This window comes from Carassius carassius, chromosome 20, assembly GCF_963082965.1.
Source record: "Carassius carassius chromosome 20, fCarCar2.1, whole genome shotgun sequence".
In the NCBI taxonomy this organism is placed as follows: Eukaryota; Metazoa; Chordata; class Actinopteri; order Cypriniformes; family Cyprinidae; genus Carassius; species Carassius carassius.
The window spans coordinates 26,659,425-26,731,513 of record NC_081774.1 but is presented as its reverse complement, the minus strand read 5'-3'; the positions used below and the strand labels follow the sequence as shown (position 1 = coordinate 26,731,513).

The 72,089-nt window shown below is 41.2% G+C and overlaps 1 protein-coding gene across 1 annotated transcript; it reads right to left on the bottom strand.

Annotated features, from left to right (window-relative positions):
• Window positions 1-38,072: 38,072 nt before the first annotated feature.
• On the bottom strand, window positions 38,073-62,719 carry LOC132095915 (phospholipid scramblase 2-like). Its single transcript, XM_059501008.1, has 5 exons — window positions 62,263-62,719; window positions 49,677-49,885; window positions 49,431-49,592; window positions 38,367-38,522; window positions 38,073-38,210 (listed from the first exon to the last, which is right to left on the bottom strand). The coding sequence occupies exons 1-5, from the start codon at window positions 62,717-62,719 to the stop codon at window positions 38,121-38,123; spliced, it is 1,074 nt and encodes a 357-aa protein (XP_059356991.1). The 3' UTR covers window positions 38,073-38,120.
• Window positions 62,720-72,089: the final 9,370 nt, after the last annotated feature.

Below are 72,089 nucleotides of genomic sequence, written 5' to 3'. Positions count from 1 at the left end.
TGCACAGACCAATGGTTTCTTGTGCATTTGAATCACTCTCACATTACTTTGATGTCATACACCGATCAGTCAGCTCAATACTGCTTTCCAGTCCGACACTAAAATGTACACGTATTTGCATCGCTTTGACCGTTCTCTGTACAACCCGAATTCCGGAAAAGTTGGGACGTTTTTTTAATTTTAATAAAATGAAAACTAAAGGAATTTCAAATCACATGAGCCAATATTTTATTCACAATAGAACATAGATAACGTAGCAAATGTTTAAACTGAGAAATTTTACACTTTTATCCACTTAATTAGCTCATTTAAAATTTAATGCCTGCTACAGGTCTCAAAAAAGTTGGCACGGGGGCAACAAATGGCTTAAAAAGCAAGCAGTTTTGAAAAGATTCAGCTGGGAGAACATCTAGTGATTAATTAAGTTAATTGATATCAGGTCTGTAACATGATTAGCTATAAAAGCTTTGTCTTAGAGAAGCAGAGTCTCTCAGAAGTAAAGATGGGCAGAGGCTCTCCAATCTGTGAAAGACTGCGTAAAAAAATTGTGGAAAACTTTAAAAACAATGTTCCTCAACGTCAAATTGCAAAGGCTTTGCAAATCTCATCATCTACAGTGCATAACATCATCAAAAGATTCAGAGAAACTGGAGAAATCTCTGTGCGTAAGGGACAAGGCCAGAGACCTTTATTGGATGCCCATGGTCTTCGGGCTCTCAGACGACACTGCATCACTCATCGGCATGATTGTGTCAATGACATTACTAAATGGGCCCAGGAATACTTTCAGAAACCACTGTCGGTAAACACAATCCGCCGTGCCATCAGCAGATGCCAACTAAAGCTCTATCATGCAAAAAGGAAGCCATATGTGAACATGATCCAGAAGCGCCGTCGTGTCCTGTGGGCCAAGGCTCATTTAAAATGGACTATTTCAAAGTGGAATAGTGTTTTATGGTCAGACGAGTCCAAATTTGACATTCTTGTTGGAAATCACGGACGCCGTGTCCTCCGGGCTAAAGAGAAGGGAGACCTTCCAGCATGTTATCAGCGTTCAGTTCAAAAGCCAGCATCTCTGATGGTATGGGGGTGCATAAGTGCATACGGTATGGGCAGCTTGCATGTTTTGGAAGACTCTGTGAATGCTGAAAGGTATATAAAGGTTTTAGAGCAACATATGCTTCCCTCCAAACAACGTCTATTTCAGGGAAGGCCTTGTTTATTTCAGCAGGACAATGCAAAACCACATACTGCAGCTATAACAACAGCATGGCTTTGTCGTAGAAGAGTCCGGGTGCTAACCTGGCCTGCCTGCAGTCCAGATCTTTCACCTATAGAGAACGTTTGGCGCATCATTAAACGAAAAATACGTCAAAGACGACCACGAGCTCTTCAGCAGCTGGAAATCTATATAAGGCAAGAATGGGACCAAATTCCAACAGCAAAACTCCAGCAACTCATAGCCTCAATGCCCAGACGTCTTCAAACTGTTTTGAAAAAAAAAGGAGATGCTACACCATGGTAAACATGCCCCGTCCCAACTATTTTGAGACCTGTAGCAGAAATCAAAATTGAAATGAGCTCATTTTGTGCATAAAATTGTAAACTTTCTCAGTTTAAACATTTGCTATGTTTTCTATGTTCTATTGTGGATAAAATATTGGCTCATGTGATTTGAAAATCTTTTAGTTTTCATTTTATTAAAATTTAAAAAACGTCCCAACTTTCCCACCTTCTCACGCACCAGTTGTTCGATTTACGTACAAAGTCTGCAGGTTATTGGTCAAATGTTCATTACCGTCATTAAGTATGTAAACAGGAAACCAAAGCCAAAACTGGATATTTTAGGCAATATAGAAATCCTGGCCAGGACGTGTCCTTTGAAAATGGCACGAATGGCCACCCTAAATGCATCTCATTCTTGTTTCTGTGGTGCGTCAGTTTCATCATGAGGCGCGTGGTCCGGATTGCTGTATGACCAATGCATCAGTTCAACTGAACTTTACTCCAAATATATTAACTTACCTGATTCGAATACTTTTATATTTAACGCGTTCATTTACATCCATATTAGGGTTAAATTGTTGGACTTTAAATTAAATCTACTATTGTTTTTCACCGTTGACCGTTGATTTTTATATTTAACGTCAGTTTATCAGTACGTCTGAAAGTATATATTTTTTCGATTATTGGTGATTCCATAGGCTCTCTTTCATGCACCTCCATGGTTTAAAACGGCAAATAGTTATGCTATTACAAGAATAAAGAGTCTCTCTCTTACTCCACGATTATATCATCGCTATGTATCGTCGATCTCAAGCGCTGACAATATGACAATTTGACAATGACCATATTGCTGACTCATGGCACTTATTTGGGGTACACTGGCACAGGAAATTAAATTTATTTTTTGTACGATTAATTTTCGAATTCAATGAATGCACCAAGATTTTCTGCCTTGTTATCGGAAGAAGCTCATTGGATTTGTTAAACAATTATGCAAGTAAACATCATAGCGTCTACCCTTTTAGACAACCAAATTGTTCTTAGTATTTAACTCCCTGACAGGCACTGCAAGAGTGCTCCTGGTCGAGCAAACATTTGCCTTTTCTGTTCAACTACCAGCAAAGCTTTTTTCATATGATGTTGCGAGTGTTAAACTCCTGTCAGATGTTGCAAGAGTTTTCCCGGTTAAATTAATGTTTTATTTCAACTAACGGCGTTGCTTACCCGTCCATGCACTGAGTGTTGAACTCCTGTCGAATGCTGCAAGAGCCCTCCCAGTTAAACAATCTTGGCCTTTCCATTCGACTACCAGTGAAGCTTACCCGTTCATGCTGTGAATATTGAGCTCCCATCTGATGGCGGCAAGTGCCTCCCGGCTACACAACCTTACCTTTCTGTCTTACATCAGTGAGGCTACCCGTTCGATGCAGTGAGTATCGAGCTCCCGTCGGACGTCGGTGAAAGCCTCCTGGCTAGAAAACTGACTTTTTCTTCTCCAATCCAACCATACTAGTCTAGTATGTAGTATGTATACAAAAAAAAATCTCTAGCCACTCTTTTCGCATTGGGGCAGCAACATCAGCATCCCAAAAAGGCCTCTCCATGCAGCAGATCCAAACTCTATGAATATGGTCTTCAGACGCTATCAAAGCTACATCAGAATATGATGTATGATGTAGCTGATGTAGATCTGTTTCACATTAAAGAAGCCCACCAAACCCTCATCCGTCACCACTAAAGTAATCGCTCTTTAAAAAAAAAAAAAAACTACTCCACTGTCTGGCCAAATACTGGCCATTCAACTTTACCTTTCCGTCTTTCGTTCAGAGAGGCTCCCATCTTGAGCTCCCATCAGATGTCGGCGAGAGCCTCCTGGCAACACAACTTTTTTCATCCTATGGTCAAAAAAGGCTTACCCATCCGATGCTGTCAGTATTGAGCTCCCATGGGATGCTGGTGAGAGCCTCCTGGCCACACACCCTTACCTTTTCCTCCTACAGTCAGCGAGGCTTACCCGTTCGATGCCTTGAGTATTGAGCTCCCATCGGACGCCGGTGAGAGCCTCCTGGCAACACAACTTTACCCTTTCTGTCTTATGTCCAGAGAGGCTTACCCGTTCGATGCCTTGAGTATTGAGCTCCCATCAGATGTCGGTGATAGTGCTCCCGATTGGGTTTTCTTTACTTGCTGCCCACAAACAGGTCTTATCCATCTGATGCGGTGAGTATTGATCTCCCGTCGGATGTCGCAAGAGTCCTCTTTGTTGGCAGCCCAAAGCGTGTTTATCTGCTCAACTGAAAGGACCTACACGTCCGTCGTCCTGAGTCTTGATCTCCAGTCGGAGGCTTCATGGTCCCTCTCAGTCAGTTATCTGCCCTGGTTGCCCAATGATTAGCAGGGGCTCATCAGCCAGTAGGGCCTATACGCCAACATTGTGACCTATTCCAGTCAAGGCAACTCTGGCCCTCTTGGTCAGGCTATCCACTCATGCTGCTCCTCCTTTATCGGCCGATAGGGCTCATCCGTTCCAATGCAGTAAGGTGCTCCAGTTGAGCAACGTCTCGAGCCCCAAATCACACAGTTCGATACAAGCAACCGGTAGGGCCTACCTCTCCAAATATGTAAAGTTGCTCCCACTGGAGTACATAGGCTCTTCCGACCTGCCAACAAGCTGACTTTCCAAATATCAGCCCCCGTCAGATCTCAATGCTATTGTGGGGGCGGGGGTCCTTAGTCTGGCGGCTGGGGGAAATTATGGACTTTGTACAACTGTTTCATAAGCTGGGTTTGCTTCTCTGTTTCTCTCTCTCACACACACAGGATTTCACACACACATACACATTAATACATACACACTCAGGCACGCCCATGCTCATTCTAGACCTCATCTGCAACTGTTTGTCATCACAATCAGCTTTCATGGTGCTTTGCAGTGACACCTGTTCCCACTCTGATCTAAACATTGACTCTGTTTCTAGTGGTTGTGCTTGCTGTTCTCTGTCGGATTATTGTATGTCATGCTGACGCTATTGTTTCGCCCTTCATATCAAGATACTAGGGGTGTCCACCACTAAAGATTTTCATACTCGAATCGGAATTTTCGAATCTTGCTGATATTCAACTGATAGTCGAATCATATGTTTGGGGGCAGGGCAAAATACATTGAGTCAAGTCAGACATCCTACAGTCATAATTACTGATGTTAACACACAGGGAAAATGTATAACAAATGTCTCGCAGATACAAACGGGGTAAATAATGTTTTTATGTTTTGATTAAAATATAGTTAACACTAAACGTCAGCAAAACCCTAACAATTCACAATTTTTACAATAGTGCTCTCATTATAAAGTTGGCCTCTATGACAGTTGTTAGTAATGTTCTGCATTTCTGTTTTGAGCTGCCCGCGCTGAAGATGACAAGTAGAGTGAGCATTTGATAGCAAGTTTTTAATCAATGGGATTAAACTCATAATTTCATATAGAATACGCTTCGTTATTTATACAACATAACGTTAATGCTAGGACTATCTGCAAAAAGAGCCCGAATGCAAATGAATGTGTGTCAGCTCTGAATGAACTCATTTTGTTGACGCATTCTTTACGAAACAATGTAAAGAAACACAGTAGCTAAAATCTAAAAATTCATAGCGTTTTATTATAATGGTGTTCTCATTATAATTGTATGGGTGTGACAGTCCAGTCATAGTTATTAATATTCTGCTCTGTTGTTTGTCCTGCTCGCCTTGTGCGCTGAAGTGATATCACCATAGTGATACAATGAAGTGCTTGACTGAAGTGCACGCATTTTATATCAGGTAAATAATATATCCACGATATATATTCACCGGCTGAAATGTTTTGAAATCATTTAAACCTACCTGTTCGAAAAAATCCAGTCTCTTCCAGTGTCAGTTTGAGTCTTGGTAAAGTTTTAAATCCCTGCCACCAAGATACTGCTCTGTCAGTCACAGATTATGGGAAGTGAAACATAAATCTATAGGGGTGGTTGGATTTATTCACGCACTTTAAAATATTAATTTGAAGCTTCTTTCTTTTCAGATTCTTATTCACAGCTTTAACATAGAAGGCTGCATATTAACTTATTGGGAGAAAACCGCAAGCTCTATGTGAAATCAGACATTTGAGCGCTCACATATATTCAGAATGGCATAATCATAACAGCCTGCGTCACCCCTACAAGATACCATCAGAAGTCTTACCATGTCTTGTCTTGCTTAGTGTTGCTGTGCTCATCCTAGTATTCTCTGTGTCCTGTTGCTGCTTCCAGTGATCCCAGCCTCATGAGCTTTCTCCAAAATGGGTGTCCTCTGAACCTGACCATCATCAGTTGTGTTTTGTTTCATCCAGCCTTGTTTTGCATCTTCATTAAAGACTGTTTCTAACAGACTGCCTTTGCATGTAGATCCTTTATATTTTCCTTGGCAGAATAATCTGACCCAGATGGATCCAGCAAAGGAGGAACCATTGCAATCAGTGGTGGAGATTCTAGGCAATCATGCTCAGCAGACATGAGGAGGAGTTGTCCGCCGCTTGTCAAGCTTGTCAAGAGTTTGACAGATTTATCTTCTCGTCTTCTACAGTGTTACCAAGAACCATCAACATATTACAGTTGACATCCACCTCCTGAGCCGCATGTTAACAACTCTGCCTGCTATGCCGGTAAACCCACTGAATGCAAATCTTTTCTGACTGTGAGGTTGTCTTTTATCTCCAGCCCCACACATATGCAGGAGATCTTGCCTGGATCGCCTTTCTTCTTTCGCTGTTCAAGGAGTGAGCTCGTGAATGGGGAACTTTCACTTGGGAGGCACAGACTCCTTGTTGTGGTCATTTCAAGCTCTTCAATGAGGAGAGGATCAAGATATTCAATCGATAAATTTTTGGTCATGAGGCTTCAAGCCTTCTTGCTTTGCTTCATCAGGGCAGACACAGCTCGATCAGTTTATTGAACTTGGACAAGTGCTTCGAACAATGGAGGTGGGTTTGAGATTGTAGTTCAAGAACACTGGAAACTCTTACACCAGCTGTAGAAGATTCTCCTCTTAGATCTGATCCTGAACCTATGCAGCTGGGGGGGGGGGGGGGGGTTACATCTCTGCGGAAGAACGACAACAGCGGATTCTGAACCACCTCGGTCTTTACTGTGGTGAGGCTGGACATTTTGCCACCTCATGCCTGTTAAAAACCAGATCTCGCCAGTAGACAGAGGAGTAATGGCGAATGCAACTGTCATCCCCTCTTCACCCAGGTCTCTGTCTCTGCTGTGCTCCGATGGTTTTACTGTTACTGGTCAAGCGTCCTTCGATCCGGGGACAGAGGGCAATTTTATTGACAAGAGCTAGACTTGAACCTAGAGGCTCTAGATGGGAGGGTACTTTCTTCAGTTCACCATATCACCAGTCTGTTGAGCCTTACCATCTCAGGAAATCACAATGAGACCAATCCCCTTATACCGCCCATTGTTCTTGGGCATCCCTGGCTTACTCAGCACAACCATCAGATTGACTGGGTTTAGGTTTCTATTCAGTCATGTAATTTGTTGTCATGTCAACTCTTTGGTGTCTGCGATCCCTACTGTTTCCATTGTGTCTGTGTTTTCAGGAGGAGCATGGTGATTTGTCAGGATGTTCTGGGGAAGTACCACGATCTGCAAGCATTCTCCAGCTGTTCCTGGGCTACCTCATTGCCACCTCATCACCCCTATGACTGCAGCATTGAGCTCCTTCCGGACACCATGCCACCCCACAGTCGATTATACTCGCTCTCTGCGCTTGATCGGGAGGCTCTAGAGAAATACCGCACAGAGTCCCTTGTTTTGGGAATGAATTATTGTTCAGTCCGAAGGTCCATCCCTGACAAAGTTCATGCTTTCATTGATTGGCCTTTCCAGATTCTTGAGTCATGCTTCAGTGGTTTCCGGGGTTTGCCCATTTTTACTGCCGTTTTATCCAAAACTTCAGCCAGTTCACCACTCCTCTTACTATCCTCACCTTGTCCAAGACTCAGTTTGCTTGGTCCGAGGTTTCGCAGAGTGCGTTCGATCGGCTCAAGGGATTATTTAACTCCGCTCCCATTCTTATTACCCTGATCCTAAGAGACAATTTTTTGTTGAGGTTGATGCCTCCAATGTCGGGGTAGGAGCTATCTTGTCACAATGCTCTTCCCTTGACAAGGTTCATCCGTGCAATTTCTATTCACATCACCTTTCGCCCAATGAGCGCAACTACGACGTCGGTAACCGAGAACTTTTGGTGATCTGTCTGGCGCTAGGTGAATAGCGACACTGGCTTGAGGGAGCCAATGTGCCATTTATTGTCTAGACCGATCATTAGAATCTGGAATCCATCCTCAGAAACTTAATGCCCATCAGGCTTGGTGCGCACTTTTCTTCAGGCGCTTTGAATTTTCGATCTTGTTTAGAGTCGGCTCTAAGAAACTCAAGCCGGATGATCTCTCACGTCAGTTTGGCTCATCAGGGGAAGTCAGAAGTCAGTTTTCTTTACATACATATACATGCACTAACATTTGTATAGCATTTATGTACAAATAAAAAAGTTCCTGCGCAAAACTAAACTTTTAGTCAGGCATTGGTTTGGTATAAAAAAAGGCATTTTCATGCTGTGCAGGGCCCCACCACCCCTCTCGAATCAATGTAAATGGTACAACCCCGCAGGTCAGGTGCTTCTTCTGCGGACCTGCGGTCAATCCGTAAATGAGACAGGAGATGGAGTTAGCCATGATATGAACTAGGAAGACAGGGGAAGAGTCATGTCTTTCCTTAAGAAAGGCAAATCAGGGGCTCAAAAACGAAAAGAAAAGAAGATTAAAGAGAGAAAGGCAAATGAGTTGCTCACTCAATTTTTTTTTAAAGAAAGGTGAGCTCCAAATGCATCATCGAGCACTGACATTGTTTTAACATAAATATCTACTCCAGGTAGAATAGCATACATTTATGTTCATACTCTATTTGAATAATATACCACTCCAGGCAGCTGCGCAGCTTGTCTCCTCTTCTGCTGCAGTTCTCCCCAGAGTCAGAAGTTGTTTTTTTTGATGACTCCCCTCATCCCCCGAGGTAACAACAACTATATTGAAGGGGTTTTAGGGGGGTGTCTGCGGTCTTGGGTGACGGGATGGGGGGCTTATGATATTAGACTTCGTAGCCTATAATAAAAGATAATGAATTTCAAACCTTAACTAAACACATTTTTATTCAAAGATCAACCGTCTGTCATTACTCTTTAGTCTGAAACAACAGAAACAACAACATTAAAATCATGAACTCAAATGTCATTGTAAAAAAAAACAAAAAAAACAATGACTCTTGTAACTCAGACCTTTCTGTAACGCTAATGCCAATAAGCTTAAACGAAAATAACGAAATAATTGTGTAGCAGAGTATTTTTTGTACACAGTGCCGCTAACTGTCAATCACTCCTGTACGCGTGCATCACTGTCCTCCTCGCAGCTGCAGCAACTTGCACTCTCTTCATAAAGTTTGAAAACAAAAAGGGGACAAAAAGGTCATATTGTCTTTGTGCATATAGATTAATTAGATAAATGAATATCTAAGTTCGTGCCTAGCCGCCTACGGTATTTTTTTAGAACTTAGAAAAAAGATGCTGCATCCAATGAGCAGCCGACGGGGGCTGGTTGCAGGACGACTCAATGTCCGCAGACAGTTTTTAATGTTTATCAGACAATAACTACTCAAGATTTTGCTTTAGTATCATTTTTGGGAAAATTAGGGCCAGATTCGGGATTCGGGACAACAGTTTAGATTTCGGGACTGTCCCGAATTTTTCAGGACGTCTGGTCACCCTACATGAAAGAGCTACTGCATTAATTCATTAGCTTGCGTCTGACCTGCAGCGATATCATTCAGGCTTGGTGGGGTGTTAGCCAGCGAGTCATCTGATTCTGACCGTGTTGTTTTAGTACTCAGAGTCTGAAGCCAGGAAAGCATATTAAGTGTTGTTCACTGTATTTGAATTTTTACAGAGCCGAGTGTGCGCGTTTCACACACCCTTTCCGACCACGTTGAGTTCTTGACACTGACAGCGGCAAAAGCGACGCATGCGCTTTTCACTTGTAAAACTCAAGGTTGTATGGGCAATACAGTCTCTGCTCTCAATGGGATGAATTAGGAAGCTTGCATTGTGAAGGGCGCTCTGAAAAGCGGCAGCGCAGGCAAAAGATTAAAACCTCTATTAAAACAGATGTCCAAATGAGCGTACCGGTACGCTAAAAGCACGTTCTGGGCGCACGGAAAGGTGGCGGTATGCTCATGAGCTATATTTGGAAGTGGCGGTACTGAGTACCGGTGCGTACCGGCCCACTTAAAGCACTGACTAAAACACAGAATTTTAGCGCCTACTTTACCGTATTGTTATGCATATTAGCTCACGCATGTGTTGTAGAGTAAAGGTGTTGCACAATGTATTTTATATTGCATGATCACATTTTATTGCTGTGTTTTCTTTTGTTGATTGCTGTGTTTTTGCAGGCAGTATTCCTATAGCTACACCTCTATTTTGTGATAATTCAATGAACTAATCAGTGATGGATTTTGGGGTGGAGCGGTGAATATGTTCCCTTATAAAAATGTAACCCTGACTGAGACTGATGGTGGCAGCATCGCGCATCTGGTGACTGAAGTCAACAGCGAGAGTGAGAGAAGGAGAAACCACGTTGTGCTTGCATCAGAGAGTGAGTGTTTCACTTGCATTGAGACGGCTTATGGCTATTCGAGATTGCAGCACATTGTAGACGAGTAATCACAAAGTCGGTGATTCGCGGAGCACTATTGGAGTAGCAGCGCGTGAGACGGGTTGATGACCGTATGTGAGAGACTACCGCGAGTGCTGAGTAGACGAGTGAATGATTGACGTGGTTCTTCTGCCGTGAATACATTGGACTGGATAGCAGGCTTGCTGTCCAGTCATGCTGTGAGTACATTCTGATTTCCACTTGCGGGGTGCCTATTAAATCCAGATTATTGCCTCCTAACGGATGAGAACGAGCCTACGTTGTATAATTTTGAGTGACTTTTGAATCGGCCGATATTTTAAAGAAGTTCCAGTTTTATTTAATAAACGCATAAATGGTTTATACATGAATTGATGTGAGTTGGGCGTTGTATGCTGGCAGTCTCTCTTTTCTGTGTTCCAGCATCGGGCTGATACTGGCCTCTATGAAGGACTGAGCGTGAACGGACGTCGGCTGTAACACAGATGTCTAGTCAAGACTGAGTTGAACTTTGACGGTCGCTTGGACTGGAGACCTCTTTTTATTTGATTCATTTTTCTTGCAGACAATTTTATTGTAATAAACTAGTTTTCTACTGCTATTTTTGGGTATTGTTTTCCACTGTTCCCTTCTCCGTTAAAGAACCTGGTTTTAATATTGAGTTCCTGGGGTCTCAGTTTCAACTTTAGGTGGCGTAGTCGGCTACAAAGTTTAATTATATATCTTAGAGTTCCTTGGCCACTGACATAATTTGGCGTAGTCGGCAGGGTCGGATACGGGAACGGTGGAACAGCACTTGATAGAATTAAAAAAAAAAAAAAAAAAAGGCTTAAAAAATGATGATGCCAGTGTTTCCTGGTGCCCCTTGGGTACCAAAGTTTACGGGTACTGATTGTGATTTGAAGTATGGAGACTGGAAAGAACAAATGCAAGGGCTTTTAGAAGCCCAAGAAGTTCCTGAAGCAAAGAAAGTTAAAATTGTAATGGGTGCCCTGGGTGGTGATGCAAAGCGGGAAATAAGTGTTTTGGCTGATGGAGATAGGGATAAGGCCAATAAGATTTTTGAGCAATTAGACACTTTGTATGCTGGAGAAATACCTCTTCCTGTCCTTAGGTCACATTTTTTCAGTTGCAGACAGAGGCAAGATGAATCTTTTATGACATTTGTGTTGCGATTACGAGAGCTTTATTGTAGGTTGCGGCGACGTAGTCCAGAAGGGGCCCTTGTGGAAGATCAACTAAAGGAGCAGTTGCTGTTGGGGTTGGAGGATGGACCTTTTCTGAGAGCCCTGAGAACGTATGCACGCCGAAACCCAGAAGGAACATTCGAAGATCTGCATCAAGAGGCTTTACTGTTGGAAGCAGAATACAGTCAACCGAGGTATGAATTGGCTTGTGCTGCGGTTAGTGGGCCTGGTAGGATTGATTCTCGCTCACAGGGGACTGACTGGAAAGCTGAATTAAAGCGAGAAATTTTGGAGGAAGTTAAAGGACAGATGCGATAATTGACACAGGAAGTGATGAAGGAGCTGAAGTCGTCTAGTCCAGTGGCGCAAGTAAATCATGCACAACCTAATTATGTACCTTTCCAGCCACAAAATGTTTCTTCTGGGCGACGAAGGGGGCAGTCTTCCTCGAATATGTGGGATGCAGAGGGGAGGCCGATCTGCCGGCGTTGTCAACAGTCAGGACATATAGCAAGGTATTGCAAGGAAATTGTGCTGCCTAATGGAGATTTAAACTAATTTGCCCTGCTGCAGAGGTCCAGGCGGTGGGGCCAGTAAGACCATTAGAAAATTCAAGGACCATTTCTTCTTTCATTGGTGGCTGTCCAATGGTGAGTGTCATGATTCAGGACATTGAGTGTACAGGACTTTTGGACACTGGGTCTCAAGTCACTCTGATGCAACGGAGTATGTTTGAGGAGAAATTCCCTCAGTATAAGATGGGCCAAGCCCCTGTTTTGACTTTAAGAGCTGCAAATGGCCTTGAAATCCCCTATATTGGATATGCTGTGTTTGATTTTAATGTTGCTGGAGTCCAAGTTCCAGAGCGGGGTGTCGTCATTGTAAAAGATGAATTTTCTACGAACCCTTTAATAATTGGTATGAACGTGATTTCACAATGTTGGAGTGCTCTCTTTCGGAATGAGGGGCATTCTTCATCGTTGTTTCAGAGTACCAGAGAACGACAAGCATGGCAGCAAGTTACGGCAGTTTGTCAACGTGTTGCGGCACGCATTCATGAAGATGGCTCACTGGGAAATGTTTGGCTGGCTAACAGACGAGGTGTTCGTGTTCCACCAAGGAGTGAAATTATAGTCTGGGGACGTGCTCGAATGGGTCTGCGACAGCGTGATTACTGTGGACTTGTGGAGCCTGTGTCTGAACAACCTGTGGCTGCTGCACGAACAATTGCCATGGTAAGAGATGGTAAAATGCCTGTGAGACTCTGTAATATACATCCATACAGTGTTTTTGTAGGAAAATATCAGAAGCTTGGACGGCTATATGAAGTACATAGCCCTGATATTTATGGATGCATAGACCTTGGATTAACGTTGGATACTGAAGGCATTGTGGAGGTGAGTCTTACTGAAGCTAGCCCCATTGTAGAAGATGCATTTTCCCCTGGTATATGTCAATTTTCTCAAAGATCTGATTTGACCACACAGCAGTGCCAAGACCTTGATGCGCTCTTGAGAAAATGGTCTAAAGTCTTTTCTGAGGGTGAAGAGGATGTGGGGTACACAGAGGTGGTACAGCATAGAATTCACACTGGAAATGTGCCTCCCATTCGGGAACGGTTTCGACCATTGCCTCCTATGATGTATCAAGAAATGAATGAATGTTGAATAAGGGAGTCATTTCGGAGAGTGCTAGCCCATGGGCAGCCCCAGTGGTGATGGTGAAGAAAAAGTTGGCGATTCTGTGTGGACTATAGGAAATTGAACGCTGTCACCCACAAAGATGCTTTTCCTCTTCCCAGAGTTGAGGAGACTCTGACCCCTTTGAAGAGGGCTGAGTGGTTCAGCACTCTGGATCTGGCAAGTGGATACTGGCAGGTGGGTGTAGACCCAGAGGATCGTCCCAAGACTGCCTTTGTCACCCCTTTGGGGCTATACGAATTTCAGCGTATGCCTTTTGGTCTGTGCAATGGACCTGCCACCTTTCAGCGGTTAATGCAGCGTTGTTTAAGTGGCTATCTAATAGACTTTTCTCTGGTATACCTGGATGATATTATTGTGTACTCAATTGACTTTTCTACCCATCTTAGCCACCTTGAACAGATATTCCAGCGACTGTCCCATTATGGGTTAAAATTAAGACCTGACAAGTGCCGGCTCTTCCAACAGCAGGTGAAGTTTCTTGGCCATGTGGTGGACAAGGCTGGCGTACATCCTGACCCTGAAAAGACAGCAGCAGTTCAAGACTGGCCTACCCCTACAACAGTCCGGGAGGTAAGGGCCTTTCTGGGCCTTGCAGGCTACTACAGGCGTTTTATTACTAATTTTTCCAAAATCGCTCAACCTTTAAATGCTCTCTTGGTTGGCATTCCGGTAGATAAAAAGTCTGGTACACGTCAGATTGAGTGGACTGCTACATGCCAGGCTGCATTTGAGACCTTGAAGTCCTGCCTAACGAAAGCCCCTGTACTAGCCTATGCAGATTTCGCTTTACCATTTGTTCTGTATACAGATGCCAGTCACCAAGGGTTAGGTGCGGTCTTGTCACAAGTGTATGACGGACGGGAGCATGTGATCGCTTATGCTAGTCGAAGTCTTCACCCTGCAGAGAGAAACGATGCAAATTATAGTTCCTTTAAAGTTACTAGCATTAAAGTGGGCTGTAACAGAGAAATTTAGAGATTACTTGATTGGATCAAAGTTTACAGTGGTTACGGATAACAACCCCGTGGCCCATTTACAAACCGCTAAGATCGGGGCTGTGGAACAATGCTGGGTGGCCCAACTAGCCAGTTATGACTTTATAGTGAAATATCGGGCGGGGAGGGAAAATGACAATGCCGACAGTTTGTCCCGATTCCCTGTACCCCCAACAGAGCAAAACCCTGTACCCCCAACAAAGCAAAACCAGTTTACAGAGGTCCAGCAGATTGATGCCAATGGAGGTGCCACCGCTCTTGGTGCTTTGGGGATTGAGTGGCGAGAGGCACAACAAGGGGATGAGGATCTTCAGGTGGTCATGCGGTATGTAAGGTCTGCCAGTGTACCAACTACCCTTGAGAGAAGAGCATTACACCTGATTGCACAGCAGTTGCTTCACCATATATCACGACTTGTAATCCATGATGGAGTGTTGTACAAAAAGATAATTCATCCAAATACCCATGAGTATCAATTGCAGATTGTTTGTCCCGCTGTCCAACAAGAGGAGGTGTGGAGGCGATATCATGAAGCATTGGCCCATGCAGGTGTTGAACGTACAACAACCAAAGTGCGGTCCCACTTCTACTGGCCCAAGATGGAGGAGATGATGCGAGGGTTCCATTCTGGGTGCGTCGCCTGCAGCCTGCAGAAGGGTAGGGATGGTCATAAAGCGCCCCTTAATCCTATCTCAGTGTCGTGTCCATTAGAGGTGGTGGCTTTAGACTTTTTGTCTTTAGGACAGCCTAGTGATAGCTACCAAAACATATTAGTTATGGTAGATATGTTCACGCGTTATGCATGGGCAGTCCCAACAGAAGATCAGACTGCCCAGACCACAGTGAGGGCCCTTTGGACTCTGCCCCTTGCGTTTCCATTCAGACAGAGGACCAAATTTCGAGTCAGAGTTGGTGCAGGAATTTTGCCAGTTATATGGAACGGTCAAAAGTCGAACTACTTCCTATCACCCTGCAGGAAATGGTAGGGTAGAACGAGTTAATCAGACTTTGTTAAATATGCTCCGTACTTTGGAACAAGAGAAACAGGATAGGTGGCCTGACTTCCTCCCTGAGCTGATGCAAGCCTACAACAACACTGTACATAGCGCCACAGGTTTTGCTCCATCATACTTGATGTTTGGGCGTACAGTGAGGATCCCTGTAGATTTGGGGCTGGGTGTAGTGGTTGATCAGCAGAAGTGGGATCATAGAGGGTGGGTCCAAGATCATTACAAAAAGTTAAAGTGGGCCTACGCTGTAGCTAAGAGTAAGATGGATCATGTTGCTGAGAAGACAGACTTATGATCGTGGGGCTAAGGATGTACCCTTGTTAGATGGTCAGCGAGTTTGGGTTAGGGACCGAAACAGGCAAGGTCGTGGAAAGCTATGTGGCTGGTGGGGTCCAGTGCCCCATGTTGTAATAGGAACATTGGGAGAGACGGGGTTGGTGTATCGGGTAAGTCCTGAAAAGGGAGGGAAGGAAAGGGTTCTGCACCGTAATGCACTTAAATTATGTGCTGCTTCTGAAGTGGAAGTTTTAGCACCAGGTCTTTTTTAGCAAAGGTCTTTACAGGGGATCTGTATCTGGGGCTCTAGTTGTCCTGGTCTCCGCTTTCTTTCAGGGATATAGAGGTCCTTTCTAGGTGCTGATCCACCATCTGGTCTGGATACGTACTGGATCCGGGTGACTGCAGTGACCCTCTGATCTGGACACAGACTGGATCTGGTGGCCACGGTGACCTCGGAACAAGAGAGAAAAAGACAAATATTAGCGTAGATGCCATTCTTCTAATGATGTAGCAAGTACATAGGTTGTTATGGGAAGTGTTTCCGGTTCCGGTTTACCTAATTAATGCAGCCTAAAAATCCTTTAACGGATTTGGATAATAAAAGCATATTAGTATGTTATGTGTATGCCAGGTTAAAGAGATGGGTCTTTAATCTAGATTTAAACTGCAAGAGTGTGTCTGCCTCCCGAACAATGTTAGGTAGGTTATTCCAGAGTTTGGGCGCCAAATAGGAAAAGGATCTGCCGCCTGCAGTTGATTTTGATATTCTAGGTATTATCAAATTGCCTGAGTTTTGAGAACGTAGCGGACGTAGAGGATTATAATGTAAAAGGAGCTCATTCAAATACTGAGGTGCTAAACCATTCAGGGCTTTATAAGTAATAAGCAATATTTTAAAATCGATGCGATGCTTGATAGGGAGCCAGTGCAGTGTTGACAGGACCGGGCTAATATGGTCATACTTCCTGGTTCTAGTAAGAACTCTTGCTGCTGCATTTTGGACTAGCTGTAGTTTGTTTACTAAGCGTGCAGAACAACCACCCAATAAAGCATTACAATAATCTAACCTTGAGGTCATAAATGCATGGATTAACATTTCTGCATTTGACATTGAGAGCATAGGCCGTAATTTAGATATATTTTTGAGATGGAAAAATGCAGTTTTACAAATGCTAGAAACGTGGCTTTCTAAGGAAAGATTGCGATCAAATAGCACACCTAGGTTCCTAACTGATGACGAAGAATTGACAGAGCAACCATCAAGTCTTAGACAGTGTTCTAGGTTATTACAAGCAGAGTTTTTAGGTCCTATAATTAACACCTCTGTTTTTTCAGAATTTAGCAGTAAGAAATTACTCGTCATCCGGTTTTTTATATCGACTATGCAATCCATTAGTTTTTCAAATTGGTGTGTTTCACCGGGCTGCGAAGAAATATAGAGCTGAGTATCATCAGCATAACAGTGAAAGCTAACACCATGTTTCCTGATGATATCTCCCAAGGGTAACATATAAAGCGTGAAGAGTAGCGGCCCTAGTACTGAGCCTTGAGGTACTCCATACTGCACTTGTGATCGATAGGATACATCTTCATTCACTGCTACGAACTGCAAAAATGAATGCAAAAGAATGTTGTGGTCAATTGTGTCAAACGCAGCACTAAGATCCAATAAAACTAATAGAGAGATACACCCACGATCAGATGATAAGAGCAGATCATTTGTAACTCTAAGAAGAGCAGTCTCAGTACTATGATATGGTCTAAATCCTGACTGGAAATCCTCACATATACCATTTTTCTCTAAGAAGGAATATAATTGTGTGGATACCACCTTTTCTAGTATCTTGGACAGAAAAGGGAGATTCGAGATTGGTCTATAATTAACTAGTTCTTTGGGGTCAAGTTGTGGTTTTTTGATGAGAGGCTTAATAACAGCCAGTTTGAAGGTTTTGGGGACATGTCCTAATGACAATGAGGAATTAATAATAGTCAGAAGAGGATCTATGACTTCTGGAAGCACCTCTTTCAGGAGCTTAGATGGTATAGGGTCTAACATACATGTTGTTGGTTTAGATGATTTAACAAGTTTATACAATTCTTCCTCTCCTATGGTAGAGAATGAGTGGAACTGTTCCTCAGGGGGTCTATAGTGCACTGTCTGATGTGATACTGTAGCTGACGGCTGAATGGTTGCAATTTTATCTCTAATAGTATCGATTTTAGAAGTAAAGTAGTTCATAAAGTCATTACTGCTGTGGTGTTGGGAAATGTCAACACTTGTTGAGGCTTTATTTTTCGTTAATTTAGCCACTGTATTGACTAAATACCTGGGGTTATGTTTGTTTTCTTCTAAAAGAGAAGAAAAGTAATCGGATCTAGCAGTTTTTAATGCTTTTCTGTAGGATATGTTACTTTCCCGCCAAGCAATACGAAATACCTCTAGTTTTGTTTTCCTCCAGCTGCGCTCCATTTTTCGGGCTGCTCTCTTTAGGGTGCGAGTATGCTCATTATACCATGGTGTCAAACTGTTTTCCTTAACCTTCCTTAAGCGTAAAAGGAGCAACTTTATTTAAAGTGCTAGAAAAGAGAGAGTCCATAGTTTCTGTTACATCATCAAGTTGTTCTGAGGTTTTGGATATGCTAAGGAATTTGGATACATCAGGAAGATAACTTAAAAAGCAGTCTTTTGTGTTAGAAGTGATGGTTCTTCCATACTTGTAACAAGAAGTAGAATTTACAATTTTGGCTATATGAATTTTGCAAAGAACTTAATAATGATCTGAGATATCATCACTTGGCTGAATAATTTCAACACCATCAACATCAATTCCATGTGACAGTATTAAATCTAGAGTATGATTTCGACAATGAGTAGGTCCTGAAACGTGTTGTCTAACACCAATAGAGTTCAGAATGTCTATAAATGCTGATCCCAATGCATCATTTTCATTATCAACATGGATATTAAAATCACCACCTATTAAAACTTTATCTGCAGCCAGAACTAACTCGGATGTAAAATCACCAAACTCTTTAATAAAGTCTGTGTGGTGCCCTGGTGGCCTGTATACAGTAGCCAGTACAAACATAACAGGGGATTTATCATTAACATTTGTTTCTTTGGATAATGTTATATGAAGTACCATTACTTCAAACGAGTTATACTTGTAGCCTGCCCTCTGAGAAATCCTGAAAACGTTGTTATAAATTGAAGCAACACCTCCACCTTTGCCTTTTAGACGTGGCTCATGTTTATAACAGTAATCTTGGGGGGTGGACTCATTTAAAATAATGTAATCATCAGGTTTTAGCCAGGTTTCTGTCAAACAGAGTACATCTATATTATGATCAGTGATCATATTATTTACAAAAAGTGTTTTCGTAGAAAGGGATCTGATATTCAATAAGCCAAGCTTTATCATTTGTTTATCCATATTGCTTCTGTTTTTTATTTGTTGAACCTCAATTAAATTGTTAATCTTAACTTGGTTTGGACGTTTTTTGTATTTTCTAGTTCGGGGAACAGACACAGTCTCTATAGTGTGATATCTAGGTGAAAGAGTCTCTATGTGCTGAGAATTAACTGACCTCTGTGACGGGAGGCAGCTAGCAGACGGTCGGTTTAGCCAGTCTGTCTGCTTCCTGACCTGGGCCCCAGTTAGTCAAGTATAAACACTAAGACTATTTGCCATATTTCTAGAGAGAAGAGTGGCGCCACCCCAGGAGGGATGAAGACCATCTCTTTTAAACAGGTCAGGTCTGCTCCAAAAGCTCGTCCAATTGTCTATGAAACCTATGTTATTCTGTGGGCACCACTTAGACATCCAGCCATTGAGTGATGACAATCTGCTATGCATCTCATCACCACGGTAAGCAGGGAGGGGACCAGAGCATATTACAGTGTCTGACATCGTGCTTGCAAGTTCACACACCTCTTTAATGTTATTTTTAGTGATCTCCGACTGGCGAAGTCGAACATCATTAGCGCCGGCATGAATAACAATCTTACTGTATTTACGTTTAGCATTAGCCAGCACTTTTAAATTTGCCAAGATGTCAGGCACTCTGGCTCCCGGTAAACATTTGACTATGGTGGCTGTTGTCTCTATATTCACGTTCCGTACAATAGAATCACCAATAACTAGAGCACTTTCATCAGGTTTCTCAGTGGGTGCATCACTGAGTGGGGAGAACCTGTTTAATGTTTTGATCGGAACAGAAGAGCGGTGTTTTGACCCACGACTACGCTGCCTCACCGTCACCCAGTTGCCCTGCTGCTGGGGCTCTGTTTCCGGAACCGAACAATGTACAGGAATCCCTGAGCTAGACGCATCCAAAGCCGTATCTAGAGCCCTAACATTCTTACTGTCCTCAATTAAAGTTTGGATGCGTGTCTCTAATTCTGAAATCTTCTCTGTCAGCCTAACTATTTCCCTACATTTATCACATGTGAATCCCTCATCAGCGACAGAGATAGATAAACTGTACATGTGGCAAGAGGTGCAAGAAACAATGATAGGAGAAGCCATTACTCACCGTGCTTGATGAAAATTCTTACTGCGGTTGTTTGATGAACTTGTGAAAAACTGGAGCGAGGGAGAGGAGAAAAGAAAACAGCGATAGGTTCGAATGAAAACGCTAATGACAAGCTAACGAGTGCTAACGCTTTGCAGGTGTACTGCACTCACGGAAATAAAATAAAAGTGAACGAACAAAGTTAATCTGATAAGATTGATCGATAATATCAGAAATATGGTGTGAATTAAGTTATATTTTACCACTTTAAAAAACAGAGAGTGATAGTAAGATAAAGATTCTAGAGAAAAAAATAAAATAAAAGAAAAGAGTAATTGTGTTGTGGAGTAAAGGTGTTGCACAATGTATTTTATATTGCATGATCACATTTTATTGCTGTGTTTTCTTTTGTGTGAGTTGCTGTGTTTTCTTTTGTTGATTGCTGTGTTTTTGCAGGCAGTATTCCTATAGCCACACCTCTATTTTGTGATAATTCAATGAACTAATCAGTGATGGATTTTGGGGTGGAGCGGTGAATATGTTCCCCTATAAAAATGTAACCATGACTGAGACTGATGGTGGCAGCATCGCGCATCTGTTGACTGAAGTCAACAGCGAGAGTGAGAGAAGGAGAAACCACGTTGTGCTTGCATCAGAGAGTGAGTGTTTCACTTGCATTGAGATGGCTTATGGCTATTCGAGATTGCAGCACATTGTAGACGAGTAATCACAAAGTCGGTGATTCGCGAAGCACTATTGGAGTAGCAGCGCGTGAGACGGGTTGATGACCGTATGTGAGAGACTACCACGAGTGCTGAGTATACGAGTGAATGATTGACGTGGTTCTTCTGCCGTGAATACATTGGACTGGATAGCAGGCTTGCTGTCCAGTCATGCTGTGAGTACATTCTGATTTCCACTTGCGGGGTGCCTATTAAATCCAGATTATTGCCTCCTAACGGATGAGAACGAGCCTACGTTGTATAATTTTGAGTGACTTTTGAATCGGCCGATATTTTAAAGAAGTTCCAGTTTTATTTAATAAACTAATAAATGGTTTATACATGAATTGATGTGAGTTGGGCGTCGTATGCTGGCAGTCTCTCTTTCTGTGTTCCAGCATCGGGCTGATACTGGCCTCTATGAAGGACTGAGCGTGAACGGACGTTGGCTGTAACACAGATGTCTAGTCAAGACTGAGTTGAACTTTGACGGTCGCTTGGATTGGAGACCTGGACTTGGACTTGCTGCCCTCTTTTTATTTGATTCATTTTTCTTGCAGACAATTTTATTGTAATAAACTAGTTTTCTACTGCTATTTTTGGGTGTTTTCCACTGTTCCCTTCTCCGTTAAAGAACCTGGTTTTAATATTGAGTTCCTGGGGTCTCAGTTTCAACTCTAGGTGGCGTAGTCGGCTACAAAGTTTAATTATATATCTTAGAGTTCCTTGGCCACTGACACATGCTCTTACATTAAGTACAGGATTGTTCTCAGTTTAATGCACATCTTAATGATTGAAAATGACTTATTTTAAAACGTAATTCAAAGACTGAATGTCTAGTTTGGCGGTTAGTGTATACTGTGATTCTATAGTCTACATTTATTTCAAACAGACAAATAATCAGCAATTAACTTGTACTTAGCCTACACTTTAAAAAAGGTATTGTGACAATAAAGGATATTTTAACAACCATTTGAAGCCATATATTTCAGTTTCAGACCCTGCAGCAGCAGGCCCCTCATCATGGCCAGATGAAAGCAGTGACAGTGAGACAAGGTGAGCTTTTAGCGGAATTGCCTGTTTTAACACTTAGTAATTAGTAATTAAAGGTCCCGTTCTTCGTTATCCCATGTTTCAAACTTTAGTTAGTGTGTAATGTTGTTGTTAGAGTATAATAGTATGATATCTGTAAAATTCTAAAGCTCAAAGTTCAATGCCAAGCGAGATATTTTATTTAACAGAATTTGCCTACAACAACCGACCAGTTTGGACTACATCCCTCAACTTCCTGCAGTAATGACATCACTAAAACCGTTTTTTGACTAACCTCCGCCCACAGGAATACACAAAAAACGGGGCGTGGTCTTGTTGCGCTCTCACGGAGAAGAGGAAGAGTTGCCTTTGTTGAGTGTGTTTGTCGCCATGTCGTCGAAAAGCTGGTTTTTTTTCATCTCGGAGTCCAATCACCTTTTTTGGCCTTCCCAGGGACGCTGTACTTGGAGATCAATGGTTACAATTTATGTTTAACTCAGTTCCCGAAAATTATAATCCACATGTAAAACTATGTGCAGCACATTTTGCTGAGGACAGCTTCCTCAGTCTCAGTTTAATGCTGGATTCGCACAAAGATTATTCGTGAAAGATGGAGCAGTTCCCACTTTGTCTGGAGAACGCGTTGTTTGTGGACCACAACCAGTAAGTGTATTTTATTATTTAAGTTGGCGCGTTTAACAGTTTCTGTAACTTATTACACAAAGGGCAACGCTGTTTAGCTTTGATAACTAGATGGCTGTGCAAAAAATCTAATGCGATTTTCATGCTCATCTCGTCAGTAAAGGCGTTCTGTGATTAGAAGTACATCTCCAGCATGTGCGTTCAGATCAGCATTGCCAGGTTTTCCCTTACAGAAAAAACACATGAATTTCACATGTGCAAAAACTCATGTGGTCACATGTGACCACATACACATGTGATTTTGCACATGTGAAATTTAACATGTGAAAACATGTTAAAAACACATGTGAAATATGTGGATCACATGTGAAACACACGTTTTGCACATGGGAAATGTGTGCTTTTGGGACATTTACACATGTGAGCACATGTGTTTCACATGTGAATCCCATGTGATCACATGTGAAACACATGTAAAATTCCCATGTGAAACCTATAATCACATGTGAAACCCATGAGATCACATGTGAAACAAAATACCCATGTGAAACATGTAAAATTCCCATGTGAAATCTATAATCACATGTGAAACCCATGAGATCACATGTGAAACAAAATTCACATGTGAAATGCATGTGATCACATGTGAAACACATGTAAAATTCCCATGTGAAACCTATAATCACATGTGAAACCCATGAGATCACATGTGAAACGTAAAATTCCCATGTGAAACCTATCACATGTGAAACTTGAAATTCCCATAATCACATGTTAAACCCATGTGATCACATGTGGAACCCATGTGATCACATGAGGAACCTATGCAATCACATGTCAAACATTAAATTCCCATGTGAAACCTGTAATTGCATTTGAAACCTGAAATTCCCATGTGAAACCCATGAGATCACATGTGAAACGTAAAATTCCCATGTTAAACTTATAATCACATGTGGAACCCATGCAATCACATGTAAAAAGTTAAATTCCCATGTGAAAACTGTAAACACATGTAAAACCTGAAATTCCCATCTGATCACATGTGAAACGTAAAATTTCCATGTGAAACCTGTAATCACATGTGAAACCTGAAATTCCCATGTGATCACATGTGAAACGTAAAATTCCCATGTGAAACCAGTAATTGCATTTGAAACCTGAAATTCCTATGTGAAACCCATGAGATCACATGTAGATCACATGTAAAACGTAAAAGTCCAATGTGAAATCTAAAATCCCATGTTTAACCCATGAGATCACATGTGAAACGTAAAAGTCCCATGTGAACCCTAAAATCACATGTGAAACCAATGAGATTAAATGTAAAACTTAAAAGTCCCATGTGAAATCCATGGGATAAGATTTGAAACCCATCCAATATCTTTGTTAAACCTACACCCCACATAAACATGTAACTTCATGTGAAATCCACGTAAAAATCATTAAGCAATATACCATAGAAAGCATGATTTCCAAATTTAAGACAAATAATTCAAATTGAACTTTTATTTCATTTAAAAAAAAAAAAATACAAATTGTATGTTTAAAACAAATAAAGCAAAATCAAATCAGAATTATGCCTAAAAAAATAAAAAAACTCTAAAGTGTGTGTGTGTGTGTGTGTGTGTGTGTGTGTGTGTGTGTGTGTGTGTGTGTGTTTGTGTGTTGGCTCAGTCCTCTATTGCTCTTTCAGCAGGCATCCTGTTTCGGGATAGAAAAAGATCAAAGATTAGGGCAGTGCAAGCACAAGAAAATCATGATAAAGTAAAATTTTCTTTCTTTTCTTTCAAGATTCTATTAATTAATTTCAAGTAATGACTGGTAATGACTGGTATATGTATATTGGCAGTATCCAAATATATAAACAAGCAGATCCAGTGCACACCTACAGCATGCCCTCTACAAGGTTCTAGATTTTGACAGTACATTTGCACCAGATGAAAACACATTTCAAGAAATATTGAGTTTGCACTTGCGAAAAGCTTGCTCTGTCCGACTTTAGCATTTATGTGACAACATGCATTGTTGGTTTATTAAGAATGATGACATTAAAAAGGATGGATGTAAACGTACTCTTATTCCCCAGAGAAAGCAAAATGGTCTTAACTTTTTGCATCTCTTACTTAAAAGTCTGGGTGAACCTGAAGTTTATTTCAGTGCTGTGACGTATTTCCCAGTGAAAGGAAGTATTGAACAGAAGGCAGAGTTTTACTCTAACGCAGTGGTTCCCAAACTGGGGTGTGTGCACCCCTAGTGGTGCGCAGACTGACCACCAGGGGTGCGCGAGAGAATGTTTGTACTAGCGGGGAAAAAGATTGTCTTTTTATTATTTTTACGATTTAACTAAGGTAAACTTCACATGGAAAAGTTTTTTTAAGAAATAAAATTCCACATTGCAAGCTATAAATTACTCCTTTTACAATGATTTAATTTCATTTTACAAGCACGTCTGTATCACAATAGCCCCCTGCCCTGTTCTAATTAGGCGTGAATGAATAAAATCAGTTAAATGCAGAATTAGTATACTAGTTACCAAACCTCCAATAACTAAATTTGTTAAATAAAAAATTAATTGTTATGCATTTAATCTCACTTTATTGACCAATGTACTTTCTTCTGACCTTTGTTGATTCAGTTAAATAAGCAAAAATGACTATAGATAGATATAAAGGTTTGCTTTCCTCTACTGTACACGTGTGAATTTGCATTTCCTTCAGCCTGAGGCTTATTATTTCATTGTTGGTGTGAAAGTTAGATTTGCCAAAAAAAATAATTTTGTGTTATAAAAAAACAAGCCCAGCCCAGGTGGGGAAAAAATTAACGCAAAAGTAAAGTATCACATTACTTTTCTATAATCAGAATCAGAATCAGAATCAGAAAGAGCTTTATTGCCAAGTATGCTTGCGCATACAAGGAATTTGTTTTAGTGACATAAGCTTCCAGTAAACAGAGACAACAACACACAGACAAAAAAAAAAAAAAAAATTTACAGGAGATTTACAAATTGGCAAATAAATAAGTGTATAAACAATTGTGCTATAAATGATAATGGAATAGGATTGAGTGAGATGCAGGAATGTTCTAGGATGGAGGGGTAACAAATAAATATAAGGATATTGCACATTTTTGCATAAGTTTAAGAAACTAACGTAATGCAGTTAGTTAAAACTAACGTAATGCAATTAGTTACTTTTTAAGGGAGTAACACAATATTGTAATGCATTACTTTTAAAAGTAACTTTCCCCAACACTGTTTATAACAGTGCATATTTAACATATTTAACCAGAGTATTTGTATTTAGTAGGAGTGTAACAGTTCACAAAATTCACGGTTCGGTTCGATACGATATGCTTGTGTCACGGTTCAGTTCGGTTCGGTACGTTTTCAATAGGCTACAGAAAAAAGAAAGAAATGCCAGAGAAATTTCTTTGATTAAATTTTAATTATTTTTTTATTAAAACATACATCATAATGCATGATTTTTTTTTACTTTGAGCAATGATGGAGCTATAATTCACTTTTTTTAGGAGCATATAGAAAAAAACTAATAAACAAAGAATAAACACAACATGTCTAGCCGTGAGTGAAGAGTGCTCTGTGTTAGAGGTATTTACGGGGGAAGTCGTGGCCTAATGGTTAGAGAGTCGGACTCCCAATTGAAAGGTTGTGAGTTCGAGTCCCGGTCCGGCAGGAATTGTGGGTGGGGGGAGTGCATGTACAGTTCTCTCTCCACCCTCAATACCACGACTTAGGTGCCCTTGAGCAAGGCATCGAACCCCCAACTGCTCCCCGGGTGCCGCAGCATAAATGGCTGCCCACTGCTCCGGGTGTGTGCTCACAGTGTGTGTGTGTTCACTGCTCTGTGTGTGTGCATTTTCGGATGGGTTAAATGCAGAGCACAAATTCTGAGTATGGGTCACCATACTTGGCTGAATGTCACTTCACTCACTCACTCACTCACGACAGTGACGTTAAATACAAGTGCTCCACGGCGACTCTAGGGGTCGTTGTTTGACCAAAATGGAATTTCTGCCTGGTGCTGCTTTAAAAAATTTCCACTGAAGAAAGAAAGACATGGACATATTGGATGGCATCGGGGTGAGTAAATTATTAGGACATTTTCTATCAGTCTAGATAATTTTAGTGATATTGTTATTAATAATATGTGATTGTATTGCTATTAGTGTTATTAGTGTCATTAAACGTGTGTCATGTGAATATGCTATGGAAACAAAAAAATACTACTAAACAGCAATGCCGTTTTTATCTTGTTTTAAACAGCTGTATACGAGTGGTGCATTTCTTTTATAAAAATAACTATTGACACTATTGACTGAGTCCTCAGCCCTCGTGCATGTCGGTTTCGCAAATGTGAACAGACCACATGGGGGTCAAACTTGAATCAATATTACCTTTCTGCTCGCCTCCTGAGATCTTTTAATTTTTGCGCCATGCAGACTTACGTTACATAAATAAACATATGCCCCTTATTTTTTTTCTGTAAGAGGGGGCGCGGTCATTTGTAAATTTAATGTGTCTGGCTTTCGGTGTCATTCCAGCTATATTAGCTGTACAAACAGCTTGTTTTGCTGTTTACTGTTGCAAACTGCTGTATCTTACCTTGTTATTTTTAATGTATTGTCTTAATTATGAACGTACTGGTTTGTAGTGCAAACAGTTTTACCGTTTACTGCACTTTGTTCTTCTTGTTATTTCCCTATAACCATGACCATAAGTCTCACACATTCACATACAATTGCTTGGTGGATAGAATTAGATCACTACATAATTCAAAATGTCATTCAATTATGATATTGCTAATTTAAAATTAATTTTGTAGTTCTATAGCCCAGTGCAAAATGCCAGGCCTGCGCATAATAGTGGGACAAAGTGGCACTTTTATAGTTTAAGATTTTGTATTGTTGCTTTTACGAACACTCATATATGTGTGTGTGTGTGTGTGTGTGTGTGTGTGTGTATAAGGTGCATCTTGAAGAAATGTGAATATCATGAAAAAAGTTCATTTTTTTGTAACTTTTTTTTATTAAAAAGAGCAATTTTCATATATTCTAAAGATTCATAATTTATTTTATTTTTTTTGACGATTAGAGCTAAATTTAATTAATGTAATTATTGCATTTAAAAGTATAAAAAAGGAGCTAAACAAATATTATTTAATTATTTAAAATGATTTTTAAAGAAACTTTGTCCTGTGGTGTGACAGTACAGGTGTCACAATGGAGGACTTTTTTTTTAATCACACCAAAGGACGATTCAGCCTTTTCTGTCAATTAATAACCTTGTTATTCCAAGCTAACCTGTCATTAGTGGCAAGCAAGACACATTTGCAAAATTTTCTAGGATTATGTAGCTTAACATGCACTTTTTAATAAAAAAATATATAATTTAGGGGTGTCATATTAATGCACAACAAAGCATAAAACATTTGTAGTGGTTCAAAGGACATGGCGTCACACCAGAGGACATGGTACAAAAATGTAAAAAAAAAGCGAATAACATTGCAGCTTCATAACAGGTCCGTGTAGGACAAATAAATGTGTGTATGTATTTAAATTACGTGTCCTGAAATATTATGGGCTTCCAGTACTCAAAATAGTTTTAGAACCACTGACTGGTAAAGTAAGGTGATCTGCCAGGACGTGTCTTCAGAAAATGGCACATCTGGTCACCTGGTATAGGCCATATCTGGCCCATACGCAACAAGCCAGAACTCAACCTAAAACCGGTTTGTCACACATGGGCCGGATCTGGCCCACACGCAACAAGCCAGAACTCAACCTAAAACCGGTTTGTCACACATGGGCCGGATCTGGCCCACACGCAACAAGCCAGAACTCAACCTATAACCGGTTTGTCACACATGGGCCGGATCTGGCCCACATACAACATGCCGGAACTGACACTAAAACCGGCTTGATGTGTGTGGGCCAAATCTGGCCCAAATGACCTCTGCCACTGCCAGAACTCAGCCATATGTGCCATATTTGGCCCAGATAAGGCCCGGAAGTGTGTGCTATCAGGGTCACATGTGGTCACATGTTGTTAACATGTGGTGAAACGTTCACATGTGGTCACATGTTGTTCACATGTGGTGAAACGATCACATGTGGTGAAACATTCACAAGTGGTCACATGTTGTTAACATGTGGTGAAACGTTCACATGTGGTGGCATGTTGTTCACATGTGGTGACAATTTGTTCACATGTGGTAACATGTTGTTCACATGAGGCCACATGTTGTTCACATGAGGCCACATGTGATCACATGTGGAAAACATGCGATCACATGTGAAATTCATGTGTTTTTTCTGTAAGGGTTCAAAACAAATCCTGCCCACTTACTCCTCAAAACTAGCCCAATCGCGTTTCCAGGAGGGTGAATCCCAACACAGGAACCGCTGGCACAATCAGAACTCGTTAAGTATTTCTGAAGGAGGGACTTCATAGAACAAGGAAGATATCAGCCCGTTTTTATGACCGTGAAAACAGCGTTATACAGATAAGTGAATTGCGTGAAAAATACTGTTTTTTTACATGCGAAACATGAACACGTTATTGTACACTGTAAACACAATCAAAGCTTCAAAAAAACACGAAAAACGTGACCTTTAAATGTTAAGAGGAAATAAGCAAAATGGGTACATTGCTATTGTACACATTTAAACTTTAAAGGGATAGTTCACCCAAAAATGAAAATTCTGTCATCATTTACTCTCCCTCAAGTTGTTCCAAACCTGTATAATTTACTTTCTTCTGCTAAACACAAAAGAAGATATTTTAAAGAAGGTTGATAATTAAACAGTTGCTGGTCCCCATTTTTCCTACTATGGAAGTCAATGGGGTCCATCAGTCGTTTTGTTACCAACTTATTAATGTTCAGACCAAAGTTTTTTTCTCATTTGGTATGGTCATTGTTCAGAACTGCTTTACAGTATATTTGATTTAGTCCAGGTTTGGACCTGCTAGATCTCAGTAAGTAGTAGTACTTTTGACAATAATAATAATAATAAAAAAAAAAAAAAAAAAAAAAAAAATAGATATATATATATATATATATATATATATATATATATATATATATATATATATATATATATATATATATATACAACCCGAATTCCGGAAAAGTTGGGACGTTTTTTAAATTTTAATAAAATGAAAACTAAAAGACTTTCAAATCACATGAGCCAATATTTTATTCACAATAGAACATAGATAACATAGCAAATGTTTAAACTGAGAAAGTTTACAATTTTATGCACAAAATGAGCTCATTTCAATTTTGATTTCTGCTACAGGTCTCAAAATAGTTGGGACGGGGCATGTTTACCATGGTGTAGCATCTCCTTTTCTTTTCAAAACAGTTTGAAGACGTCTGGGCATTGAGGCTATGAGTTGCTGGAGTTTTGCTGTTGGAATTTGGTCCCATTCTTGCCTTATATAGATTTCCAGCTGCTGAAGAGTTCGTGGTCGTCTTTGACGTATTTTTCGTTTAATGATGCGCCAAATGTTCTCTGTAGGTGAAAGATCTGGACTGCAGGCAGGCCAGGTTAGCACCCGGACTCTTCTACGATGAAGCCATGCTGTTGTTATAGCTGTAGTATGTGGTTTTGCATTGTCCTGCTGAAATAAACAAGGCCTTCCCTGAAATAGACGTTGTTTGGAGGGAAGCATATGTTGCTCTAAAACCTTTATATACCTTTCAGCATTCACAGAGCCTTCCAAAATATGCAAGCTACCCATACCGTATGCACTTATGCACCCCCATACCATCAGAGATGCTGGCTTTTGAACTGAACGCTGATAACATGCTGGAAGGTCTCCCTCCTCTTTAGCCCGGAGGACACGGCGTCCGTGATTTCCAACAAGAATGTCAAATTTGGACTCGTCTGACCATAAAACACTATTCCACTTTGAAATAGTCCATTTTAAATGAGCCTTGGCTCACAGGACACGACAGCGCTTCTGGACCATGTTCACATATGGCTTCCTTTTTGCATGATAGAGCTTTAGTTGGCATCTGCTGATGGCACGGCGGATTGTGTTTACCGACAGTGGTTTCTGAAAGTATTCCTGGGCCCATTTAGTAATGTCATTGACACAATCATGCCGATGAGTGATGCAGTGTCGTCTGAGAGCCCGAAGACCACGGGCATCCAATAAAGGTCTCCGGCCTTGTCCCTTACGCACAGAGATTTCTCCAGTTTCTCTGAATCTTTTGATGATGTTATGCACTGTAGATGATGAGATTTGCAAAGCCTTTGCAATTTGACGTTGAGGAACATTGTTTTTAAAGTTTTCCACAATTTTTTTACGCATTTGTTGCCCCCGTGCCAACTTTTTTGAGACCTGTAGCAGGCATTAAATTTTAAATGAGCTAATTAAGTGGATAAAAGTGTAAAAATAAATAAAAATTTGCTACGTTATCTATGTTCTATTGTGAATAAAATATTGGCTCATGTGATTTGAAATTCCTTTAGTTTTCATTTTATTAAAATTTAAAAAACGTCCCAACTTTTCCGGAATTCGGGTTGTATATATTAATCAGAGTGTGGCTTATTTTGTTTACATTTGAAGTGTTTTTATGATAAAAATGCAATACCCCACCCATTGGTATCACCATGGTATTTGGTACGGGGTCCCAGCAAGATGGTTTGTACCCAGGGCCCAAAATTTGGTGCTACACCCCTGACCCCACACTCCTGAAGGAACGTTCTTCATTCCTGAGGTCGTTCGCTTGGCAGTTCTTCGCTGGGGTCACTCGTCCAAATATTTTTTTGCACTCTCAGATTCCAGATTTTCAAAAAGTTGTAATATTGTCCTATCCTAACAGACCATACATCAATGGAAAGCTTGTTCATTCAGCTTTCAGACCCTTATGGTTTTGTGGTTCAGGGTCACATATATGGTGATAGATGACTGAAAAAGCATGTTTTGGAGGAGTCTTGTGAGAGTCAGAGCTGTTCATGCAGAAAGGAGTGGTTGACATTTTTAATTTTTTTCTGTAGGCTTAACTGTGTTTATGGGGTGCATTCTACCACTTTCTTGCAGTGTTGGGGGTAATGCATGAAAAAACAAGTTACTTAATCATATTACTTTTTTAAAGTAACTAGGAAAATAATGCATTACTTTTTAATTTAGAAGGCAATTTATTTCTAAAATTAAACTTTTTTCAAAAAGAAATAACTTGTTACTTTGTTTCGATGTACTATGAGAGTAAGTGCAGAGGTGTTGTGTACGCTGTGTGAACATGATGTTAGTTCTAAACTTAACATGAACATGTATTTACTCATCTCACTTGCACAAAAACTGATATTCTGTCTGACTGACAGTCAGGGCTGTCGCAAGTGGGGTGAAAGGTGGTGACGATTATAGGGGCCCACGGCCGATGGGGGGCCCCCGGCGATCTCAACCGTCTGGCTGAGGCTAGCTTAAAAAGACTATCAGTACAGTTGACAGGCCACTGCTGCATGTCGTCACGAAAGCTTATCATTTTCATGTGTTTTTAAGCCTGACCACTTTCCAATTTAAACATTCAAAAGAATCATTCAAACACAAGACGCGGAAAATCTCAACTCGCGCACTGTGTTTGGTGCGCACGCATCTCACAGTCTCAGAGCCGCGTCTCACAGACAACGACACTAAACCAAGCTCCTTTGCGAAGTTCTCCTCGAACTTCCTCCTGCACCTGAATGAACAAATACAAATCGCAGTTTAAACAAACAGAAAAGGATGTGAAAAAACCCATTTCAGCACCACTGTGTTCTTGTGTTCAGGGCTCACGCAGATAGAGGCGTCTCAAAACACTTTTTTACACAGAATTGGCCTCTTTTTGCTCTCGTACCGACAAAAACATACAAACTATGTCAAAATACCTGTCTTGGAAAGTATGTTCGAAAAAACTTCCGGTTATGTCTTAAGTGAAAGTAAACAGTTGAGAAAAATATCGGATGTGTATTATATTGGATGGTTCATCATCTCTAAAAGTCACCGCGCCTTATTTAGCTACTAGCTGCTGTAATGTTAATCCAAGAAAATTAAAAAATATTTTTTTTTTTTACGTTTTCATAGTAGGTGCAGGGCACTATAATTAATTTAGGTAAGAGAGTATAGCAAAATAAAGCAAGCTTTGACATATTATACCCAAAAAATCTTCATACATTGGACTACTAGTGAGATTGATAGAAAAAAAATGGGACCAAAAATTATTCAGACACTTTGACCTCACCACGTTTTGCTTACGTGTTTTTTTTATTTTACTGAATTGCTAATGCAACCTTTTCACACCACAGACTGAACAAAATTAAGCATTGCTTGGTAATTGTTCAACAAAATATTGATAGTTATGCAAATATTGTCATAACAGTTGTCTGAAGCTTTGGTTGATTGTAATCCATTAAATATCTTTCTATCAAAGTTATCTGACATTATCAAGATTAATTTGTTCTGACAGTTCAACTCTGAGTTCTTGTCATATTTTATTACCATTTAATAAACTAGAGCAAATAAACTGTGATAATGTAAGAAATGTTGAAGGTGTCTGAATACATTTTGGTTTGACTGTTAATTAAATTTTTACAGTGAAGACTATGTAGTGCTATTTTATATTTAATTATTTGTTTTCTGTACCTGGACACCTACAAACATGAAACAACTTAAACATTGTGGAATTAGCACAAATAAATAAATAGAATGAACATTTAAATTAAACAATTTCAAACAGGGCCGACTGGTACAACCTGCACCGGGGCCCCGCTTACCCCAGCTATGGACCTGCTAACAGTATTCCCCTAAATGATCAAAATCTTGATCTTAGAAAGTGCTTAAAGTCAAATGCTAATTCAGAATATTATACTAACCTGTCCTGTAATAAATGTTAAATAATATATAATTTATGTATTTAATCACATTTTATTAACTAATGTCTTTGCTATTTACTTTTAATGATCAAATTCAATTATACTAATAAGCAAATGACATACTTTTGTTCCATTATCTTTATTGCTGAATAGTGTTGAAGTTTCTTTTCCTGTGTCATATTCTTCATGCAATTTTTTTGAGCTGTGCCCTCTGTATAGACATGAATTTACATTTCCTTCAGCCTTAGGGGTATTCATTTCACTTTTAAATTTATATTAAAAATAAACGAGCAAGCCCAGCACAGATTTAAAAAGTAATTAGGAATTGGCATTACACATTATTTTCAATAAAAAGTAACGAAGTAACATAATTAGTTACTTTTTTAGGGAGTGTTAGAATAATTAATTTCAAATATTTAGAGAAGATCTGTACTGATTGTGCAATCTAGCACAGGAAAAAGCAGATATTGTATACTTGGGAACCAAGAATGACAGACACCAATGAGTGCAGTTCAATCAAGACACAGCTTTATTGTCTAAGGTGACATTATATAGGAGGTGAAACTGTCAGCTCAGCATTAGTAGAGGAAAACGGGAGATATAAACTATCTAATGTCTTACTGTATGACCATGAGACAGTGGTTGCATTCTTTATGAGGTACAGAGAAGAGCACAGGATGTTCTAGATTCTTACGGGGAGTAACACAATATTGTAATGCAAAATTAGCACTAGCCCAGTGTGTTGTGAGTTGTGATCAATTTGAGCCTGAATAAGACCCAGAGTATATTAGTGAAGAGGATTGCACAGAACCTGTTAAAGGACATTTCAGAATGGTATGTTATATCTGTGTGACTATACAAACAAAGTGTATAATTGAAACACAGTTCATTGATGGAGTGTGTGTATGAGAGATAGGGCTGCACGATAAGGGCCAAAATGATAATCACGATTATTTTGATCAATATTGAGATCACGATTAATTAGCACGATTATTTGTTGATTTTAACCAATACAATTTTTTATTGTCACACAAGCTAATTACATTTACTGCCTTCACATCCATATTGTGCAACATTCCTGCTAATGTACAGATATGTGCATCAAAATAAAATAGGTCCTCTTATTCACCAAAATTCAGTGAATCTCCTTAAAGAATAAATAAAAATAAATTAAAACAATAAAGAAAATGTAGCAAAACTTCAACAGGGCACTATTTTACAATGTGTAAATATATTTTAGGAAGCAAAATATAAACTTAAGTTGTACCTGCATAATGGATGTGAATAAAACTAAAAATAAAATATACAATCAATAAGAAACAAATATTCCATAACAGAATGTAACCAAATAAGAACATTTCAAGGCAGAAGAACTATGCCGAAAAGAGTACTGTAGTTTACAGGTTTTTGGAAAGAAACACTAGCCTGTCAACATTTTCTGGCTTGAGGGATGAGCGAAGGCAGGTCACCACATTCCCCCCTGTGCTGAACACCCTCTCAGAGGGAGAACTTGTAGCCGGGATGCACAAGTATTTCTTTGCTAGTTTTGAGAGACGTGGTAAGAGTCTCTGATGTTCCCTCCACCAGTCTAGCGGGTCCTCCTCACTGTCTAGGTTACCTGATTGTAGGTACGACTGTAGCTCAGAAGATATAGCTTGTTGTTCTTGGAGAGGACTGAGTCTTTGTGTGGCTGCCGCTGCTCCCTCAGCAGTCTTGAAGAAACTCCCCAAGGTCTTTTTCTTTTTTGTAGTGGGTGCATCCTCAGCAGTCTCACCATGGGGATCAGAGTCCCCCATCTCCTTGAAGAGTAAATAAGATATGATTAATAAATAGCCCTAATAATCTAAACATATTCAACACTCATTTCCAGACATTACATTAAGCCACTGGATTTCATATCATTTTAATCCACTTAAAAGCATTAATTTATCATATATTCTGCAATTATATACATTTACTTACAGCCATGGCTGCAGTTGCAGTCCTCACCATTTCAGAAGTCAGTCTGGCATGAATTGGTGCAACATTGTCCTCACTGACGTAGCTGAGCTTGAACCGTGGATCTAGCGCAGAAGCCATATCAAGCAGTTCTTGTGTCAGAGGGTCATTGTATTTTTCATCTAGATAGCTCAGGATTTTTGTCTTGATGGTGCAGGTTAGGTCTGTCTCATCATCGTTCACTTTCAAGATGGAGGATCTGAAAAGGTGGAGGACTGGCTTCACAAAGGAAACGCTGACATGCTTCTCACTGGAAAGTGCATCAGTAAATTCCAATAGAGGGCTGAGGGATTTGTTTATGGCCTTAAGGACATCTGTGTCCTGCCAGGTAGGGATGAGGTGTCTGGCTTTTCTGTCATCGGACAAGACCTGAGAAATCGCCCTCTGCTGCTCCAGGACTCGTGCAATCATTGCTTGCCTTGATCCCCACCTTGTGGGACACTCAGTCTTCAGTGTATGCTCTGGAAGCTTCAGTTCTCTTTGTGCCTCCGTCAGCTGCTTTTTACGTCGCCAGCTGTAAGAGAAACTGCTTACCAGCTTTTTGCAGAGACCCACTGCTCGATCAATCCGAGGATCTCTCATTGCATTCTCTAAAAAAGAACATGAACAAGTCAAATCATATGTAAAATTAAACCACATATTTGATAAACAACCCAAATCATATTGTTCAAGATTAAAGTTAGTTAAATCTTATGTCAGACAACATGAGTAAAACTGTTTGGTTTTGGTTTCTTAACACTAGCAGAAATAAAAGTTGTTGTTATATTAAGCTACTATTGTTATTATCAGTAACATATTCACACACACATTAGCAAAATAAGTACTGATCAACTCCAATTAATAATCACAAATAGCATATTATTTCAATTAATTATATATATATATATATATATATATATATATATATATATATTTAATTAATATACAAATATTGTAATATTTTTCTTTAATATATATTTTTTTTACTTAATATACAATTCTTTAAATATTTTTTTAATATAACTTTACTCACCTATTACTAGATGGAGTCTGTGGCCAAAGCCCTGAAGCCTAGTCAAATTATTTAGAGAAGCTGCCTTCATCACATTAGCTCCGTTGTCTGTTGTAATGCAGACAAGCCGATCCTCCTGCAAGCTCCAAGAGGCCATCGCCTCCCTCAGGCCCTGGGCAATTGACTCTCCCGTGTGATCTTGCGGGAAAAAAGATGTTTGCAAGCATCGACTCTGCATTGCAATATCCTCATCGATGTAATGAATTGTCAAACTCATGTACGGATCCATTGTCCTGCTTGACCACAGATCCGTTGTAGTTGCAAAGTACTTTATATTGGCAAGATCACGCTCTATTTCCCCTCTGCATTTTCTGTACATCGCAGGTAGTGCCACCTTTGAAAAATAATTACGCGAGGGGATCACGTATCGTTTATCCAGAGTGTTGACCAAGAATTTGAAGCCTTCGTTTGTCACCGTGTTTATTGAGCACACGTCTTTAGCCAAATGAAATGCGACTGCATTCGTTATTTCACTGTGTCTTTGGGAGGTGGATGGGTATGGTGATGCGCTAAAGAGGCTCGCTTCGATGGATGTCTGAGTTGATGTTGTGGGATGATTAGTCTTTGCAACGCATTTCTTGGCCCTCATACTTTCATCGTATTGAACTTTATGGTGTTTTTTTAAGTGGTTAAAGAGGTTCATTGTGTTGATTTGTGGTGCCAAAACAACTTTATGGCACTCTTTGCATATGACCTGTTCTTGTTTTGTGTCACTTGCCTGAAACCCAAAATGTTTCCACACAATGGATGACGATCCGATTCTCGGGACAAGCCCCTCGGCCGCTCCCTCTGCTACGTTAGACATTTTTTCTTTGTTAAGATAGATTATAGCCTGCTATCTGTTGTGGTATTTTCCTCACGCTACTCTGTCTTCTGTCTGTGACTGTCTACATCTGGAAACTGACTGAGCTGCTGCGTGGTGCAGGGAACAACTCTGATTGGTGCATGGACGCACGTGATCAGACAGCGGCTTTAAAGCGCACTAGACTGGCTTAAAACTTTCATACAAAGCGTGAATGAATGACGCATTTTAAATATCGCTCGATCACGCGAATTTGATCGTGGGAAGCCAAAATCGTGATTAAAATTCGATTAACTGTGCAGCCCTAATGAGAGAGAAAGATTCAGAGCAGAGCGTGTGCAGAGCAGGGGAACATGAGGAATAGGATTATGAACTGCTGCTTTAGAACTTTTGAAACTTGTGAATCCATTAGATTTGTTAGAAAACAGAATCGCAATTCATATATGTATCGATTTTCTTTCGTGCACCCCTAGTTTTGACGGCATGGCAACAACATGGCCTTGACCCCTCTGTTGCATGTTCCTGGGGGTGAGGTTTATGTACATTTTTAGGGTTTTTGATGTCACAACCCGGGAAGTAGCTCTTTGTAGTCCATACGAGTCATATTTGTAGGCATTAAACTGCCATAATTTTAAAAGACAATATCTCCGTTTTCATTGAACTTTCAGCATCATAACTTGCAGATATTGTTTATGCTCAAACAGCAACAGCACACACTAACTAAAGTTGAAAAAGTGAAATTACAATCAACCACCCCTTAAAGCAAAGAAACAAACAAATCAATATGTGTTGACACATTCAGAATGCTTTTATTTTTCATTTAAATTTGTATATATTTTGCTGTATTCTGTAATTATGAATGGAGAATTTTCCTCAAACTTAATTAAGAACTTGGTAAAACATTTATTCAAATATGCTTCAATACTCACAAAATCTAGTATTCATTTTTTTATCTCTCTGTTAACTTTTTTTTTTACTCAGCTGACTGGCATGTTTGCTGAAATTGGTGGATGTAGCACAGCCCTACCTATAGCCTATTTTCCAATAGCCTAATGCCACCGATAGGCAGACACCCAAAAGCGATGGCCTTTTTGATGTGTAATACATGGAGTCCTGAAAATGAAGTTATACTATAATTAATAATAATAAATAATAATAATAATAATAATTATGTAAATTATTAAATAAATGTTTTAAATTACAACTAAATTACTACAAAAAAATGTTTAAAATAAGGTATTAAAATAAAGTAGGTTTAACAATACTTACAATAAGTATGCAGGCTCCCAGTGCAGTAGCTTTCATTTTGACATCCATGTTGCTTGGAAAACTGATCACAAAAGCTGCATTTGATCCACTGCATGAGAATGGTTTGGTTATTTTGCCAAATGATCCGTCTATCGCTGCTTCATTCAAAGACACCAGCTGTGGTCACAGTATAAGACAGGCAATAACAACACACATTACCACATTAAGCATTCAAGGACAGTGGGTTACTAGCTATTCCTTATCTACAATGTACTCCCCAGTCATGTAGTACATTTTTAATTATATTATACAGGCCTACTACTTTTAGCAATCTAAGGTAAATATATATTTTTTTTTAAAAAGCACTGGATTTACAACTTAAGCTTAATTCTATTACAATTTAAATGAGCAACAAGTCCATGATAGCTATGGAAAGAAAAAAAAACGTCTCAGGTTACTTATGTTACCATGGCTCCCTGAGTAGGGAATGAGACACTGTGTCCTCTAGGGGTCGCTATGGGGAACACCTCTTCATGACCCCTGTCTGAAGCATATATTGAAAAACACCAACAACACGTTGGCCGGTGACAGCAAATGACGTCATCACTACCGATGTGATTATAGTATAAATAGAAGCTGGAGAACAAGTCATCCATTTCTTTGTCTGTAGCTTGCTTCTGAAGCATGGCAGGAAGCCAGAGGATGCAGTCAAGTTTCCTACTAGGGGAACCATGGTTACTTAAGGTCAAGTTCAAAGGAAATGCAAACTGCGTCCTCTAGGGGCTGCTATGGAGAACAGTATACCCACGCCCCTTGCTAAGGGGACTGCAGGCCAGAACCATGGCGAGCAGTAAGTACCAACTCTACCATTACATGGGAGTTGCCCCTGGAAGGTTAGATGGCTGTATGTGACATTATCCCTTACGGCCAAACGTCTAGGCTACATTCCCAAACTTATCTGTTAGGGCCAGACTCCTGGGCCTGGGGTAGAGCTCAAGGCTTGGAATCAAGAATAGATTCCTTTAAAGGGATATGACCAAGAGCCTAGCATCATACTAAGTCTTGGCATGTCACACAGGGGCTACTGCTTGCTCTTGAATAAGCTTGCTGGTATAGGTTTTGAGAAAAGTATATTGTATTTTGAGTACTAGCGTGCAAACTTACCACAATGTGGATTTTAGAAAGTGTGCAAAGACTTCACGTGCACACTTACCATAACATGGATTTTAGGATACTGTTCTAAGGGGTTATTGTGGTATTCTAAAAGAGCAGCTCATAGATGGAATTGTACATCCCAAAACCAATATGTTTGAGAGTCATCAACTCGATCTATGGTATAATGCTTGAGTGGCTAGCAGTAAATATCTAGCTGAGGTGAGGGACAAACACCCAGCTCTCAAATGAGAGGGGAGCTCAACCTTCTGCATGTTCCAATACTGGAACAGCTAGCAGTAATTTACTTAGCTGAGGGAGCAACACACCAAGTTCTGAACAAGAAAGGGGGCTCAACCTTCAGCATGTTCCAATGCTTTAATGGCTAGCAGTAGGTTACCAAGCTGAGGGAGCATAAACCCAGCTCTTAATGAGAGAGGGGGCTCGACCTACAGCATGATTGTTAGAATTAGAAAGGTAAGCATACTGCAAGCTAGCCAAAAAATCAGCGCATCAGAGAGGCGGGGGGAAGGGCCTAGTTCACCTGATGATGCTAGTTGCAGGTGCTTTGGAAAAACAGAGAACTTAGCTCTCATGTGAGAGGAGAACTATGAATTCAGAAAGGAGTTGTGCACTCATAGGCAACCCTTTTGGTAAAGGGTTCAGAAGGAGAGAGCACTCGAGTGCCTGAAAGGAAGCACCATGCTCGCAATAACTCTCAATGCTGAGGGGAGCGATGCTTCAAAGTGTGTTAATAGACACACTGGTTGACTGGAGCACAAGGTACTGGGGTTTAACCAACTCAGAGAAAAGGAACGACGCTAATACGAGTTATCCTCACTGTACAGGATTTAAAAAAGTGCAATCTTGCGTACACATTCACCACATATGTGGATTTTTGAAAGTGCACAAAGTGCTCAGCATGCACACTTACCACCATGTGAATTTCACACGCTGGTTGAGTGGACCCCAAGGTACCAGGGCCTAACTAAATACTAAAATACCAACAAAAAAAAGAAGCTAATACGCATAACCCTTACCATACAGGATTTCAGAAAGTGTGCAGTCTTATGTGCACAATTACCTCTTATGTGGGTTTCAGAAAGTGTGCAAAGTGTTCAACGTGCATATATATAAATCACATGGATCACACTCACCCACCATGGTACACGCATTGGAGCCCTGCTCAAGAGGCAATCCAAAGAAGCCTCTGGTCCGGACCATCAGTAAGGTGGCCACTATGAAGCCATGGGTCCAATCAAAATATCATAGGTCCAGCATAGGAGACTGTAATGAAGGAAGTTCCCACCTAACCTTGGTCAGGTGGAGATCTGGTGGTTATAGGGGAATAAGGAAGGGGAAGATAAGGGCAGATGTAAAACCCCCAAAAGGAACGAATAGACACTCAAGTATCACTCTGATACGGATGAAAGCCCTGATGCCTTGTCCGGAGCACATCCCTTAAGCCTTGCCTACCTTCCTTTGATCCATGATTCCTCCTACCCCTACCCGCAGGTGGGGGAGGAGCATGAGTCACAACACTAGCCTTCTGTGCCCATCTCTGATGCTGAGACCGAGACGGACCAGGACCCCTCTGATGTTTGGGCTCAGACCAAGACTTAGTGGAATAAAGGATTTGAGGGACTCTGAGCGCACCTTCGTCTCTACAGTGACTTCTCGACTACCGTCTCAACAGAAGTACCTAAAAGTTTGGAAGGCGAAACCAGAGCATCAAGAAGAAATCCCTCTTCTTTCTTCTCTATATCTGCCAGGTTCACTCACAGGTGTCTCTCCATTACTAGCATAGCCACCATAGACCTGCCCATGGCAGAGTCGGCCTGCTTAGTAGAGATCTGTTGTGCAGCACAGCTCCGCTACCTCATCAGGAGAAAGGCCCTCGCCTTTATCCAGGTCTTTCAGTAGATCAGCCTGATACGCCTGACCTGCTGCTGCGTATGCCCTAGCATTTAAGCAAGATGTATTTTGAAGGGGCTAAGATGGCGAAGAGGAATTATTAAGAGTTGACATCTCACCCATAGAGAGATAACTAGCCAGTGTCACTTCTACAGTGTGTGAGGGATGTTAATGAAATAACATCACCCTTCAGCGACTCTCTCTCATCCACAGCCAGCCAGCGTGTGAGGGGAAAGCCCCTCTTTAAACTCATCAGCCAGATCTGCCTGCGATCCCCATGAGCTCATTCTATTCTGTGCCTCAGCAGTAGCGGGTCCCGACCAGCGGGAAGCAGATGGCTGCCCCTCTTTCCTCGAAAACAGAGACAAACAAGAGCTGAGCTTTTTCATCAGAAAACGCTCACAATGCATGCAAATTGCCCCCTCAAGGACATCGCGTGCGTGCTCTACGCCCAAACAAAAACCGCAAAGATCGTGTGTCATCAGGTCTAAAATTAACAATGACACAGATGCACAGATACTCTTAACATTTTGCTGCTTCCTGCCATAAAAGAAAACAGATCTTATTACACTCTTATTACGTTCAAAATGCAAGCTTCAAACAAAACAGTCAGTGAAGATGAAGAGGATGACGTGTTCTCCCGGTGCCTATTTATACTATAGTCGCTCCGGTAGTGAAGTCAAGGGCTTTCGCCAGCCAGTGTGTTGTTCATGTTTTTAAATGTATGCTTCAGACACGGGTCACGTCGAGGCTTTCCCCATAGCAACTCCTAGAGGACGCAGTTTGAAGTTCCATTAAAACGGAACAAAACAAATCGATGAAACACATTTGTGTATCAGGTTTTTTTGCCTTCATTGTGGGGATCTTTTTTTTCCCAGAAGTATAGTATAATCTGAAATCCCTTTGGTCAGGCAGCAAGGTAAATGGCTAGTGATAGTTCATCCAAAAATGAAAATTACCCCATGATTTATCTACCAGTGATGGGCGGGTTGATCCAAAATGAGCGGGTGCCTGTGGTCACCCACGGATTACCTGCGGTTACGAGTCATCCAAAAATATTTTTAATGATATTCAGGTCGGTCAGGTCGTTTGAAATAAAAATGCCAATTAAACCTTTGTAATTTATATAGTACTAGACACATTTTTGAAATACGTAGGCCTACACTTTATTGTCTGAATAACTGGCATGAAGTTGACGCACAAACTCGGTGTGCACGTATGGAGGCGGCAAAGAAGACTGCATGGGGAGCAACGTCGCTGTTTTTGGTTAAACATGATTTTGACGACTTCATTAAGTTTTGTTTTATAGAAAATTTTTTTTAAAAGATTTTCGTTTGGTATAAATTGTATCTTAATTTTGATCCATGTTTTATCAATTAGTTGCCCGTATTTAATAAATAAGAAGCAAATATATAGCCTAGCAGACAATGTAATAAGGCACCGGCAGGATCACTTGCATTGCATGTGAACTAAACTCAGCGTGTGCCTCACAGATTTGAGAAATAAAGGATATATATTACAGAAAGCTTGAAATGTCTTCTTTTAAATGAAAATATTCAAACCAAAATAAATGGGCTACTCTCTGATGATGTAATCTATATGAAATGTGCATTTCTCTCTGGCGTTCATGGCGAGTCTGCATCGTCAACTTAATCTTTGCAGCAACACAGAAAACACCAGTTTATTACTAAACAATTAAATGACTCCTTGCATATTTTCGAACCAGCAGGCCAATCTGGGTTGAGCGAGACCCCACGGAATGAGTGAGCGGATCGGGATATTCAGAAATGCGCTCTCTGCTCACGAGCTCTGATCAGAACAAGCCTGAACCTCACTGTCTGCTGACCTCGCAGAAACATACAAATAGACATAGCCAGACTAGACTATTTTAGTACAAATTATGAGCTTACTGACAAATTTTTATAATTCTTGACAAAATTATAATATATTAAGTTTTGTTGTTGTTGTTTGTTGTTGTTTTTGGCCTAGTTAGTTTTGCCTACGTTCCTATGGCCCAATGACGCTACAATGAGCATTTACTGCTTTTTAAAAATGTGGGTCAGGAAGCGGGTCGTGTACAATATTTTATCTTTATTTTTTGCGGTCCGAGTTGCGGGCGGGTTAGTTGAAAATGTCGGTCGGGTGCGGGTTATTAGTTCATTGACCCGTGCATCACTGTTACCTACACTCCAGTCATCCTATGTGTATATGACTTTCTTCTAATATAATCTGAGTTATATTAAAAAATGTCCTAGCTTTTCCTAACTGTATAATGGCGGTGAATGGGGGTTGAGATTTTGAAGCCCCAATAAAGTACCTTTTTGGTACTCCATCATAAAAAGTACTCCACACGCCACTCCATTATTCTTGACTTCTTACTGGAGCTACATCTACTGTACGTCCTACATCATACACTAGAAAGCCACTCTTGTGAATTCACGTATGACGTTTAGTGGAAACTAGGGATTAGAATGTATATTTAGTTTTAGGTATGGATATTTGCCTCACACAAATGCATTTTCACTTCAGACTGCATATATCAACCCCTCCCCCCTTTTGTCATGTATTAATGCACTTTTTTGGGGCTTCAGAATCATGGCGTAATTTTCATTTCTGTGAAATGAATTTATTGAAGGATTAGTTCACCGAAAAATGAAAATTATGTCATTGTCGTTCCAAACCCGTAAGACCTCCGTTCATCTTCAGAACACAGTTTAAGATATTTTAAATTTAGTCCGAGAGCTTTCTGTCCCTCCATTAAAAGTGTGTAAGGTATACTGTCCATGTCCAGAAAGGTAATAGAAACATCTTCAAAGTAGTCCATGTGACATTAGAGGGTCCATTAGAATTTTTTTGAAGCATCGAAAATACATTTTGATCCAAAAAAAGCAAAGACTAAGACTTTATTCAGCATTGTCTTTTCTTCCGTGTCTGTTGTGAGATTTCAAAACACTGCAGTGTAGTGATACCCGGTTTGCGTAACCGGATCTTTTTGAACCAGTTCACCAAATCAAACTGAATCATTTAAAATGGTTTGCGTCTCCAATAAGCATTAATCCACAAATGACTTAAGCTGTTAACTTTTTTAATGTGGCTGACACTCCCTCTGAGTTAAAACAAACCAATATCCCGGAGTAATTCATTTACTCAAACAGTACACTGACTGAACTGCTGTGAAGAGAGAACTGAAGATGAACACAGAGCCGAGCCAGATAATGAACGAACGATTGACCATTTCTGTAAGACGCGTCCGATTCGAGAACCGAGGAGCTGATGATAACTGTGCATGTGTGATTCAGTGTGAAGCAGACTGAAGCAGAAGCAGTGAAGTTAAACCGAAGGCTTGAATGAAGGGCAATCATCGCCAATGACGTCATTACGTTGAGCGCAAAAGAACCAGTGTACCGTTTTCTTCAACCAGTTTATTGAATAGAACTGTCTGGAAGAACCGGTTCGCGGAAAAGAACCGAACTTCCCATCTCTACTGGTGATCCGAAAACCGATGCAACCGGTTCTTGGCTCGAGAATGAGTCAATAGTTTGTTCGTTATCTGGCACGGCTCGGTGTTCATCTTCAGACCACCGGTCTCGAGTCCCACAGAGGAGATGGAAGGATATAAAACTGGAGCGACGACAGTGAAGGACGAGAGAGGACCAGGCCTGGGCTTTATTTTATGTTTTGGTTTTATTTTGTGCGCATCAGTCGTCCGTGAGGGGCTGATGCGCTGTTTTGTGTTTATTTTGTAATTAAAGGTTCATTTTGATTGTCCGCCGGTTCCCGCCTCCTTCTTCCGGATGAATATGAAGGTTTAATTATTACACAGATATATCGCTTTTGCCACTCAGAAATATTCACACAATCATGCAGCATGTATAAGAAAATCTGCACTCCAGCACGGTTAGCCATCACACTCACTGATTTATATATAACTGACCTGCGCTCTTGCCCTCCTCTTCCAGTCAAGACAGGGACTGCTAAACGCAACGATCACACTAGTCACTGAAAGTGGCGCTTGGTCATGTGACTTTCCAGTTTCGGTCTGCTAAACAGTGAGGCATGGCCAGCTGACTTCAATCACAGGTAATCAGGCAAATACAAAAGTGGTTGGCTTCAATGCAGCAGCGGTTGCGGCAGCCCTCGTGTGAATCCTCCTCGTGTGAATACAGTGTAAAGACCATCGACTCTACCTGCGCGACTCCACCGAGCAAGGACACCGACAGGGCACTTGAGTATTGCTTTTCTCCCCTTTCTTCAGGTACCTTACGTTTTGTATAGCTTGCTCTCAAATACTTATCTCGGTTACTTGTAGCCACTATGTGCTTTCAGATCTCTACTATCACTACTAACACTCGGAGAGAATGCCTGTCCCTCTGACCTTTACTACTATGCTCTCTATTCCAGTTGGTCTCTGGAACTGCCAGTCTGCTGTTAACAAAGCAGACTTCATTTCTTCTATTGCTACTCATTCCGGTCACAAACTCATGGCACTGACTGAGACTTGGATCAAACCTGAAGACACTGCCACTCCTGCAGCCCTCTCCACTAATTTCACTTGTTCCCACAGTCCTCGTACCACTTGGAGGGGGTGGAGGTATTGGTCTCCTTCTATCAAAAGAATGGAAATTTGATCTTCACCCATCACCTACAGGTAATGTTTCATTTGAATCACATGCCATTACTGTAACCCACCCTGTTAAAATCCACTTTTGTGGTCATTTATCGTCCCCCAGGTCAATTGGGAAACTTCTTGGAAGAGTTGGATGTGCTGCTATCAAAGTTTCCTGAAGATGGTACTCCTCTGGTACTGCTTGGTGACTTCAACATCCACCTAGATAAACCCCAGGCTGCTGACTTCAAAACTCTGCTCACCTCATTTGATCTCAAGCGAGTGCCTACTACAGCGACTCACAAATCAGGCAACCAACTGAACCTCATCTACACATGCTGTTGCTCTGTGGACAACTCTTCAGTTGCTCCACTGCACACCTCAGACCACTTCCTCATTACTGCTAACCTAGCACTTACTCCTGAAGCGGCATACAATGCAACGCAGGTCACCTTAAATACAATACTGTAATCAAACACACACACACACACACAGATATCAAAGACACAAATTCATCTAAACAAATGCAAAATACAAATACGAAATATTAATACATCAAAAACTGTACATCAAATTGTACATTAATAAGAATAAGAGCTTATAAGATTCTGATAATGCACACAAACGTGTCTCTGCTTGATATACAACCACTGATGAACATAATCGGTTTTGATGAGGGAAAAAAAAACTATACGAGAAAAAAAAAAAACCTATACGCGTGCGGATTAGAAACTAGAACCTCTGACACGATTGGCGAAAGTTCTACCACTGGACCATTAAGAAATACATTATTCAAATAGGCGAAACGAGTCACACGAAAATTCTCAGCACTTATATATAAGTATATTAGGCTAACGTTACATCTCATTAAACGACAACCTAAACCCCATGTAGCCTACTATTTAAATCGATTGCTGTACATCGTAATGTTATTGTACATATATCTGATATTGCCCCTCCGTATATTAACCAGGCCCACGTATTAATGACATTCTGTATCCGCCACTGACATAAACATACATGTCCCTAAATAACTTACCACACAAGAACACATGATAAAAAACAACAATAATTCAGCAGATAAATTATCTGTTTGGTCATGGGAGGTTGGAAAGGTTTTACCTCAAAGAGTTTGAAATGGGTAACGTTAGATAGCTTACCTTTCCCTGTGTTTACGCTCCAGGTGTCTGGTGAAGGTTGAGGTGGTCCCGGCTGTCTCTGTCAAGCAGACATTGCAGAATCTACATTTCGCCGAATGCTTCTTTTTATTTGACGATGCGCAGAAGAACTCATTGTGTTCTACGAAAGCAAATTTTATGACCAAGGAATTCGCTGACATACTACTGACTGACTATAGATGCTGGATCTGTGCTCTTTACGCTTTACGCTACACTCACTGAGGCATAATGTTATGGATGGATGAGCGCCAACGGCTGCGTCACAAAAAAATACATGCATGTGATTGGCTGCATTTGAAGGGCGCGAAATAAATAATAATGTTACATTATCGAACGTTGTGTAGTCGTGGATATTGTTGTGTATTGCTAAATCCCGCGACCACTATGTCGGTCTGAGACAACGAGACCTAGACAAGACCGAGAGGTCCGAGACCAAGACAAGACCAAGACCAAAGACCGTCGAGGCCGTGACAAGACCGAGACCACGTAAAAGTCCGGTCTCGAGACATACATCACTAGTGAGCACACCCTAATTATTCTCCCACATCCCGCACACACAGGTCTACCCACATATCAAGTGTTGTCCCTTGCCACGCCCTGCTGCAATGGGTCCCGCGAGCCTGTCCTCCAACAAAAAACGACCATATAGGTTGTTTGTTCAAGCACCTTATTACGACCTATATTTACGTTTTAAAGTTAAAAATAATGACAGTATCGCGGTGCGTCTGTCGTCATGAAATGACGTATAACGTCATTACCAATCAAAACGCACGTTTATTTAAATGCAGTGTGTGGACTTTTTACACCGATCTCACAGTATTTCCTACATATTTTACTAGGTGGCTTATTCGTTCGAATGATCACACCTAACCCCACCCCTAAACCTAACCCTCACAGAAATCATGCTAAATTATGATTTATTGAGCATATACATTTTCGTGCACATCCATTCCCTGGGATCGAACCCATGATAGCATGATTACCTATCAATGTATAGCGCAATGATCTACCAACTGAGCTACACGAAACGCAAATCAGAGTGCAAATAAAAGAGTACAAAACATTAATATGAAAACAACCTTTTGCCAATAGGGGCGCAATTGTAGTATACGCTCTGATGGGTCGTATTTCAGGGATTTGGACAAACGACCTATACGGGCGTATTGTTTGGAGGACAGGTTGGGTCCCGCGATTGTGCAGGTCTCTAATAGGAAGGTGCCTTTTGTAATGTTATGATCAAGGCTCTGGACTCTGTGCATAACTTGTTTCTCTATAACAAACTATAAAATATTTTATATAAAAACTTTAATGTCCTGGCAATGACAAGTAGCTTGTTTTATATTAAATTTAATTACATTAATGTTATAAGTTGAGATTTAGGCTACAATAAATATTTTATGTCTGGTGTGAACACAGCATTAAATATTCAGTACAGTAACATGTTAGCATGTGTTGATGTGAGGTGGTTCATAAGATTTGAGGTTGCTTGAGGCAGACGTGGATAAAATCTTTTTTTCCTGGGCATAGCGTGCATGCTACAGAAACATTCTTGCCTTTAATTTCCGGTACTTCCAGTTCAAGAATGACATTATTGCTGATGCCGTCTTGTGTTTAGTGGTTGTCAGAGCATGCATTGAGACAGTGTGAGCAGGGCACCGCCCACCCAGCCAATCATCATCGGATTTGCAACGGCGTCAGGCAGCTGATGTGCAGCCACTAGCCAAAGCATGACACCTCGCGCTTTATTCAACCAAATTGTAGTAACGCGACACTTTACATTCTCAGTAAAGATAACGGCGTTGCAATGATGGGAAAAGTAATTAATTAGATTACTCCGTTACTGAAAATTTAATTCCGTTAGTAACGCTGTTATACTTAAACGCCGTTACTCCCAACACTGCACCTGACGGATGACTTGAGGGTGAGTAATTTATGGGCTAAGTTTTGGGTGAACTAACCCTTTAAGATGAGAAAAGAAGACAGCTGCAATTCTGACTAATCTGTTATGGAGCTACTCTTTTTAAGGTACTAAAATGTTATTATGTTATACAGTATGTTATATTATATTATGCTGTATTATATTAACCCTACTTCAAGCATTGACTAGAATGTTTATGTGAAGAATATGTTTAAGAGTGCAAGATAGAAAATATCTTTTAATTTTTAATATTAAGTTAAATTTTAAAACAATGAAAGTCAATAGAAAATTTTAGTGTATATATGTATATGCTTCACCTCAAAGTTCTCATCTGTGCAGCAGGTACATCCTACACATGGTCCCACAATCTTAATTGCTGGTTCACCCCGTTCATTCTCAAGAGTGAATTTAGGTAGGCAAAAATGCCAGTTTTGTCGAACATGTCCAATGGTAGTGCCCGGTGGAGACTGAATCTCTAGCTAAAATATAAATACAACACATAGGCTAATATACAGTAAATAAACATAACGAATGTCTAAACAATACAAAGATAACATACATACCTCATGGCTGCTGCAGGAAGTACAAACAGATGGGTGCACCATTCTGATGACCTCTTGATTTGAGTGGTCAGTAACATTCATTGTGAAAGGACGTCCAGTACCATAACATTGCCTGTCACAAGTCTCGCTGTCCTCAAGAATACTGAAAATCTTGTTCCCCATGCCATCCTTCACAGAATATCTGTTGACAGGCTTTATTCCACAGCAAACTTTAAGAAATAAAAAGTAGGAGTTTAGAGTGTTGTTTATTTGATTTTTCTGTATTTCATTCATGAAATGCTAATAAACAAACCCTCTGCAAGACACTCATCGTCTCTAGTTCGTTCTTTGTAGACAAACAATTGATTCATCTAAAATAAACAGACAAATTCAAGGAGCCTGTAATTTTCATATGTTAGAGTAATATACATGCATAATGATAAATATTCTTATTATTTTTAAGATGCATCTCCAGTCCTGACCCTGGTCAAGGTCTCCAGATGAGAAGGACAGTGGTACATGTCTGGGGAAGGAATCATTGCAGTGTCCTCTAATTAAACATAAACAGACATGCCATGTTTATGTATTAAACAGCATCGTTAAACAAACTTTAATACGCTGAAATCCATAGTGTTTACTAAATTAAAATGGGTGACACAACATTCAGTCATGAACTTTTTATGTGCAGATCATAACTTTTATGTGCACACTTTTTAAGTTCCTTAATATACTGATGTTGATTTCAATTCAACAAATATTTAAAAAATAATTTAATATTATTGAACAGCTTAAGTGTACTCATGGCTGTTTCTTAACACACTTCAGTAGACTTATAATAAATAAATAAAAAATATATATTTATATCACTATTTATTTATTCTGTTGTCACCATTGAAATTTCCCTTATTTTAATGCATTGACTAACATACTAAAGCAAATGTACCTCATTATAATTTAACCTGTGTTGTCTGATATTAGTTATTTTAAATCACATGACTTGAAATGTAATTACAAATATATTGTATTTATTAAATACATCTCATACATGTTTCAATAAAATGTTATTAAAGTATTTAAAGTAATCTGCTTCAGCGGGTCAACACTGTTTAACACTTCACTTCTTATACATTTCAACTACAATACATTTTAATTGAATTGTAAATAATCTGCAATTAAATGTCCAAAGTTCACTTCATTAATCTCACACTTAAGTATATTCTTTTTTTCTGTATTAAGTACACTGTTTTTAAAAATCTGCTAAAGTGTACGTATTTTTCACAAGGGGTCATATATTGGCTATCCTGTTGTAGTCAAAGATACAAAATGTGGATAGATAGACAACCCCGCTCTTTACAAACTCACCTGACAATAACATATTGGATTTAATCTAGAAACAGAATAATAAAAAAAAAGAATAGAAAATAAACATTTTTAGTATAGCGTTAAATTCTCTTAAAATTTTTATTAATATATAATTTTAAATCTTATGGTAAAAATTCCTCTTAAGTCTTATGTTAAAAAATAATTATATATAGAACTGCATATTCATATACACAATACTCAATTTAACATTATTTAAATTAAACCATTTTAAATAAGAGATATACCGTACCAGTGAAATCCGCAGTGGTGTGGATAAATAAAGTAAATGCTTTTCTCATGACAAACAACTAGTTTTTGTTGTGGGGTGTTTTTTAAGGAGGTTTGTGGTTGACCCACTTTCAAATTCCAAGTAGTTACTTCTGGTTTTAACAGCATGAAAATGCATGCGCTCTCAGGGCCGTCGCTAGTGGGGTGAAATGTGGTGATGATTATAGGGGCCTACGGCTGAGGGGGGGCCCCCAACGATCTCAAATGACTGGCTGAGGCTAGCCTAAATAGATGCTCAGGACAGTTGATGGACCACTGCTGAGCGTCGTCACGAAAGCTTATCTTTTTCACGTGTTTTTAAGCCTTACCCCTTGTCGATTTAAACATAAAGCATTCAAACACAAGACGTGGAAAAGCTGAACTGAGTAGCTGGTTACTCGCGCGCTGTGTTCAGTGTGCACGCAGAGAGAGAGTCGCGTATCACGGACAGCGACACTGAACCGAGCTCTCTTCTGCGAAGTTCTCCTCGAAGTACCTCCTGCACCTGAACGAATAAATACAAATCGCAGTTTGAACAAACAAAAAGATGTGAAAGAGCCCAATTCAGCACCCTTGGTGTTCTGGTGTTCAGGGCTCAAGCAGAGAAAGGTGTCTCAAAACGCTTGAACACCGAATTTGCTTCTTTTTGCTCTTGTGCCGAAAAATACATACAAAATATGTCAAAATACCCGTCTAGGAAAGTATGCTTGACAAAATTGTTTAAAAAAGTTATTTCTTAAGTGAATGTAAACTGTTGAGGAAACAATTATTTTGGAAACGTTCACGTCCCCCAACGTGACCGCGCCTATTTTAGCTACTGCTGTAATTTTATCCAAGAAACTGAAAGAAAATCACTCACTGCTCTTGACTGAATTACTTTGTAGTTTTAACAAGAATTTATGCTCAGTTAAACCAAAAAAATTTCAGACACCAGATATAATATAATACATTTATGTAAGTGAGTATAGCAAAATTAAACGAACTGTGACATATTACACCGAATATGTACAGTCGTGGCCAAAAGTTTTGAGAATTACATAAATATTAGTTTTCAAAAGGTTTGCTGCTAAACTGCTTTTAGATCTTTGTTTCAGTGATGTACTGAAATATAATTACAAGCACTTCTTACGTTTCAAAGGCTTTTATCGACAATTACATGACATTTATGCAAAGAGTCAGTATTTGCAGTGTTGGCCCTTCTTTTTTTAGGACCTCTGCAATTCGACTGGGCATGCTCTCAATCAACTTCTGGGCCAAATCCTGACTGATAGCAACCCATTCTTTCATAATCACTTCTTGGAGTTTGTCAGAATTAGTGGGTTTTTGTTTGTCCACCCACCTCTTAAGGATTGACCACAAGTTCTCAATGGGATTAAGATCTGGGGAGTTTCCAGGCCATGGACCCAAAATTTCAACATTCTGGTCCCCGAGCCACTTAGTTATCACTTTTGCCTTATGGCACGGTGCTCCATCGTGCTGGAAAATGCATTGTTCTTCACCAAACTGTTGTTGGATTGTTGGAAGAAGTTGCTGTTGGAGGGTGTTTTTGTACCATTCTTTATTCATGGCTGTGTTTTTGGGCAGAATTGTGAGCGAGCCCACTCCCTTGGAAGAGAAGCAACCCCATACATGAATGGTGTCAGGATGCTTTACTGTTGGCATGACACAGGACTGATGGTAGCGCTCACCTTTTCTTCTCCGGACAAGCCTTTTTCCAGATGAACCAAACAATCGGAAAGGGGCTTCATCGGAGAATATGACTTTGCCCCAGTCCTCAGCAGTCCATTCACTATACTTTCTGCAGAAGATCAATCTGTCCCTGATGTTTTTTTTGGAGAGAAGTGGCTTCTTTGCTGCCCTTCTTGACACCAGGCTATCTTCCAAAAGTCTTGGCCTCACTGTGCGTGCAGATGCGCTCACACCTGCCTGCTGCCATTCCTGAGCAAGCTCTGCACTGGTGGCACTCCGATCCCGCAGCTAAATCCTCTTTAGGAGATGATCCTGGTGCTTGCTGGACTTTCTTGGACGCCCTGAAGCCTTCTTTACAGGAATTGAACCTCTATCCTTGAAGTTCTTGATGATCCTATAAATTGTTGATTTAGGTGCAATCTTAGTAGCCACAATATCCTTGCCTGTGAAGCCATTTTTATGCAACGCAATGATGGCTCCACGCGTTTCTTTGCAGGTCACCATGGTTAACAATGGAAGAACAATGATTTCAAGCATCACCCTCCTTTTAACATGTCAAGTCTGCCATTCTAACCCAATCAGCCTGACATAATGATCTCCAGTTTGTGATGGTATTGGAGAGAGAATGCGAGTGCAATGATAACTGTTCTTTAATGAAACAAAGTCTGGCCACAGGTATTCCAACAAAAGCAGGGGAGAAATAGACCAACAGAAGATGACCCGTAGACTGGGTAGCGTAAATGAACTGAGAAGACCTCTGTGGCAGGGGTGGCCAGCGGGCTGGCAAGGCGGAGGTTCTCGACACTAACAAAGGAGCAGGCGGTCAGTGCTCACAGAGCGGGGGAAGCCGAAGCAGCTCGCAGGTAAGGTTCTGTGGGTGCAGATGGTGCGCACAGAGTAATTCCAGCAGTGGTAGTGAACTACAAGCAAAACCCCGACTCGACAGGACAGGACAAAACTAATGTGAAGACGACAATGGTCGATACTCATCAGTGACATCAAACTATCTGACAACGAGACAGGGAAAAGAGAGGGTAGAAGTAGCCAAGATAATGAGACAGGATGAGGAACAGGTGGAGGGAATCAAGCCTAATGGAAAGTGGAAACAGCTGTCAGTAAAGAAACGGAGAGTGATGGGAAAAGGGGAAGAGAGTTACCAGCAGAGGGAGACAGAGAAAGAGACAGGATCATGACAGTACCCTCCCCTCAAGGGGCGCCTCCTGGCGCTCCAGCGGAGGAACTCTGGTGAGACCGGAGGAAATCATCAATGAGCGAGGGGTCTAGGATGTCCTTGGGAGAAACCCAGCTTCTCTCCTCAGGACCATACCCCTCCCAATCGACCAAATATTGGTGCCCACGCCCCGAAGGCGCATGTCCATGATCTTGTGGAAGAAACGTGAAACACAGGGTGAACACGACGAAGATTAGGTGGCAAACGAAGTTTGACGGCGACAGGATTAATGATCTTGACGATGCGGAATGGTCCGATAAAGCGGGGAGCCAGTTTACGCGAATCAGATTGGAGAGGTAAATTGGAAGTGGATAGCCATACTCTCTGACCAGAAATAAAACGAGGGCTCTTGACACGCGATCTATTGGCAGCGACACACATGCGTCCCCTTTGAACGGCATAGGGCAGATCTAACCCTTCTCCAGGTTTCGCTTGCAACGACTGATAAATGCTTGAACGGAAGGACAGTTAGAATCGGTCTCCTGAGACGAAAATAAAGCAGGTTGATAACCGAGGCAACACTGAAAGGGTGAAAGACCTGAGGCGGAGGATGGGAGAGAGTTATGAGCATACTCGGCCCAAGGGAGCTGTTCGGCCTAGGATGTAGGGTTGCGAAAGGCTAGACTGCGGAGAATGCGGGTGACAATCTGATTGGCTCGTTCGGCCTGACCGTTAGTCTGGGGGTGAAAACCCGAGGAAAGGCTAGCTGTGGCACCAATGAGGCGACAGAATTCTCTCCAAAACTGCGAAGCGAATTGCGGACCCCTATCGGACACGACGTCGGTGGGCAACCCATGAAACTTGAACACATTATCAACCATAATCTGGGCAGTTTCCTTGGCAGAGGGGAGCTTGGCGAGGAGAATGAAATGAGGCGATTTAGAAAAGCGGTCGACCACGGTCAGAATGACCGTATTATCGGCCGAGGGCGGAAGACCGGTCATAAAGTCGAGGGCTATATGGGACCACGGGTGAGAGGGAACAGGTAGCGGCCGCAGGAGACCAGCAGGTGGGGAATTGCCCGCCTTGGTCTGGGCACAAATAGAGCAGGCGGCGATAAAACGACGCGCATCATGGTCTAAGGTCGGCCACCAGAAATGCTGACGAGTAAATGCGATGGTCAGTCCAAACAATAAAAGGGACAGTAGAACCCTCTAACCACTGTCGCCACTCACCCAATGCCAGGTGGATGGTGAGCAGTTCGCGATTATCGACATCATGATTACGTTCTGCGGGAGAGAGACAGTGGGAAAAGTATGCGCAGGGGTGTATCTTGCCATCAGATGCTGACCGCTGGGAAAGGACGGCTCCCACCCCTACCTCGGAGGCGTCGACCTCGACGATAAACTGTCTCGAGCTATCCGGAGTGAGAAGGATAGGCGCGGAAGTAAAAGAGTCTTCAGACGGACAAAAGCCACCTGCGCAGACCCGGACCATCTGAAACTGGATTTAACAGAGGTTAGAACGGTAAGTGGCGCGGCCACCTGGCTGAAATTGCGTATAAAGCGACGATAGAAATTAGCAAACCCGAGAAAGCGTTGTAGCGAAATGCGAGAGTCAGGGACGGGCCAGTCGACCACTGCCTGGACCTTAGCGGGGTCCATACTTATCCCCTCTGCCGAGATAACGGAGCCCAGAAACGTTATCGAAGACGCGTGAAAGGAGCACTTCTCTGCCTTGACAAAAAGTCGATTCTCAAGCAAACGGAGGACACGGCGAACGTGCTGCACATGAATCTGGAGAAAGGGCAAAAAAATCTAAATATAATCGAGATAGACAAAAACGAATAAATTTGAGCATATCTCAAAAAACGTCATTGATTAGTGCCTGAAAGACAGTGGGGGCGTTAACCAATCCGAAGGGATGAACCCTATACTCGAAGTGCCCGAGGGGTGTGTTAAAGGCGGTCTTCCATTCGTCCCCCTCCCGAATGCGCACGAGATGATAAGCGCTGCAGAGGTCGAGTTTGGTAAAGACCCTTGCCCCCTGCAGGATATCAAAAGCTGAGGACATCAGTGGCAGTGGATAACGATTCTTAACGGTGATGTCATTCAGCCCCCGATAATCTATGCAGGGACGCAAAGAGCCGTCTTTCTTTTTGACAAAAAAAAACCCAGCACTGGCGGGAGACGAGGACGGAATTATAGTGCCGGCGCTGAGAGATTTGGATAAATAATTCTCTAATGCCTCCCGTTCAGGAGCCAAAAGAGAGTAGAGCCTACCCTGTCGAGGCGTGGTACCCGGGAGAAAAAACAGAAACAGAAGACACAGGGGGAACAGCAGAGACTAAACACTCAACATGACATGACAATTTCCAAGACAAAATAGACCCCTTAGCCCAGTCAATATGAGGATTATGGAGTTCTAGCCAAGGATGGCCCAGCACTACGGGAGTAAAAGGAGACTGAAAAATAAAAAAAGAGATTGTCTCTTTGTGGTTACCAGAAATGGTCAGAGTCAATGGAATCGTGTCTTTCTGTACCCTAGGTAGGGAACTGCCATCAAGGGAAAATAGAGGGGAGGAGTCTCTTAGATGTGTGAGAGGAATACCTTTTTGGAGCGCCCACTCCTCATCCACAAAGTTCCCCTCGGCCCCAGAGTCGATCAAGGCATTGCAGAAAGCTGACGACCCAGCCCACTGGAGGTGCGCTGGAAGTGTTGTACAGGAACTAGAAGGGATGGCCTTAGTGATGGCGCTCGCCAGTAACCCTCATCCTACTGACGAGCGCTGGCTTTTACCGGACATGAAGACACAAAGTGAGTGGCGCTGGCACAGTACATGCAGAGGCGATCCTCCTCTCACGCTCCTTAGGTGAGATACGAAGACCTCCCAGCTGCATGGGTTTGGGCTCCGAGTGGGCGGAGCCGACAAGAGGCGGAGAGAAGAGCGTATCCTCCAGGCAGTGAGCTCGGCGCCGTTGGTCAAAACTGGTGTTGTCAAAAGACCTGGTACTTCGGTACCAAGTCGGTACTAAAAAAAATTAAAATGTCACAATACCAGGTTTCTTTAAGTACCGGTAGTACCGAGGACCCGTTCAAACCCGGTTCTGGATGCATACAGCGCTATGATTTCCGCAAAGCAGAACACGCGGACGGAATCTCAAAATCCAGTCATGAAAATGAAACTTACATTTTAATATGGACAGTCACGGAATTTGTCAAAGTTAGCATAAATGAATCAAATCAAATCTCCATATGGACCAGTATCTGTAAATGTTAAGCCGCAAAAGTTGGTTGAAATCTGCATCCTGCATGTTTTGCGCGTCTCTGTGTGAATGAATGAATGGTTTGTTTACTACATGACGCTTGCAGTAATGAGGACATACAACATCACCAAAACTGTTCTGAGTCACTTCACAAGCATTTTACCGTTTCGTTTGAGTAAAACCAGTGTCAATTTAAAGGTATTCACGGAAAACCGTCAAAACAGCCTCTACATTGCGAGTAAATCACTCGCATATGTGAATAAATTTTACTAAGGGCGAGTAAATTATGTCTATTGTTAGCCATTGGCTAATAAATTCTTAGATTTTACTTGCCAGTGTGTGTGTGTTCGAGGCTATTATAAGATTGGCGTAGATATATTTTCACTCGCTGAGCTCTGAGCGCTTCAGAGTTCTCTCTCCATCAAGCGATCTGTACTTTTCAATTCATCTCAATGGACGCACAGTACACCTGTATTTGCCTCTTTTACGGTCTATGGTATTTGCCGAAATGTAAACTCTGTGCGAAGGAGCACGACTCGCCGTCGCTTTTCTGATAGCTCTGTTTCTCACACATGCAAAGAGAGAGAGCGAGAGTCTTACCACGCTGAATCGACATGCTACATGTAAACTATATTGTGACGAGTGGGGCGGGGCCGAGGGACATGGGAGCGAGGCCGGTGGAGTGATTGGAGATGAGCTACACCTGTTCGACCCACCGGTCTCGAGGCCCACGGAGGAGATGGAAGGATATAAAACTGGAACGACGACAATGAAGGACGAGAGAGGACCAGGCCTGGGCTTTTAGTTGTGTTTTGGTTTTTATTTGTGCGCACCAGTCGTCCGTGAGGGGCTGGTGCGCTGTTTTGTGTTTATTTTGCTTTATTAAAATGTTGTTTTGATTGTCCGCCGGTTCCCGCCTCCTTCTTCCCGTTCCGGCGGATGGCAGCAGGCTCCGGCCACCTGGCGAACGGCGCGGACTCCTCCGCTCCCTCACGGACGGCAGCCGCCCCTCCCTATCGTGGGCGGCCGGTAGCGAGCTCGCCCGTCCCCGGCAACTCGCTCCAGCCCACCGCCTCGAGCGTCCATGGCGGCACACTCCTCGCCTGCTCGTTGGCACCGCGGATTCACCACAGCGGCGAGGGATCTTCAGCAGCACGTCCCTCCTTCTCCCGGGTTTCGGCACCACTGTAATGATAAAACCTTTCATATTCATCCGGAAGAAAGAGGCGGGAACCGGCGGACAATCAAAACAACATTTTAATAAAGCAAAATAAACACAAAACAGCGCACCAGCCCCTCACGGACGACTGGTGCGCGCAAATAAAAACCAAAACACAACTAAAAGCCCAGGCCTGGTCCTCTCTCGTCCTTCATTGTCGTCGCTCCAGTTTTATATCCTTCCATCTCCTCCGTGGGCCTCGAGACCGGTGGGTCGAACAGGTGTAGCTCATCTCCAATCACTCCACCGGCCTCGCTCCCATGTCCCTCGGCCCCGCCCCACTCGTCACATATATTTTTTGTTGTCTTCTCCTGTCAAAATAATGTAGTTCATTTAGAATTATTCATATTTTCGAACAAGCAGAAGATGTGCCGGTTTCTCCGGCAGTGGGCGGAGCTAATGCGCAAATGGCAATTTCATTGGCTGCCGCTCATCTTTTACTGTCCCTGTTTTGATTTCAGCAAATCAGTTCGACCGAACGCAGACAACGTGATTAATATTCATGAACCCAGCAGCTCATCAATTCATAGTGCATTGTATGATGGTAGTATGGTAGTAGAATTAGTAGTAGTATTATCTTTTAATAATAATTAATATGATCTATGTTACCGTTTACGCTGCCGGAAGGAACACGGAGCCGAGGATACACGAAATAAGGTTTTTATTAAATCCAACACATGGAGCACAGAGGTAGACACACGTAAGTTGGTAGTCACTGGTTAGTAAGTAGCAAGTGAGTGGTTAGTAGACCCGACAACACAGAACTCAAAGAACAAGGTTTAAGTACGAGGGATAATTGGGGAAACACAGGTGGATGGCATGACTAAATTAACAGGGACATGGAACACATGGGGAAATGAAGAGACACACCTGGAAACTAATCAAACCAAACACGGAAGACAGAAACTGGGTCACAGGGGCAAAAACACACAAACTGAGTCCAGATATGTAACATTACTCCCCCCTCCCGGTAGGTGCGTCCTCGCACCGTAGAAACAACAGAGGGAGGCGTGGGTGGGAACTTGGGAGGAGGTTCCGGTGGAGGACGGACTCCCAGGAGGGGGCCAGCAGACAGGGACCACGGAGCCAGGGAGGAGACGACGGAGGGAGGAGCCAGGAGGGATCTGGAGCAGGAGGGACCCAGCAGGGCCCAGGCCACAGCCATAACGGCCCAAGGTGGGGCCGACGGTGGAAGGAGCCATGGAGGAGGAATGGTCGCCGACTCCAGGGACTCGACCCACGGCAACGGAGCAGGTGGAGGAGGAGCCCGAGGCGGAGATGGAGAGCCGAAGAGTCAGGGTGACGGGGAGGCGCCGGAGGTCCTAGGCGGAACAGATGGCTCTGGTGACTGACGCGGCGATGTGGATCTGGAAGGCTGCGGTGAGGCCAGAGTGACAGAGGACTGAGGTGTAGCCGAGGGGATGAAGGAGCCTGACGGAGCCGGAGGGACGGAGGGATGAGGCGAAGCCGGAGGAGTGGAATCCCGAGGCATAGGATGGACGACGCCAGACCAAGGCGGAGCCGGAGGGACGAGGGAGCCAGGCAGAGCATGTGGACTGCCGGGCCACGGCGGAGAGGAAGGAGCTAGGAGCCATGGTGGAGCCGACGGGTCAAAAGGCCGAGGCGGAGTCCAGGCCTCAGAGGCTGGAGGCGGAGGTGAGGGAGACGCCGACCAAGGCGACGCTGGAGGATGGCAGTCCCGCTGAGGTCACACCACAATGATGGTAGGCTGAGGGCGAGCAGAGGGGCTGCCAGACGACAGCGGAGGAGGAGGCAGGAGTGGGTGGGAGGGAGGGAATTTCGGAGGAGCAGGCACTGGAGCGAACTCTAGGGCTGGAGCCCTTCCTGGGCTTAACTGGGGATCAGGAGCCCGTCCTGGGCTTAACGGGGGATCAGGAGCCCGTCCTGGGCTTAACGGGGGATCAGGAGCCCGTCCTGGGCTTAACGGGGGATCAGGAGCCCGTCCTGGGCTTAACGGGGGATCAGGAGCCCATCCTGGGCTTAACGGGGGATCAGGAGCCTGTCCTGGGCTTAACGGGGGATCATGAGCCCGTCCTGGGCTTAACGGAGGATCAGGAGCCCGTCCTGGGCTTAACGGAGGATCAGGAGCCCGTCCTGGGCTTAACGGAGGATCAGGAGCCCGCCTTGGGCTTATCGGAGGATCAGGAGCCCGTCCTGGGCTTAACGGAGTATCAGGAGCCCGTCCTGGGCTTAACTGGGGATCAGGAGCCCGTCCTGGGCTTAACTGGGGATCAGGAGCCCGTCCTGGGCTTAACTGGGGATCAGGAGCCCGTCCAGGGCTTAACTGGGGATCACAGTCTGTACGATCCTCCACCTCATTTTGACCCAATTGGCGCTCCACATTTTGCTCCCTCGTGGTGGGCAGTGTCGCCGGCTCTCGCACCTGGTCTGACGGGTTGCTCTCTGGCTCTCCGTCATCGGTGGGCTCGGGCTTATGCCCCGTACCGTGGGGAGATTGTAGGCTGGGCTCTGGGTCCAGAGTGGACCTGGCGAGATCCTCCATTGGGCTGACAGTGAGAGGTGACCCATTTCTCACCAGAGATTTTATTAAATCCCACACATGGAGCACAGAGGTAGACACACGTAAGTTGGTAGTCACTGGTAAGTAAGTAGCAAGTGAGTGGTTAGTAGACCCGACAACACAGAACTCAAAGGACAAGGTTTAAGTACGAGGGATAAATGGGGAAACACAGGTGGATGGCATGACTAAATTAACAGGGACATGGAACACACGGGGAAATGAAGAGACACACCTGGAAACTAATCAAACCAAACACGGAAGACAGAAACTGGGTCACAGGGGCAAAAACACACAAACTGAGTCCAGATATGTAACAATCTATTACTATTTTTTTTTTTTTACAGAAACCCTCAATGAACAAAAATGTCTTAAGCATCACCACCAGTCTTAAGTTCAGATAAATGACAAATATGCATTCATTACAAATTCATTTTTACATAAAGGCATTGTGCTAGAAATATTACTATTGTTTTGTAAAATGTATGTGATACTGCTACTACTTTTAATTAAAAATTAATCACAAAATATTTCTTCCATGTTTTAATTTTAATAGCAAATCCCCTTTATTTACCAAAAGATAAAATGTGTTTAAATTTCATAAATTAAAAGACAACTCAAATTTGGGTGAAACTTGTTTACTGTTTTTCATAATTATATTACTTGTAGAGGAACTTTAAACACAATTGTAAATAAGTATAAAGAATGGCATTGGTTTTATTTTTAGTGATAAAAAGTTATGTTTTGTTATTAGCATATTTTTGTATTTTGCTTTGGTACCGAAATTGGTACCGAGAACTGTGGATTTTAACTGGTATCGGTACCGAATACTGAAATTTTGGTACCGTGACAACACTAGTCAAAACGCCTCTCCACCCGAATGGCCAGGTCGATGAGATCGTCGAGCCGGGTGGGGATCTCGCAGACGAGGACCTCGTCCCGAACCTCAGGAGAAAGCCCCTCCAAAAAATGAGCGACCAACGCGGGTTGGTTCCATCCGCAGGTGGTGGCGAGGGTCCGGCACTCAATGGAGAAATCAGGCATGGAACGCCTCCCCTGCCGAAGTGTGGAAAGCCGTCGGGAAGTCTACTCACTGTAGGGGGAGTGGTTGAAGACCCGAATCATCTCCTCCTTGAAGCGCGCAAAACTGGAGATGCACTCCGTCTCAGTCTCCCAGTTAGCCGTTCCCCATTCGCGAGCCCAACCATTGTGCAGAGAAAGAACGTAGGCGATCGTGGCTCTTTCCTTAGCATATGTCATGGGCTGTAGCGAGAACACCACCTCAAACTGGGTTAGGAAAGAGCGACATTGTGTTGGCTCACCCGAAAAGACCAGAGGATTATTGATCCGTGGCTCAGTCGGAACGGGAGGACCATGAGAGGCGGAAGGCTGGAGGTGCAAACTGTGAACCTGGCAGGAAAGCTCGGACATTTGGGCGGCCAGTGTCTCGACGGCATGTCGGGCAGCTGAGATGTCCTCCTCATGCTTCCCTAGAAGGACACCCTGGTGTTCGACGGCGGTCTGGAACGGGCTGCCACTCGCTGAGTCCATATCTGGTCAGATTGTTCTGTGATGGTATTGGAGAGAGAGAGAGAGGACTCAAATGCGAGTGCAATGATAACTGTTCTTTAATGAAACAAAGTCTGGCCACAGGTATTCCAACAAAAGCAGGGGAGAAATAGACCAACAGAAGATGACCCGTAGACTGGGTAGCGTAAATGAACTGAGAAGACCTCTGTGGCAGGGGTGGCCAGCGGGCTGGCGAGGTGGAGGTTCTCGACACTAACGAAGGAGCAGGCGGTCGGTGCTCACAGAGCAGGGGAAGCCGAAGCAGCTCTCAGCAGGTAAGGTTCTGTGGGTGCAAATGGTGAGCACAGAGTAATTCCAGAAATGGTAGTGAACTACAAGCAAAACCCCGACTCGACAGGACAGGACAGGACAGGACAGGACAAAACTAACGTGAAGACGACAATGGTCGATACTCATCAGTGACATCAAACAATCTGACAACGAGACAGGGAAAAGAGAGGGTAGAAGTAGCCAAGATAATGAGACAGGATGAGGAACAGGTGGAGGGAAACGAGCCTAATGGAAAGTGGAAACAGCTGTCAGTAAAGAAATGGAGAGTGATGGGAAAAGGGGAAGAGAGTTACCAGCAGAGGGAGACAGAGAAAGAGACAAAATCATGACAGGATCATGACACTATTGTCACAATCACCAGGCTGACCCTCTCTCGCTCAGCCCTCACAGTTTCTGGTGTATTAATCACACTATAAAGCACACACACACACACACTCCTTCAGTAGTTGTCTGACTTCATCAAGAGATCACATGCTCACCTACATGGAAATTTACCTCAGAGAAACCTAATTTAAGGCTTATGGCACTTTTCCACTACACAGTACCGGCTCGCCTCGGCTCGCCTCGACTCTGCTCTGTTTGGTTTTCCGCTGTGTAAAAGTTGTCTGCTGTGTAAAAAACACAGCAGACTGCTGATTGGTCAGAGAGAATCATCACTATTCACTGCGTCATCATTACACGCGCCAGCAATAGTATCCAGATAGTTTTTTCAGCAGTGTTTCGTTTTGCTGCCCTCAGCCTCTCCTGAAACAACGTTTGTCTTCTTGCTGTGAGAAACAGCCACATCCCGAGGATCAAAAACAACATGCACTCGATTTCCTCCATTGTCCTGTGTGTGTGGGTAGCGGGTGTGTGTCACGTAGAAGATTACGTCACGGCAGTTTCCTGCAGCGTCGCTATGACAACCAGGTACTATTGTGGAGGTACTATCTGCAATGGAAAACGGATTGTGACACATATTGTGAAGTATCAAGGCACCAGAAGAACACTATGGCTACTGGCAGTCAACAGTACTGTATACCCCTCTACATAAAGTTGGTGTTTCAAAGCAAACCAAGTTCATTTATAAAGCACATTTCATACACAGTAAAAAACTTTCGGTTGTTTTTTTAACCTAACCATTGGGTTACTCACATTGGGTCAATGTGTTGGGTTATCTTAAAATTTGTTGGGTCATTTTTTTTCGTTGTTGAGTTATTTTTAGTTATAACCCAACTGTTGGGTTAAATATGTTTCCCGCTTCACTCCGGTACAAATTTGAACGGTCCAGTCAGAGAAGTAAGTAAGTAACTTAACTGTTAATATAATCGTATGATGTATATAACTGTTATAACATTAAGTAATGTGTCTGATATGTTAATGATTATTTTTTATATGTTAAAAAAGTTTTTATTCCCTTTAGACTGTTTGTTTACCCAGAGAATCGTTTGTAAATGAATGCTATTTCTGTTTGTTCGCCAGCATTAATACATTAAAAGATTAGCTGCAAAACTTTTCAGACAAGTATTACTTAAAGTTAATAAAAACGTCTGGTGAAATGTGAAAGTTTAATGAAATCATTAGAATTAAGCTAGAAAAGCCGCACGGATCATTTATCGGATCGGACCAGTGAATGAAGCTGCTCGAGCGAGCGAGCGAGCTGAGCTCACACATCAGTCATGCGACAGACAACAGACTCCGTGAGAATCGTTTGAATGAACCTGTACTTTCCTGTTATAAAAGTTCAAAACCCAGGCAATTTGCTCTTTCAGCAAAAATTTATACCAGTGCCCCAAATTTACATAACGTTACTCCTACAACCAACCTTAAGTGGGGAGCGTAAAACAGAAGCCATATTCGTCTTAGCGCACTAGCACTAATTAATTGTACAGTAAAAGTGTTTTTATGGTTTATTCATATTGAATATTGTTATGCATCTATTAGAATACCCTATAATTACAGCACTTTCTCTTATGAAGCTAGTTTGATTGACATGTTTTTTAAATGTGTTGTACTAAATGTGTTTATACTTATGTTTTAGACAATGGATTTTTTCGTGAAGGAAAAATTGCAACAATAGAATTTCTGCCTGTTAACTGAAATATTTCAAGGTAAGTAACCTATTTAAATTAATGATACATAAGTTTTCAATTTTACTTAGACCTATGACTTCCAAAAAATATGAAAAAAGACAAATGAGGTGAAATAAGTGTATTGCCACATTCCGTCCTAACAAAGCTTTCTTTCATTTACAGTGTACTTTTGTTCCTCCCTACAAGTCCAAATCAGTTAAAGGGTAAAGGGTGGTAAAATTTACTCACATTTTAGCCGCAAATATTGCCACAAATTTTCTGGAGGGAGTGAAAACTGGTTTAGTCTGTCCCTTAGTGCAAATGATAGTAGATCCCCACAAAGACTGTAAAAATGTAAACTGTAAGCTTAGTTTTTTTTTGTTTTTTTTAACTTGTGCTTTCTCTGTACTTTTGTCATTTAAAGGCCTTCGTGCAGAAATTGTCTTTAAAACCCTTCCTGCCATCTGCACCATACCACACAAATGGAAAAATGGTGTGCACATCATACACGGAAATGAAGTGGTCCTTCATTGACATTCAACCTGTAAGTAAAAGCAACACTTAAAATTAAAGTGCCCTGTGTAGTCAAGTCACCTTTATTTATTTTGTATAAGACACATGTTGTACAATACAAACCGTTCCAAGAAGATATTTTGAAAAATAAAATGACAGAATTTTAATTTTTGGGTGAATTATCACTTTAACCAATTTAAATTCACTATAGCTTTTAACTCATTTAAATTCAGTCATTTGTAAAGTGATTGTATCAATGAAATATCATCACAAGGCATGTAAACTGAACTTTTTTTTTTTAGTATTCTTTTAAGGTTGGCACCAATTAGTGCTGTACTTGAATCATGAGACAAGCCAGAATCCACATGTCCTGGTGCTTGGTGACAAGGAAAACTCCTCCCAAGTTTTTATTATTTTAAACGGGGAGGCGATGGAACAGAAGACGATACTACAAGCAGTCGATCTGTGTTTCAAACATTTCTTTGTATATGACATCTACTACCTAAAGCCCTCTGCTCATATTTGAGAGTTTTTGGAACACACAATCTTTAATAGTTTCTTCTGCACACTGTCTCCTCCTTAAAAACTTTGTATTTAGTAATCAGTAAAAAACTTTTTTTATTTTATTGATCATCAGTAGGTCCAGCAGCTGGTATATTTTTTATTATTATTACTTAATTTTATGATTATTTTTTGTTTTATTATTATATGTTATGTTCATTTTATTTGAAAGTCATAATATTTGCCAAGTATGGTAACCCATATTCGGAATAGGTGCTCTGCATTTAACCCATTTAAGTGCACACACACAGCAGTGAGATGTGAACACACAACTAGAGCAGTGGGCAGCTATATTTCCAGCGCCCAGGGAGCAACTGGGGTTTCAGTGCCTTGCTCAAGGGCACTTCAGCCATGGTTGTTGAGGGTGGGAGAGAGCACTGTTCATTCACTCCCTCCACCTACAGCTCCTGCCAGCACCGAGACTCAAACCTGCGACCTTCGGGTTACAGGTCCAACTCTCTAACCATTAGGCCACAGCTGTGAACTGTATTTGCAACTTTGTGTGTTTTGATATGAATATGAAATGACACATTTGTACATCTTAAAAATGTCAGTTGTATTTTTACACATTCTTGTACATTGTAAATAAAATATTTTAAAATATATTTGTAAATGTGTTATTTGCATATTAAAATTAAATCTGTAATTTACAATAAAGTAGTTTCAAAATATGGTTGTATTAAGTAATTTTTTATAAAAAAAAAATACTGATGTTAATTAATATAAAAAATAACTCAACTGTTGGGTAACTTTTAACCCAACAGGATTTTAACCCAATCAGTTGGGTTGAAATAACCCATAGATGGGAAGGTGCTATACCAACCCATAGTTGGGTTACAGGTTGGGTTATTTTTAACCCAACATTTTTTAGTATGTATACAATGGTAATTAAAAGTGCTTTACATATAACAAAGTAAAATAATCATAACAATAAAACAATGAATTCAAAAATGTTTTAACATTTTTATTTATAATTGATTTAAAATTGTTAAAAATAAAAATAAATATTAAACATAAAATACAGTGCAATCAGTTCGGACATAGCAGAGTGCACATTCACTGAATGCACAGCTTAACTTAAAATGAGTTTTGAGTCAGAATTTAAATGCGGCTAATGTTTTAGCACATCTGATCTCTTCTGGAAGCTGATTACAACTGCGGGAGGCATGACAGCTAAAAGCGGACTCCCCTTGTTTTGTGTGAACTCCTTGTTTTGTGAGAACTCTTGGTATTTCTAACTAACTCGATTCTAATGACCTGAGTGGTCAGTTAGGTTTATATTAACATGTATTTAGGTCCTAGGCCACTGAGTGATTTATAAACAAGTAAAAGTACTTTAAAACAATCCTAAATATAGAAGCCAGTGTAAGGACCTGAGGACTGGTGTGATATGCTCAGATTTTCTGGTTCAGAATTGTGGCAGCAGTGTTCTGGATGAGCTGCAGCTGTCTAATGGTCTTCTTGTGAAGACCGGTGAGAAGTCCATTACAATAGTCCACCCTGCTGGTGGTAAAGGCATGAACAAGTTTCCCCAAGTCTTGACTAGAAACAAAACATCTAAATCTTGCAATGTTTTGGGGATGAAAGTATGCTGATTTAGTTACTGCTTTGATATGACTGATGAAAAGGCCTGGGGGAATTGTATTGGGAATTGTCATGCAAAAATAAATTAATATAAAATGCATACTTTCCAGATGTTTGGCTGCATAATGAAATTGACCAAAAAAAAAAGTTTATTTTTAAAAGTTTACCCTTGGTGAAGGGTTTGGTAAATACATAGTCAGATGTATAGGCCTTAAATGTTTGTGCAATTAATCTCATTCTCACCTAGCAGAGCAACAGAGAAGGTTTAACATTCTGAATAGATTTTCCACGATGAGCAAACTAATGTGCCAATTGTGGTGTTCTTCAGCTGTAGGTGTTTGTGGTTTGTGCTGAATTTGTTTCACTTACGATGACACATGGAAACTGTGTTACCTTCTTATAAGAGAGAGCCGCAAACTGAAACAATTAATGGAAATATGTAATTAGTCCATTTTCAATTAAAGAATGTGCAGTTCAAATAATCATAAGATATTTATGTGCGTCATACTCTTTTTAAAAGTCTGATAAAGTATACTTGTTGTCCATAAGGGTTCATATCTTGGCTAGCCTGTTGTAGTCAAAGAAAAAAAATGGGGATAGATAGATAACCCCACTCTTTACAAACATACACTGTAAAAAAAAAAATTGCTCTATAAAATAATGGTTATCTACTAGCAACTCTGGTATTGTACTGTTAATTTACAGCTCTCTGCCGTTAATTTATAGCTCTTCATTTTACAGTATGTTACCGTTATTATACCATGTGTAAACTCATTTCTGTCATGTGTATGTTCCCATTTAGTTCCTGTTTGTCATTATTTGGTCCTTCCCATTTCTGTCTCCATTTTGTTATATTAGTTCCAGGTTATATTATTTCTTATTATTAGTTATCCTCCTCACCTGTCGGCCCCTCATTATCAGCCCTATTTGAGTTCTAGCCAATCCTCTTCTCCCTTGTCTGGAGCTGTTGATGTTATCCCTCTGTACTTGTGTTTTCCTGTATGTTATTAAAGACTGTATGTTTGAATTGGACTCTGCATCTCCTTGGTCCATGCTCCTCACAGTAGCAAACCTTGTTTCTTTTGCATTTTTTGCATCTGTTATGTTTTGCAGTATATTACTGTTTTTGCCGTGGATTAATGCTAATCCACTGGTAACCAGCATGTTACTGTTTTTCTAAAGTGTGTTTCCGTGAATTAATAATAGTTTTTTACTGTCAAATTGCATTTCATGCAGTTTTTTTTTTCATCGTACATATTTAAACCTTTAAACCCCACAACAAAATCCTCAGTTAATGATTAACTGCAAACCGGTTGAAAATCGATTCAAATATGTGATGATTCAAATCGTTTGAGGTGCTAAACAAATCACGATTCATTTAGAGTTTATGTTTAGAAAAGTTTAGATGGTATTTTTTATTTTCACATTGCCATTGCATATTTATTTTTGTTTACAGCAGAAATTAAGGAAACGCTTTAAGTGCCACCTGCTGGCAAAGAGTCAATCTGCGTATTGTTCAGCTTGTCTGATGTTTCTGTTTCATGCAGATATTTTTCATATATAGTTTCACAAAACTGAAGTCAAACTATGCTGTTTTTTCTTCAAATTTTGAAATTATATAATCTAATTTAGATTAAAAACTGCTCATGCTGCATGTATGCAGCATCTTTGTTTGGATCATGATTTAAATGCCGTGGTTGTCTCTCATTTTAAATGTAAAGAACTCAGAAAAAGCCTTATTTTGTTTATACGAAGATATTTTTTTTTTTATTTGTGGACTTTGATTTGGAGATTGTTTTACAATTTAAATGTAGTTTTGTTATTTACATTTACATTATATTTAAATTTAGTTATTTAGCAGACGATTTTATCTAGAGCAACTTATAAATGAGGACAATAGATTCAATCAAAACCAACAAAACAGCAATATGCAAGTGCTATAATAGCATATTATTATATAGTGTTATATTCAACCTGGTCTCATTAAAATACGTACCTCTGTGTACTTTTTGTGCAAAACCGTTTTTACGTACCTTATTGCATGTTTCACCAAAGTTTCAAAGAGAAATGTCCACTGAGTCGCGCTAAAATACGGGTTCAATACCTGAACCCCGGGCTAGTTTTTATTATGTTGATATATCCAGATATTGCTGTTTTTATTATGTTGCTTCTGGTACGTATTGCGGCAGTTCATAATTAAAATATCCGTGGACTGTCGTTAAAAGTTAATGCTCTATCATGTTGAAAATATGCCCTACACCAAACCCAACCCTAAACCTACCCGATAGTGTTAACAAATGCAAAACTGATATAAAAACACATTTGTTGATGCAACAGCACCATTTCAACTCCCTTATGCAGATTTGAACTGTTTTGTCAAACCTTGGTTACATGGGATTTGAACCAGAGCTTCTCGCCTATCAAGTACATCTCCGTTCTTTGTGAGGTACTGAACAAACCTACCATCTATGAAAACCCATAGATATGAACCTGGATAAGTTTGATGCTATCGTTTTAAAGCATCAGTTTACAAAACTCCCAACATGCTAATATTGTTTTGAAGTCACAACATGATATTCTTCAAGTATTTGTGCGAATATTGCCCTTTATTAAACAAAACTTATTGTCTCTAGTGTTAATTTATTTTGGAAACTGCAGTGATATGTACTTGTTGGAACATAGGCCTATATCATGTCTCACTACCCAGGTACGTTTATACCATGAGGTAGGTTATATTTCAATTTCACAAAGAAACATGCAGCATGCAGCCAAGTAATAATAAAAATGACACAAGTGTTAAATAAGTTAAAACAATAAAACAACCTGTCATGAGAAAACCAGAATGATCTTTGTGGTTGAGCAGAGGTCTGACCCACTTTCAAGTTAAGTTACGTTTGCTTGCTTGCAAATGTTATGTGGGCTAATTATCATTCTGGTATTTTTTTGCTGGCATTTTTCCTTGTAAATGCTTTATATCAGTTTCTAAATAAATATTTATAAATATATTTATTCTAAAAAATATTTGTTATTATAAATAAAAATTGTAAAAAGAACATATAACAGCTTAAAGGGGTCATATAATGCGATTTCAATTTGTGAGTGAGTGTTACACGCTATTGGTGCATGACGATCTGTAAAGTTGCAAAGAATAAAGTCTCAAATCCAAAGAGATATTCTTTATCAAAATTATTTATAAAAGTTAAGAGTCAACCACACCCTCCTAAAACAGCTTATTCTAACACACACCCACATGTCTATGTCACAATGTGGGAACATATGCCTAAAAACTTGTGAAACTCGCGTATTAAATAAATTCAATGCACACAGACTGCTGTAGTTTAAGTCTTTGGTTATTATACGGAACGTGAAAATAGAGACACCAGCCACTATAGTCCAGTGTTTACCGGGAGCCAGAGTGCTTGACATCTAGGCAAAGTGCTGGCTAATGCTAAATGTAAATACAGTAAGTAAGATTGTTATACATGCCGGAGCTGATGATGTTGATGATGATGTTTGACTTCGCCAGTCAGAGATCACTAAAAATAACATTAAAGAGGTGTGTGAACTTGCAAGCATGATGTCAGAGACTGTAATATGCTCTGGTCCCCTCCTTGCTTTCCATGGTGATGAGATACATAGCAGACTGACATCAGTCAATGGCTGGATGTTTAAGTGGTGCCCGCAGAATAACATAGGTTTCATAGACAATTGGGCGAGCTTTTAGGAAGACTTGACCTGTTGAAAAGTGGGTGGTGCCACTCCTCTCTCTATAAATATGGCACATAGTCTTAGAGACTAACTGGGGCCCAGGTCAGGAAGCAGACAGACTGGCTAAACCTACTGTCTGCATGCCGCCTAACGTCATAGAGATCAGTAAATTCTGAGCACATAGAAACTCTCTCACCTATAAATCACACTAGAAAGACTGTGTCTGTTCCCTGAACTAGAAAATAAAATAAAAAAACTTCCAAACCAATTTAAGAGTAACAATTTAATTGAGGTTCAACAAATAAAATAAAAAAACAGATGCAATATGGATAAACAGATGATAAAGCTTGACTTATTGAATATCAGGTACATTTCTATGAAAGCACTTTTTGTAAATGATATGATCACTGATCATAACCAAGATGTGCTCTGTTTGACAGAAACCATTATATTAATGTAAGATTATAAGATTACTGTTGTAAACATGAGCCAGTCCAAAAGGTAAAGGGGTGTTGCTTCAATTTATAACAATGTTTTCAATATTTCTCAGAGATCGGCTTCAAATATAACTCGTTTGAAGTAATGGTGCTTCATATAACATTATCCAGAGAAACTAGTGTTAATGATAAATCCCCTGTGATGTT

Coding starts and splice junctions, on each gene's coding strand:
- LOC132095915 (XM_059501008.1), bottom strand. CDS start 62,719: ATGGACTCAGCGAGTGGCAGCCCGTTCCAGACCGCCGTCGAACACCAG. Junction 49,886..62,262: donor CTTCAACCACTCCCCCTACA/GTGAGTAGACTT, acceptor TATTTCTTAAAG/TTTGCTGTGGAATAAAGCCT. Junction 38,211..38,366: donor TGGGAGCCTGCATACTTATT/GTAAGTATTGTT, acceptor CTTCATTTTCAG/GACTCCATGTATTACACATC.